The 72089-nt window shown below is 37.5% G+C and overlaps 1 protein-coding gene and 1 pseudogene across 2 annotated transcripts; one reads left to right on the top strand and one right to left on the bottom strand.

Moving 5' to 3' along the window:
* Positions 1 to 25672: 25672 nt before the first annotated feature.
* On the bottom strand, positions 25673 to 39271 carry PCDH18 (protocadherin 18). 2 transcript variants are annotated; one of them, XM_010590559.3, is made up of 4 exons: positions 36239 to 39271; positions 35305 to 35393; positions 35056 to 35219; positions 25673 to 27625 (listed from the first exon to the last, which is right to left on the bottom strand). In XM_010590559.3, exons 1-4 carry the CDS (start codon positions 38714 to 38716, stop codon positions 26958 to 26960), a joined length of 3399 nt encoding a protein of 1132 aa, XP_010588861.2. In that variant the 5' UTR covers positions 38717 to 39271; the 3' UTR covers positions 25673 to 26957. The 2 variants fall into 2 exon arrangements, with proteins under 2 accessions (XP_010588861.2, XP_010588862.2); XM_010590560.3 differs by having other exon boundaries at positions 35305 to 35390.
* Positions 39272 to 67373: 28102 nt separating this feature from the next.
* Positions 67374 to 67836, top strand: LOC111750770 (large ribosomal subunit protein P1-like; annotated as a pseudogene).
* The last annotated feature ends 4253 nt before the right edge of the window (positions 67837 to 72089 follow it).

The following is a 72089-nucleotide window of genomic DNA, read 5'->3' as shown; positions in this document are numbered from 1 at the left end:
CCCAGTCACCTCTTACAATGTTCTTGGAAATGCCTAATTGGAATAAATAGCCTGACTAAAACAAATAAAAGAAAAGAAATCATGGAATGTGTTTTTTTATAATCACGCATGACCTTTTTGTTGAATCCAAAAAATCTACTTTATTCCTCTCACCTCTTCCTGGATGCTCCTAAACTTTCCTCTCCCCGACAAGGATGAGAATCAGTGTGAGAATGCTATTTGCCTAGGTTTCTTACTTTCGGTATCCAAATCTAAGCTACGGTGAAATTTGGGCTCTTCATCAGTTTAGACATCTCTTTTTTATAACACCAGGAATGGATTTTATGGAATTAATAGAAAGTCAAAGAATATCTGGAGCATATTTCTGAGGTACACCAATATTCCACTACTGAGTAAAAATGGAAAAGTGAGGAAAAGACGCTTATAGAAAAGAAGCACCAGGGAACCAAGAAAATAGTTCTTAGAATATTGCAATTAGAGAACTACAGTGGTTTCAATATAAGTCCACAAATTACTTTTCATACTTCTTCCTTTAAGAGGTAGAGCCTAAATCCCGTCCTCTTGTCAACTTGATGACTAAGGTGCACCTGACCCAAGGCATGTTCCTTTTAATTTCTTCATATGAATGTGAAAGTTGGACAATAAAAAGTGAAGACAGAAGATTTGGTGTATTCAAATCATGGTTTTGGAGAGGATACTGAATATATTATGTACTGCCAGAAGAATGAACAGATCAGTCTTAGAAGAAATACAACCAGAGTGCTCTTAGGCATGAGAATGGAAAAGAGTTCAGCTCACTTGTTTTGGACGTCGTCAGGAAAGACCAATCCCTAGAAAAAGACATGGTTGTGGTAAAGTAGAGGGTCTGTGAAAATGAGAAAACCCTGATAAGATGAATTGACACAATAACCAAAACAATGGATTCAAACACAAAAATGGTAAAAGATTGGGAAATGGTTCACTGTGTGATACATAAGGTCACAATGAGTTAGAGCAACTCAACAACCACAGAGTGTGGACTGTACTTAGTGTTTCACTTCTAATAAATAGCACAAAGTTGAAGTGATAGTGGGAGACCAAGGAAGAAGGTTCTAAGTAGTAAGAAACTGAGGCCTCCATCCAATAGCCCCGTAAGTCACCTTGGAAGGAAATTATCCAGCCCCAAATCTGTCATTAAGGAGCTCTGGTAGTGCCATGGTTAAGCACTCAGCTGCTAACTAAAAGGTCTTTGGTTCAAACCCACCAACTGCTTCTCAGGAAAAAGATGTGGTGGTCTGCCTCCGTAAAGACTTACAGCCTTGGAAACACTATGGGGCAGCTCTACCCTGTCCTATAGGGGTATTATGAGTTGTAATTGACTCAAAGGGAACAAGTTTGATTTGGTTTAATCAAGCCTTCAGATAACTGCAGCACCTGCCAACATCCTGACTACACCCTCTTGAGAAAACCCTAGTTGTGCCACTCACAGAAATGATGAGACAATAAATCTTTGTTGTAATAAGCCACTAAGTTTTAGGGTAACTTTTTATGCACAATAGATCATTAATACAATGTAAAGGAAAAATAAAACGTAAAGAAATACAGTATAGCTGATCAATACAATTGTGGTAAAAAGATTATTTAAAATAAGGACCAGAAAGCATCCAATAGCCTTATCAACTTAGAGGCTTGACCAGAGCAATGTGATGGAAAGATGGAAATGGAAGCTAGACTAAGTTAGAGATTATTGAGGAGTAGAAAGTTATAAATGTGGCTGGTGAGATTGAAATGTGGCTAGTAAGTATATTGTATATATATATATTTTTAATAAATTTGATTATGGAGTGTAGGAGGAAGAAAAGGTGATAACTAGAGTGGGGCTTGAGTTTCAGAGAGGGTTACATAAAATAAAATAGATCAGGTAATGTATTAGTAATGTAGAATTTGGCATGTAGCAATAATCAAAAACCAAATCCATTGCCACAGAGTGGATTCTGACTCATAGCCACCCTGTAGGACAGAGCAGAACTGCCCCATAGTGTTTCAAAGGCTGTAATCTTTATGGAAGCTGTCACATTTTTCCCTGCAGATTTGGCATGTAGAGAGCACAAATAGAGAGTTCAAAATCACCAGGAAAAAAAAAAGGAGGGGGGGGCTTTTCCCTGGAGATATAAAGATAAGATGGTTTATAGAAAAGTAGTAAATGTGAAACACTCATTCTTGCTTAGTAAGAAGAAAGTCAAAATTACAGGTACTGTTGAAGGTAGATTTGCCTACAAAATGTTAAGTTATGTCCGTTCGATTGCCTGTATTATCTCTATAAAGTTGAACTACGTGTTAAAGAAATGGAGATGGGAATTTTTTAAATAGTTGCATAAACACAGAAGTTTCCACCTTTTTAGGGTAAAAACAATAAAAAATGATAAAAAAGTAATACTAAACAGAAATAAAACTCCATTTTCATAAAGATGTTAATGAAGTATTTGTTATCCGAAGACATAAGACATAAGTCAGGAATAATGAATTACTACTTTAGCCTTGGTGGCTCAGTGATTAACAGCTAGGTTGCTAACCAAAAGGTCGGCAGTTTGAATCCACCAGCCCATCTTTGGAAACCCTATGGGGCAGTTCTACTCTGTGTTATAGGATCTCTGAGTCAGGATCTACTTGACAGCAGTGAGTTTTGGACTTTAGCCAAAGTTAGTTAAATAGGAAGACAGTAAAGTCCTGCAGTGGGTTGGATAATGACTCCTCAAAAGACATATTCACCTAAAACCTGTGAATGTGACCTTATTTGGTAAAGGGGTCTTGGCAGATATAATTAAATTAATGATCCCAAGATGAGATCATCCTGGATTAGAAAACCAAAAACCAAACCCATTACCACTGACTCGATTCCAACTCATAGCGAACCTATAGGACAGATTAGAACTGCCCCATAGAGTTTCTAAGGAGTGCCTGGTGAATTTGAACTGCTGACCTTTTGGTTAGCAGCTATAGGTCTTAACTATCATGTCACCAGGTTTCCTCCTGGATTAGAGTAGGCCCTAAATCCACTCACTAGTGTCCTTAGAACAGAAGGGGAGTAAACACGGTAGTGAATGGCATAGGAAGACCCATGGGAAGATAGACCTAGAGATTGCAGTCATGCTACTACAAGCCAAGAAATGCCTGGATCCACCAGAAGTTGGAAAAGTTCCCCCTAGAGCCTTCAGAGTAAGCGTGGCCCTGTTGAAAACTTGATTTCAAACTTCTGGCTTCCAGAACTGTGAACGAATAAACTTCTGCAGTTTTATGTCACCCTGTTTGTGGTAATTTGTTAAGGCAGCCCTAGGAAACTATTCCCTTGGTTTCAGAACACAGACGAAGAGCAAAAGCCCATTCTTCAAATAATGGCTCACTGGGTGAACAAAACCACCAGTCAAGCAATAGTTTGGAAACCTAGGTGGACAGCAAGATCTTAGAAGAACAGGATTAGAATAAGACCTCAGAATTCATAGACAACAGGGCTGAATGAGGAATCACAAAAATGAGCTGTATTCACAGAAAGTGTTCTCAAGCTTAGTGATGTGATTACCTTAATAAAAAACACAAACTAGAATTTGAAAGACTCAGAGAAGTTATGGTGAGAATACAGAAGGAAATAAAATACAAATAGGCAAATCACAGGAAGAAAGTCTAGGAAAACACAAACATATATCCTTACACATACAAAACCATCAGTGAAATGAAGCCTTACTGGAATTAGCAACTAATGAATTAAACACTGCTGAAAACACAGTAACTGATTGGAGGACAGGTTTCGGGGGAAAAGGCAACCTATACGTTACAAACCTATGGGTACAAACCTATGGGTGCAACCTATGGGTACAAATCATATCTGCACCCATTCCAAGGAAAAGTGATCCAACAGAATGCAGAAATTATTGAATAATATCATTAATATCATACATAAGTAAAATTTTGCTGAGGATCTTTCAAAAGCAGTTGCAGCAGTACATTGACGGGAAACTGCCAGAAATTCAAACCAGATTCAAAAGAGGACATGGAATGAGGGATATCATTGTTGATGTCTGAAAGCAGAGGATACCAGAAAGAGGTTTAACTGTGTTTTATTGACTATGCAAAGGCATTCAACTGTGTGTGTCTAACAAATTATGGATAACATTGTGAAGAATAGGAATTCCAGAACAATTAATTATGCTCATGAGGAACATGTACTTAGACCAAGAGGCAGGTGTTCAAAGGGGACAAGGGGATACTGTGTGGTGTACAGTCAAGAAAGGTGTGTGTTGGGGTTCAATCTGCATGCTGAGCAAATAATCCAAGAAGCTGCATTATATGAAGAAGAACATGACATCAGGATAGGAGAAAGACTCATAAACAATCTATGTTATGCACATGACACAACCTTGCTTGCATTCGAAAAAGAAGGGGACTTAAAGCACTTACTGATGAAGTTCAAAGACTATAGCCTTCAGTGTGGATTACACATCAACATAAAACAAAAACTCTCACAACTGGACCAATAAGCAACATCATGATAAATGGAGAAAAGATGGAAGTTATCAAGGATTTCATTTTACTTGGATGCACAATCATTGCCCATGGAAGCAGCAGTCAAGAAATAAAAGACGGGGGATACAAGATAAACATACAAAAATCAGTTGGCTTCCTCTACACCAGCAAAAAAAAAACATCGAAGAGGAAATCACCAGATCAATACCATTTACTGTAGCCCCCAAGAAGATAAAGTACTTAGGAATAAATCTTATCAAAGATGTGATAGACCTATACATAGAAAACTGTAAGTCACTACTGCAAAAAACCTTAAGAGACTTACATAAGTGGGAAAACATACCTTGCTCATGGATAAGAAGTCTTAACATTATAAAAATGTCTATTCTACTAAAAGCAATCTATGGATTTAATGGACTTCTGATCCAAATTCCAACCACATTCTTCAATGAGATGGAGAAATAAATCACCAACTTCATGTGGAAGGGAAGGAGGCCCCAGATAAGGAAAGCATTACTGAAAAAGAAGAATAAAGTGGGAGGCCTTACTCTACCCGATTTTAGAACCTATTATACCGCCACAGTAGTCAAAACAGCCTGATGCTGGTACAACAACAGATACATAGACCAATGGAACAGAATGAGAATCCAGATAAAATCCATCCACATAAGAGCAGTCGATATTTGACAAAGACCCCAAAACAGTTAAATGGGGAAAAGACAGCCTTTTTTTAACAAACGGTGCTAGCATAACTTGATATCCATCTGCAAAAAAATGAAACAAGACCCATACTTCACTCTGTGCACAAAAACGAGCTCAAAATGGATCAAAGACCTAAATATAAAATCTAAAACGATAAAGAAAAAATAGGGATAACATTAGGAGACCTAATACATACCATAAACAGCATACATAACATTACTAACAATGCAGAAGAAAAACTAGATAACTGGGAGCTCCTAAAAATCAAACACCTATGCTCGCCCAAAGATTTCACCAAAAGAGTAAAAAGATTACCTACAGACTGGGAAAAAGTTTTTCGCTATGACATTTCTGATCAGCACCTGATCTTTAAAATCTACATGATACTGCAAAAACTCAACTACAAAAAGACAAATAACCCAATTAAAACATGGGCAAAAGATATGAACAGACACTTCACTAAAGAAGACATTCAGATAGCTAACAGATACATGAGGAAATGCTCACGATCATTAGCCATTAAACCCCAAAACCCCATTAGCCATTAGAGAAATGTAAATCAAAACTACAATGAGATTTCATCTCACTCCAACAAGGCTGGGATTAATCCAAAAAACACAAAACAATAAATGTTGGAGAGTCTGTGGAGAGACTGGAACAGCTATACCCTGCTAATGGGAATGTAAAATGGTAGAACCAATTTGGAAATCGATTTGGTGCTTCCTTCAAAAGCTAGAAATAGAACTACCACACGATCCAGCAATTTCACTGCTTAGAATATATCCTAGAGAAATAAGAGCCTTTACATGAACAGATATATGCATACCCATGTTCATGGCAGCACTGTTTACAATAGCAAAAAAGATGCAAGCAAGCAACCAAGGTGCCCATCAACAGATGAATGGGTAAATAAATTATGGTATATTCACACAATGGAATATTACGCATCGATAAAGAACAGTGATGAATATGTGAAACATTTCATAACATGGAGGAATCTGGAAAGCATTATGCTGAGTAAAATTATAAATAAAAAATTTATAAAATTAGTTAGTTGCAAAAGGACAAATATTGTATAAGACCACTATTATAAGAACTGGAGAAATAGTTTAAACAGAGAAGAAAATATTCTTTGATGGTTACAAGAAGGGGGAAAGAGAGAGGGCAGGAGAGGGGTTTGAACTAATTAGCAGATAAGAATTACTTTAGGTGATGGGAAAGACAATACACGCTACAGGGGAGGTCAGCACAACGGGACTAAACCAAAAGCAAAGAACTTTCCTGAATAAACTGAATGCTTTGAAGGCCAGGGTACAGGGTCAGAAATTTGGGGACCATGGTTTCAGGGGAAATCTAAGTCAATTGGCATAATAAAATCTATTATGAAAACATTCCACACCCCACTTTGGAGAGTGGTGTCTGGGGTCTTAAATGCTAGCAAGCGGCCATCTAAGATGCATCAACTGGTCTAAACCCACCTGGATCAAAGAAGAATGAAGAACACCAAGGACACAAGGTAATTATGAGCCAAGAAACAGAAAGGGCCACATAAACCAGAAACTACATCAGCCTGAGACCAGAAGAACTAGATGATGCCTGGCTACAACCGATGACTGCCCTGACAGGGAACACAACAGAGAACCCCTGAGTTAGCAGGCGAGCAGTGGGATGTGGACGCCAAATTCTCATAACAAGACCAGACTTAATGGTCTGACTGAGACTAGAAGAACCCCTCTGGTCATAGCCCCCAGACCTTCTGTTGGCCCAGGACAGGCACCATTCCCAAAGCCAACTCCTCGGACAGGGATTAGACTAGACAATGGGTTGGAGAGGGATGCTGGTGAGAAGTAAACTTCCTAGAAAAGGTGGACACTTGAGATTATGTTGGAGTCTCCTCCCCAGAGGGGAGATGAGAGTGTAGAGGGGGTTAGAAGCTGGCGAAAAGGACACAAAAAGAGAGGGTGGAGGGGGGGACCGAGCTGTCTCATCAGGGGGAAAGCAACTGGGAATATGTAGCAAGGTGTATATAATATTTTGTGTGAGAGACTGACTTGATTTGTAAACTTTCACTTAAAGCACAATAAAAATTAAAAAAAAAGAAATAAAGGACACATTGCATTGGGAGAGTCTACCAAAGATCTCTCAAAAGTATTACAAAACAAAGATGTCATTTTGAGGACTAAGGTGTGCCTCGCCCAATCTATGGTGTTTTCAGTATTCTGATATGCATGTGAAAGCTAGATAGTGAATAAGGAAAACCAAAGAAGAATTGACGACTTTGAAGTATGGTTGGAGGAAGAATATTGAATATACCGTGGACTGCCAAAATAAGGAACAAATCTGTCTTGGCAGAAGTACAGCCAGAATGGTCCTTAGAAGTGAGGATGTCAAGACTTCATCTCACATACTTTGGACATGTTATAAGGAGGGACCAGTACCAGGAAAAGGACATCATTCTTGGTAAATAGAGGGTCAGAGAAAAAGAAGAAGACCCACAGTGAAAAGGACTGACACAGTGGTTACAACAAACGGCTGAAGCATAACAACAATTATGAGAATGGCACAGGACCTAGCAGTGTTTCGTTCTGTTGAATAAAGAGTTATTATGAGTCAGAACTGTACCTAACACCTAACAACATAATCTATAACCCATTTCCATTGAGTCGATTCTGACTCATAGCCACTCTGTCCAATATGAGTTTCAAAGGGAGGCTCGTAGATTCGAATTGCCGACCTTTTGGTTAGCAGCTGTTGTTCTTAACCCCTGTTCCACCAGGGCTATAAAATGAACATGAATACAGCTTTAAAAATAGATAATAATGATTGATAGAAAAAACAAGCAAAAGATATTCCACTGCAAAATCAGTGTCCCCTCAAAAAAGTAATCGATTACTAGAAAAGAAAAAAATAAAAGTTTCCAAAATAAAATTTTCCATAAATAGAAAATGTGAATCTATAGTTTGAGAAAAGATACCAGTTAAAGGAAAAAGTGACTCACAAAAAATCAATATATCAAGTACTAAAATATGATCTAGTAAATTTTACTGCACTTTGAGTAAATAGGAAAAAATATCCTTGGGGAATCCAGGCTTAAAAACAAAATAAAATTATCTGGCAGGGGGAATAAAATTATTCCAGGCTACTAATGCTATAGGGTCCTAGGAGTCAGAATTGACTAGATGACAAAAGGGTTTTTTTGTTTTTGTTTTTTTTTTTTTGAGGGAGCTCCTTTATAGCATCATCATTTAACACTGGAAGACGGAGAACTGTACTTATAACATCTTCAAAGAAGGAACATATAATCCAAATATTTTATGCCTATTTATTTAAAAGTCAAGGCAACCATGGCAAAAGAACTGATGGTGGACATTGAATTAATTTACCTGAATGCCTAAGACAACAACAAATGTGGTGATTGTGGTTATACTATGAAAACATTATGTGCCTTGAAAAGTAGAAATGAGACAACTAAAATTGTAGGAAGAGGAAACCAATGGGAAATCTGTGGTGAGTAAAATGATTGTCTCATCCGTTATAGATGGAGATTAAACGATGCCATTTAATGATATAAATCAAGTTACAAAGGTATATTTTAATATATAAAGCTAAACAACAAAAATAACAATCAAGTAAAATTGGGAAAGAAAGGCAATAAAAGGGAAAGACAACGAAGTAGAAATATTGAATCATGTCATTATTGACAGCAGGAAGTTAATCAACACTTTCTAAAAAAGGATGATTAAATTTGTTACATAAAGATAGAATTATAAATGTATAGAAACTAGGAATCATGAATGATGCAAAAAAAAATACTTAAGGGTGATGGAAAAGGTTGGAAATGAGTAATGGAAATGAGTTTGCTCAACATGATGGATACAATTAATGTCATTAAATTTCACATGTGAAAAATGCTGAAGTGGCAAGGGTTTGTTACAAATATATTTACCACAAGAAAAAGAATCATATAAAAGAAACAATGAACAGGATAAGCCAAACATAAAATTGGAATAGTAAGATCAAAACATATGTCGAACCACTAAATGTAAACAGACTGCATTCATTTATTAAAAGAAAGAATTTCTCAGATTGGACTACAAAGCACAAAATACTGTAATAAGCAGAACATTCTTAGTACAAAGTTAGCTATATTGGTTAAAATTAATAAATGGGTGTCCTATTTACCTAGTGTTGTTGTAACAGAAATACCACGAGTAGGTGGTCTTAAAGAACAAAAAATAATTTTCTCACAGTTTTGGAGGTGAAAAGTTCAAATCAGGGTCTCAGCTATGCGATTCCTTCCATGAGCCTCTCCTACTTTGTGGTGTCTGCCAGCAATCCTTGGCATTCTTTACTGGTTCTTGGTTTTCCTTGGCATCTGTCTGCATAGTCTGTCTTCCTCTTCTTCCTGTGTATCCCTGAGCCCATTCTGCTTTTTTTGTATAACTCAGAAGTGGTTAGGATTATGATCAACTCTACACTGGTATGACCTCACTAACATAACAAAAGGAAAACCTTATTTCCGAACAGGATCAAATCCACAGGTACAGGGGCCAGGAATTCAACACATACTTTCTGAAGACACGACTTAGCGTATAGCAATGGGCAAAGCATATCATGCAAACTCAACAAATAAAAAGCAAGAGTCTTCATCTTAACCTCGGGTAACGTTGAATTCATGGTAATTTTTTTAACATGAAAAAGAAAAACAATAACGATAAAAATCACAATAAGTAATATAATATGTATAAATCTACATAGAAGAGAACTAGAAGCACAATAGTAGTAGCACACTTTTAAGAGTTATTCCTCAGTCTATGACAGATCCATAAGACCGAAAATAAATAAGGACCAAAAAAACTAAATTATAGGATTTAAACAATCTATTAATATGAATGGAGTCCTGGTGGTGCGGCGGTTAAGTGATCAGCTCCTAACCAAAAGGTCAGCAGTTTGCATCCACCAGGTGCTCCTTGGAAACCCCCCGCTGTTGTATAGGGTGGTTATGAGTCCAAACAGACTCGACAGCAACAGGTTTGGTTTGGTGGGTAATGATATGAATTTTATTGTATATTCTTTTTATTCTTTATCATATAGAGAGATAGGTAGGTAAATGTAGATATATATAAATATAAAGGAGAGAACACATCTTCTTTTCAAACGCCTAAATAATATTCACAAATTGACCATGTGTTGATCTCCAAAGAACAGGTCAATTAACTCCAAAGAGTAAAAGTACTAGGATCTCAATACAACAAAGTAGAAATTAGTAGCAAAGAAAGAGGAACAATCTTTCTACCAGAAAATGTCAAATTTCTGTCTTATACATCTCTTGGCTAGAAGAGGAAATTAAACTAAACTTGCAAATGATCTAGAAATTACATCAATGAAAACATGCTTCTGAATCTATAGCTACACAACAAAAACAGTGTTCAGCAGCAACATAATACATAAAATCAAACGCCATAAGCCATCCAAGTTAAAACGCTTTAAAAAATGTAAGGAGAGGAGAAAACAAGTAAGAAACAAAAATAACAATCAAAATTGAGAAAGACAGGCAATGAAAGGGAGAACCTTAAAGGAAATGGAAATACTGAATTATGTCGTTACTGACAGCAGGGAGTAGTTCTAGAAAACTGCACAAACCACTTCCCAGTCAAGAAATAAAGTTGTCCAAGAGCTACTACAAAGAAAGCACTAGGCCCGGAGGGTTTCATAGGGGAATTATTTCAAAACTTCAGCTAAAAGATAAATGCAATTAAACTTCATTTGTTTAGAGCATAGAAAAAAAAGGAACTTTTCCCACACCTTATAGAACACACACCTCATTGACATCAAAACCACATTATATACACAAAAGAAAACTACAGAACAATCTTATTCAAGCATATTAAAACAACTAGCAAAATTCAGAAGTTCAATTTAAAACAGTAAACCAAGTACAGTTTATTTTAGGGATGACAGTGTGGTTAAATATTAAGATATTTATAAATAAATCAATGTATTTGGCAAGTCAAAAGAAACAAGTCTCATAAATCTCACTAGATGTAAAAAACACATTTAATAAAATCCAACATCGATTCTAGATTTTAAAAATCATAATAAATAGGATAGCTCTATATGATTATGCAAAATATGATTTAGATATGTATACATGCCAATATTCTCTTTAAAATCAATAATAAAGCAAAAAATTTGCTATTAACATGTTGATCACAATTTTTTCTGGAGGTATTAGCCAATGAATTTAAGCAACATATTGAGAATTAATTGAAAAATAAAAATTGAAAAGGAGAATTATGTTAAATAATAAAATTATAATATATATTTCCTTGGAAAATCCAGAAGAATCCATTGAAAGATTGTAATAAATGATAAAAAAAAAAAAGCAGAAGGCTGGGTAAAAAATTGATGCATAGGAATAAATAGGATTCTCATCTGGACCATAGCTAGGTGAAAGAATAATAAAACCTCAAAAATAAAAACCAAAACTTAACAAGAAACATATAAGACTGTTTGAAGAAAGTTTTGCATGCACTGAGAAACCATGGTGGCACAGTGGTTAAGAGCTATGGCTGCTAACCGAAAGGTCAGCAGTCTGAATCCACCAGGTGCTCCTTGGAAACTCTATGGGGCAGTTCTACTCTGTTGTATAGGTTTGCTATGAGTCAGAATGGACTCGATGGCAAAGGGTTTGGTTTTTTGGCAGGGGGAGAAACACAAAAGAAACCTTTAGCACAAGGAGAGACACAGTCTTGGAAAAGAAAATGCAACATTATGAGAATTTCAGTTCTCCCTTAAATTAAACTATAGTTTAATGTGATCCCAATAAGAATACCAAGAACACAATTTTGGAAAATAGACAAACAAATTCAAAGTTAAAATAGGAATAAAATTGCCAGAAATATTCTAAAGATAGAGACAGAAAGCAAAAAAGAGAGAGGGAATTGTTTCCCTAGCACTATCATTTTAAAGTTACAATAATTAAAACAACAGAAAGGCACTTTATACTGTTAAGCAACAGAAGCATTGTTATTTTTACATTATTGTTATTGAATTTTTATAAATGTGTAGTCAAAAGGTCTTTTCTAATGAAAAATACAATTCAGATATATATAAAAAAATGCAAATTGAGGAAAGAATATTTATGAACAGCAGCATTTCACCCGAACTGTTGTTCTGAGGTGTCATCGAGTTGATTCCCACTCATAGCGGCCCTCTTATAACGGACCGAAACGTTGCCCAGGCCTATGCCATCCTCACAACAGTAGGTATGGTTGAGCCCGTGGTTGCAGCCACAGTGTCAATTTATCTCCTTGAAGTTCTTCCCCCTTTTTTTTTTTTTTTTGCTGGCCTTCTACTTTACTAAGCATGATGTCCTTCTCCAGTGATCGGTCCCTCTTGATAACATGTCCAAAGTAAGGGAGAAAAAGTCTCTCCATCCTTGCTTCTAAGGAGCATTCCAGCTGCTTTTCTTCTAAGACAGACTTGTCCCTTCTCCTGGCAGTCCATGGTATATTCAGTATTCTTCCCCAACACCATAATTCAAATGCACTAATTTTTTTTAATTGTATTTTAGATGGATGTTTACAGAACAAACTAGCTTCTCATTAAACAGTCAGTACACATACTGTTTTATGTCACTGGTTAACAGCCCCACAACATGTCAACACTATCCCTTCTCAAACTTGTGTTCCCTATTACCAGCTTTCCTGTCCCCTCCTGCCTTCAAGTCCTTGCCCCTGGGATTGTGTTCCCCTTCAGTCACTTTTTAAAAAAAAATTTTTTATGGGCCTGTCTAATCTTTAGCTGAAGGGTGAACCTCAGGGGTGACTTCATTACTGAGCTAAAAGGGTGTCCCGGGGCCATACTCTATGGGTTTCTCCAGTCTCTGTCAGAGCAGTAAATCTGGTCTTCTTTTGTGAGATAGAATTTTGTTCTACATTTTTTCTCCAGCTCTATCCAGGACCCTCTATTTTGATCCCTGTCAGAGCCACCATTTAGTTGTACTGGACTCAGTCTGGTGGAGGCCTTGATAGTTGTGGCCCATTAGTCCTTTGGACTAATCTTACCCTTGTATCTTTAGTTTTATTCATTCTCCCTTGCTCCTGAAGGGGTGAGACCTGTGGAGTATCTTAGTTGGCTGCTCACAAGCTTTTAAGGCCCCAGACGCTACTCACCAAAGTAGAATGAAGAATGTTTTCTTTATAGACTATGTTATGCCAATTGAGCTAGACGTTCCCTGAGACCATGGTCCCCACAGCCCTCAGACCACCAATTTCGTCCCTCAGGAAGTTTGGATGTGTCTATGCAGCTTCCATGACCTTGTCTTGTACAAGTCATGCTGACTTCCCCAGTATTGTGTACGGTCTTACCCTTCACCAAAAAAAAAAGTTACCACTTAATCGGTTGTCTATTTAACAAATGCACTAATTCTTCTTCATTCTTCCTTTTTTATTGTCCATCTTTCCAATGATAGGAGATGATCAAAAAGACCATTGCTTGGATCAGGCACACCTTACTCATCAAAGTGACATCTTTGCTTTTGAACCTTTAAAGAGGTCTTTTGCAGCAGATTTACTCAATGCAACATATTGTTTGATTTCTTGACTGCTGCTTCCATGGCCATTGATTGTGGATCCAAGTAAAATGAAATCCTTGACAACTTCAATATTTTCTGCCATGATGCTGTTTATTGGTCCAGCTGTGATGCTTTATGTTTTCTTTCCCTTTTTTTTTTTAATATTCAATTATGTTTTAGGTGAAACTTTACAGAGCAAATTATTTTCTCATTCAACGAATTGTACATAAAGTGTTCCATGACTTTGGTTGCAACCCCCACACTGTATCAGCACTCTCCCTATTTCCGCCTTGGGTTCCCTGTTTCCTTTTGTCTGGTTACCTACCCCTTCCTGCCTTCTTATCTTTTGGACAAATGTTGCCCTTTTGGTTTCGTAAAATTGTTTGTTCTATGGAGCACATTCTTTTCCGGTTTTTTTTTTTTTTTTTTTTTAATTGGCCTGTCTGTTGCTTGGCTGAAAGGTGGTTTTTGTTTTCTTTATGTTGAGGCATAATTCATACTGAAAGCTTGAGTCTTTGATCTTCATCAGTAAGCACTTTAAGTCCTCTTCATTTTTGGCAAGTAAGGTTGTGTCATCTGCACGTCGCAGGTTGTTAATGAGCCTTCCTCCAATCCTGATGCCAAATTCTTCTTCATATAGACCACCTTCTCAGATTATTTGCTCAGCATACAGATTGAATAAATAACCCTAATATATAGACCTAGAACTAATATATATCTTTTCCAATTTTAAACCACACAGTATCCCCTTGTCCTGCTCGAAAGACTGACTCTTGATCTATGTATGGGTTCCACATGGCCACAATTAAGTGTTCTGGAAGGTCCATTCTTCAAAGTGTTACCTATAATTTCTTATGATCTATACAGTTGAATGGCTTGGCATAGAACCAAATAAAAGGAGGCAAGTGTAAAGAATCAAGGAGAGATGTGATTAAATCAAATTTTCTTCGCAAAGAAGGGGGTGATATTCAGGACATGACCACCTGAAGAATAGTTAAGAAGGTGTGCTCAGGGAAAAGAGAATATTCAAAGACACTCAGAATGAAAGCTGTAATTTCTTTAAGAAAAATTGTTCTATCATTGAATAAAATGGGTGATTCAGAGTCACATTCTAAAAGAACATCAAAACTACGATTAGTGAACAGCTATGAATTGGGATATTGTTGTTGAAATCCTGAGAGTTAAATATCAATCAAGATTTTTCATATCAAATGAATAGAAGGGAACTGGTTACATTAAAAGATGTGAAGTTGAGAGAATACTCTGTGAGACGTTGCACATTGTGTGTTCCTTCATCCAGGAACTTAGTTTCACACACGATATGCCCTTACTTTTTTCAGACTGGATACACGATAACAAAAATGAGGTTATATAGTAGAGGAGATGATAGGGTTTTTGTTTGTTTTTTTGTTCGTTTTGATTTGTGTTTGTTTTTCCTTTTTGTTGGTTTGTTTTCATCAAAGAGCTAATGCTGTTAAGTCACAAATCTTCAGCACTGACTCTCTCAATACGTCTTTGCAAAATGGAGAACAAGGTTTCTGTAAACGCTTTTCAGTGGCATCTCTGTCAGTTCCATGTCTAACCCCTAACACTCTTTGCAGGCTGGTTGGATGCCTAATACATGGCGTTAAGTTCTATACTGACAGGCTGGGGTCTGCTCCTCATTCTGAAAGCTTTTCTGGCTGTTTGGTTGTGATAATCTTGAGCCAATCATCTTATTGCTGCTTAAAATCTCATGTGATCAAACCAAACCAAACCTGTTGCTGTTGAGTCAAGTCCTACTCAGGTCTCAGGTTTCTTTTATTATAACTGATAGGAACTGCTACAGAAGGACTTTCAGAAAATTTGGTTGAGAATACTAAATACATACATACATACATACATACATATATATATATATATATACAGGGTAGCTATGAGTTGGAATCAACTGGATGGCAATGGGTTTGTTTGTTTTTTTTTGATATATATATATATATATCCAGTTTTCCACACTCTCTGCTATCTTGGTAATAATGCAGGCAGATTTCATATCCTTTGTGTGCCAGGCACCAGTGTGGTTCCCTTTCAAAATAAAACCAAATCATAAGATTTTTCCCAAACATGGGAAGGCTCCTTAAATGAAGTTTGGTCTTCGGTACACATAATGGTTCATTTCGACACTGCTTCCTTGTCGCAACCAATGATGTAGAAGCAAGCTGATGGGACTCTAAATGCAACACAGAAGAAAATATCCTGCTGGGGAGTTCTCCTGAACTTACTTGTCGAATTAGAGAAGCGTTATAGTTTAAGACTTTATTTCATTCAGTGAGCAGCGCCTATATCCTTTATTTTTGTTCATTAGTAAAATTTTTTTAATTGTGTTTTTTTTTTTTTAATTTTATTGAGGTACAATTTATATACAATAAAAGGCATAGATGTTACATGGACATTTCAATGAGTTTTGACAAATGCAATGTACCACTACAATCAAGATGGAGAACACTTCCTTCACCCCAGAAAGTTCCCTCATTCTGCTTTGCAAGCAATCTTCATCACCAATCAAGGAAGGACTTTTCTGATATCTATCATTATAGCTTCCTTTTTTCTATTCATGGACTTCACATAACTGGATTCATGGAATATACACACTTACGTGTCTGGCTTCTTTCTCTCCGTGTAATTTTTCGTTAACCTTTCAACTTAAGTTTTAGATTTACAGAAAAAGTGTGAAGACCGTGCAGAGAGTTTCCATATACCCCACACCCAGTCTCCTCTTTTATAAACATCTTAACATTAATATAGTACAGTTGTCACAATTAACAAACCAATGTTGATGCATTATTATTAAGTAAAATCCATACATGCAGATTTCCTTAGCTTTTACCCTTAATGTTGCTTTGGGTTTGTTTGTTCGTTTGTTTTTGTTTTGCTGTTTTTGTTGTTCCAGAAACTCATACAAAACATATTATATTGCATTTAGTTATCATAGCATAATTTTTTTTATACTCATCCACGCTGTTGTTTACGTGTGTAGATTGTTCAACTTTATTGCTATGTTGTATTCTGTCGTGTGAACACACCGAAAGTTGTTGTTACATATACACCATTTCCAGTCTTTGGATGTTATGAATAAAGCTGCTATGAGCATTCTTGTACAAAGCTTTTTATGAACATATGTTTACTTTTCTCTGAGATAGCTATCTCTGAATATTTACCCAATATTCAAAGTTATTGTACTATTTTATACTCCCACCGGTAATGTATAAGAACTCCAGTTGTTTCAATTGTTATGGCCAGTGTTTTTAATTTTAGCCATTCTTGTGGGTGTGTACTGGCATGCCATTGTGGTTTTAATTTGCATTTCCTTGACAAGGAATGTTCTTCTAGTGAGCCTTCTGTCCATTTTTTTATTGGTTGGTTGTCTTTTTATGATTAAGTTCAAGGTGTTCCTTATATTTTTTGATCACAAGTTATTTGTTCAATCTGTATATTTTCTCCCAGCCATTGGCTTGCAGTTTTCTTTTAATAGTTTCTTTTGAAGAACAGAAAATTTTAATTTTGGTAAAGTCCAACTTATATCTGTGTTTTCTTTTATGCTTAGTGCTTTTTGAGTCCCTTGCAAGGAATCTTTGCCTACCCCAAGGTTGTGAAAATATACTCCTATGCTTTCTTCTGTAAGTATCATGTGTTTAGCTTTTATGTTTTGGTTTGTAATCTATCATCTTAAACTAACATTTATATGTGGTGTGAGATAAGTGTTAAGGCTCACTTTTTCCCATACAGTTTTCCAGTTGTTCCAGTACCATTTTTTTTTTAAAGATTGTGCTTTCCCTACTGAGTTATCTTGGAGCTTTTGTCAAAAATTCACTTAAACCTCTTTCTGAACTCTCTACTTTCTTGTATTGTCTAATTGATCTGTTTGTCTACACTTACACCAATACCACACTGTCCTGATTGCTGTAGCTTTACACTATAGTTTGAAATTAGGCAGTGTGAATCCTTTAACTTTTTAAAAACTGTTTTAAAGTTTCTAAGCCCTTTGACCTTACCCATAGGTTAGAATCAATTTGTCAATTTCTCAGGAGAAAGAAAAAAAAAAAAACTGCTGAAATTTTCATTAGAATTTTACTGAATCTATATTTTTTATAGACCAATTAGGGAATAATTGACATTTTAACAATATTTTTATTAGAAAATATGTAATTCCTTTCTTTTTTTAGGTTTTCTTTATCAAAAATTTTTAGTATGAGAATGAAGACATTGTGCATCATTGATTAAATTTATTGTACATTTTTAAAGTTAGCCATCTTGTTTATAAATCAAAATTGTTTGATGATAATTAGAAGGATATGATACATTTTTATCAGAAACAAAAGTGATTTTCAAATGAGGTTGGCCAAAAGAATAGATGCATGACATTCTTAAAAGGCACATTGGAATGTGGGAAGAAAGGTCATATTTATTTAGAACAAAAGTTGATTGTTATAATCACTGTATCTATAAACCCTTCTTCACTATACCCCCAGCTCTCAGGTCATTAAGGATTACTGAATAGGACTTAAGTTTTCTTCTTTTTAATATGTTTACTTGTTCATAGATGAAGTACCTTTAACAGGTCAAAAACCGTACTGGTCTCCGGAAACACAAAAATAAATGGAAAATAAAAATGCACACTTCTTGCTGTCAAGGTATTGAGATTCTAGTGTGAGAATGAGGGAAGTAAACTGAAAATTACCTTGGAAATGATATGAATGATTTATAGTGACATAGAGGGTGCTAGACCTCTTAAGAATGTGTAGTAGAGACAATGCTGATCACTAAACTGCCTCCTGTCATGGGTTGAATTTTGTCCCCCCAAAATATTTGCCAAGTTGGCTAGGTCATGATTCCCAACATTGTATGGTTGCCCTCCATTTTATGATCTGATGTAATTGTCCTATGTGTTGTAAATCCTAATCTCTGCCTGTGATTAATGAGGCAATATTAGATTGTGTTAAAGAGGATTAGAGTAAGATGTATCGTTCTTACTCAGGTCACAGCCCTGATTCAATGCAAGGGGAAGTTTCCCTGAGGTTTGGCCTGTGTCACCTTTTATCTTAAAAGAGATAAAAGGAGAGAAAAATGAGCAGAGAGATAGGGACTTCAGGCCACCAAGCTAGAAGTGTCAGAAGCTGAGCACGTCATTTGGACCTGGTGTCCCTGCTCCAAGAAGCTCCTAGACCAGGGGACGTTTGATAACAAGGGCTTTCTCTCAGAACTGATAAAGACAGAAAGCCTTCCCTGGGAGCTGGTGCCCTGAATTCAGACTTTTAGCTTCCTAAACTGCTAGAGAATAAATTTCTGTTTATTAAAGCCATCCACTTCTGGTATTTCTGTTATAATAGCACTAGATAACTAAGACCCCTTGCACGTAGTCATATGAGGCCATGTGGCTGTTTCAGGTGGAAGTGACAGGTGACACTTCCTAACTGTTCCCTAATGGTCCTCCATTTCCCTTGTGTCTGCTTGGAAAGCAGATTCCTCACAAGTTAACCTTGTAAACCATTGGTTACTGTTGGTAGCCTCTCCACGAGCTTGGTCCCTAAATGATCTCATGTAGGACGACTGCCCTTTCACGGTCTGTGTCTTCATTTAAGATTGTTACATCAGAGGAAAAAGTTTCTGTTATACTTGAAAAATTACTTATTTTTTGAGCCTATTTTTATAATGGCTAACCTTGCTTAACTAATAACAGATATGGACCATTGTTTCTCTTCTCATATAAGAATATTTTTTCTTTTCAACCCACTTGGTTAAATCTCAGATGGGGAAAGAGCTTATTATTTAATTAATGCTCCATATCTGCGCACAAGCTAATAAGCCCTTCTGTTGAAAAATGACAGAAGAAAGCTGATTATAAAACCTGTTATATATCCTCTCATGTTTTCTTCTAATTTAAAAGTGTTATTATTTTTTTCATTTGACCCTCCCAGCAATCTCATGATATTCCTAGATCTTACTAACATTGTAATACCAATGTGGAGATGAAATTGCTCACCTGTTATGTGACTTAAAGCCAAACTACCAGAAAAGAGTGGCGCTGGCACATAAACTTTGAGATTCTGACTGTACCACCTAAACTGGAAAAAAAAAAAAAATGCCTAAAGAACAGCACAAAATATTCCAAATTATCTAAGCGGTCCTTAAAAATGAGAAAACGAAATAGACATATACACTTACAACTGGTCTCAGTGCTTCTTGATTTCCAAACCCAGCTGTTGGCAGAAAACACTAAATGTTAATTAATACTATCTTAAAAAAAAAAAAAAATTGCTGTCAATTCCGACTCATAGCAATCCTATAGGACAGAGTAGAACTGACCCATAGGGTTTCCAAGGAGCAGCTGGTGAATTCAAACTTCTGACTTTTTGGTTAGCAGTTGTAGCTCTTAACCATTGTGCCACCAAGGCTCCCATACTACCTTAGTTCCCCCAAATTCAATATTTAATCACTGTGGTGCAGTGAATTACTTAACGTGATCCCTCTAGCCATGGAAGGTCTTGTAACTCCCACAAAATGATTGGGTGGCACTACGTAAATAAGGTGCTTGTGGCCCACTCAGGGAATTGTACAGCTTGCTGCTAATACAAATAAGATGTATGGAACTCTACTGGGTAAACAAGGCGAGGCCTCTGGTCTTTTCTGTGTCCTTCTGTCCCTCATTGCATCTGATATGAAGAGTCTATCATGTGTGGTATGATTCATGGCCTGTCCCTCGTTACATCTGATATGAAGAGTCTATCCTGTGTGGTATGATTCACAGCCTGTTCTGTCCTTCCATCATGATCTGGCACTGATTCCCTGCTCGGTTGGTTCTTCCTCCCTTTTTTGTCTGTTTTGTTCACCAAAGGATCTGAAACATCTAGAGCTGTGTCTGACACAAAGTCAGTGCACAATAAATATTCGTTGAATAATTGAACAAATTTATGCTTCCCTTCTACTCAGATGCCACCCAAAGAGAAAGCGAGGAGAAAAGGGAGAGAGAAAAAGCAGTGAAGGAGTCAGTTCTGGCAGCTGATCCTCTGTAACCCTCTCCTACAATGACACTTTGCTCATTACCAATGACCCTCTGGTGTATTTGTCACCCAACACTCAGCAATTACCAAAAATCTAGATAGGGTGTTCAGAAAACCCACACCAACAGCTTAGAGGCATGATTTTACAGAAAATATCCAAATCACAAGGCTGGGACTAACAAAATATTTTTCTGGTTAGAATTCATAAAACATTCTTAATTGCATTTTTGGGATTTGTTACATCTCATGTAACAAGATTTACTGGAAATTGTGTAGATTATTTGGAACCTAAAACTTTGTCTAACACAAAGCCTGCTTCCAAGAGAAAAGTCTATGTTTCTTCTGTCTAGAATATTTTGTGGTTAGTTATTTTAGCCGCAGAATGTACCTTTTAGTAAAACAAGAATGTACCTGGGGCTTTTAAAGAATCTGCCTTCATTTAGATAAGAGCATTTAGAATGTAATATGCTTTATAATACCAGCACCTCCCCCACTTGAGCAGGAATGAATGTTTACATCTCCTACAGGTCATCTAAAGACAGTGAGAAGGCTACTCCGGAGGTACACACACTTTGCCTCTGCATGCCTGTGCAGCCAGTGTCAGGAAAATGAGAAACAAACGGCCTTCAATGAGATAACGCCCAAAGTGTCTCTGTGTTCCTTCTACAGCTTCTAAAGGTCATCAGAAGTAGCAATAAAGAAGCCACTAACATCTGATATTTGATCCCTCTCAACTTATTCACCCCCAGGGCTTTATGCTCCCAACAAAGAGCTAAATTTTCTTTCTTTTCTGTGGCAAAGGACTTTTCTTACTTAGTGTATTTATCAAGGCAATCCAGAGAAACAGAGACAGTAGGAGATATCTATATCGATATTTGGAGAAATAGAAAGATTAATTTAAGGAATTGGCTCACGCAGTTGTGGGAGACCGACAAATCCAAAATCTGTAGCTCAGGTGACAGGCTGGAAACTCTGGTAGAATGTCTATTTACAGCCTTGGGGCAGACTAATTCTCCTTCTTGAAGCCTCAGTATTTGGCTCTTTAGGCCTTCAACTGGTTGGAAGAGGCCCACCCACATTAGGGAGGGCAGTGTGCTTTATTTAAGATCAACTGATTTAAATGTTAATTACATGTAAATGCCTTCATAGCAACATTTAAACTACTGTTTGTTTGACCAGACTACTGGGTACCATAGACTAACCTAGTTACTACAAAAAATTTACCCTCTCTACTTTTTTTTTTTTTTTTTCTACTTAATATACTATTTTCTTTCTACTCTTCACTTAGGCTTACAGTAAAATTTCCAGACCTGGTTTCCAAGAACAACCCTTAATACATAAAGAGGAAGGTTTTGTTTTATTTTCTATTTAGAAAAAAATTTCCTCCCTCAATAAGTTTTCTACACTATGTATTTCTATGTACTCATAAAAATTTAATTTATAATTTAGAACTAAAGAAATGACCCCTGTGTTCTAGAGTATATAAATTTACCCTTCCATTAAACTAATGAATCAGAGCAGCAAGGTTTATTGAGAATAAAAAGAAATCGGCTTCGTATCTCAAAAATATGATCCTTGTTATATCAATAACAAAGAAAAGTCACAGGAAAAGTGGTAAAATCTAGGTGGTTATATAGGAACTATATATGTGTGAAAATTTGGAGAGTGTTGCTATAAAAGGTGGACAGTAGGATAAATTACCAAGGAGGAACACCATAAAATAAATAAATTGAAGAGATAAAATCTGAGAAAGCAAACAAGAATTAGAAGCATCTTGCAGAGGTCATAAAAGAAAATAAAAAACTATTATTTTAAAATGCCAGGGTAGGATATGTTACTGCAATTTTAGAAGACAGGAGGCATGTAAATTTTGGTAGCAATTTTTGTGATGCCAGCACCCTGTAAAATTCTTTTAACAGCTCTACAAGTTGTATAAAGTGGCATATAATAAAAATATAATAAATCATTGAGAAGCATCTAGTATCATTGTCAAGTTTCTTCTATAATTCCCACTTACTCAGTATTTTATTTTTTGTTTAGATTGTACTGAGTCCCTATTATCTTTGGTATCAGACTGTATCTACTTGACTACGGCTTCCATTAGACCGATGAAAAATGAATTTAAGTAATAAAGTTTTTTTTGGTCACTATTATTTAAAAAAAAAGAAAGAAAAAAAGTGACTTCTGTTTGTTCTAGGAACTTTACTGAACCAGATGTACTGAATGGATGGACGTTCAGTGGCCCAAATACAAAGCTTCACTTTAGTAACCAAACAGAACCATTTCTGTCATTCACAGTTAGAGGGATCCTAATATAAGTGATTACAATCTGCATGGCATGTTTTGCTTTCACAGTATATAAAGCAGCTTATAAACACAAGGTAGCTTTGTTTTGTGAACTTATCTGCAATTAGGGAATTCAAATTTACTGGCCTTTTGAAATGACATACATAGAAAAGTTTCCAATGGTTTATATTCAATTTTTACAGAGCAATATTTACAAATTATTCAGAGTTCACCACATCCCTAAGCTTTGATACAGTGGCTATACATTATCAATATATACTAAATTAAAAGACAAACATCGAAATATTCTCAAAAGTTTGACAAATTGTCTGAACTGTCTTGGATCAACTCTCTGAGTTCATGCAGCCTTGAAAACTACTGTATAAGATGGTACATTTTTCACTACTTCAACAAATCCAATCTGAAATTACTTGTATATTAAATACACCCACAATTCTATGAAATTCAATGTTCCGATAATTAAAATTCAGTTTTGAATGTTTTCTGACATTAACTAAAAAAAAAAACAAAAACTTGTTAAACCTATTGCTGTCGAGTTGATTGCTCCTCACAGCGACCTGACAGTACAGAGTAGAACTGCTCCATAGGGTTTCCAAGGAGCAGCTGGTGGATCCCAACTGCTGACCTTTCGGTTGGCACTTGAGTTCTTAACCACTGTGCTACCAGGTCTCCTTTCTGACATTAACCAAAAAAAAAAAAACCCGCTTCCCTGGAATCCATTCTGACTCATGGTGACCCTATAGGACAGAGTAGAACTGCTCCCATAGAGTTTCCAAGCAGCACCTGGTAGATTTAAAAAGAGGTCATTTTGGTTAGCAGTGGTAGCTCTTAACCACTACATCACCAGGGTTTTCCTTTTGGTATCAGAAGAATGAAACAAAGATGTTGAGTTGATTTCCACAAATTTAACTTCTTCAGTGACTCCAGTAAGACACTAACTAACCCATCTTTTGTCTTAATAGTTACCTATTGGTAAGTGGTGATTTTGATATTGAGGAGCAAGAATTTAAATGATTGACAAGCTTATAAACCCATGGGTTTGCTAGGAGTCCAGATCCACTCAATGACGATTTTTTTCTAAGGAAGAAATAAATGAAAAAATGAATTTCAATGTTAATAACTTGTAAGAATTTTAAGAAAGCCAATTCTAATCATCCTATAATCGAGCCATTTAAAAGAAGGACTTGGTAAGCAACAGATTCAGTGTTGAATTCCATTTTTGAAAGATGATTCCTTTAATAGATGATAATCACAAAAGAATGTTTAAAGGAATTCGACGGAGCCGATATACTGAAGAAATGATGAGTGAAGAAAGGAATCTCCTTAATTTAAGCGGCTATTACTTTTTTCTTCCAATCTGAGGAAGGGCATGATACCAAAGATGAGAAAACATAAACTTGATGAGAGGTTAGGTTGCTATGATTGCAGCAGACACGTCAGCTTTCACCAAGGTGATGCTAGTTGTTAAAGGAATGATATGAACAAAAAACAGAAATCTTAAACGCTAACACTCATTTAACTTGTGAGCGTGGGAAGCAGTAACCAGAAGTACAGAAGGCTGGAGAAGCAAGGAGTTTGACACATGGAATGCTCAGTATACGGACAATATACAAAGTTTTCGTGTTGAGTATAATACTGCATTTTATTTACTTAAAATTATTCAAAATACTTATTCCAAGTTTTGCTTCCTAAATGACTGTGGCTGCTTTAAATTAAGAACAATGAGGTTATGGAAGTTTTTTTTTTAATGATAATATGTGCTAAAAGGAAGTGAAGTTGAAAAGCAAAATGTATTTAAATGTGGTTTACATTTGTGCGTGTAATCTACTGAAAAATAAACTGAAATTTCACTTGTAATTGCAATCCCTCCCATAAAAGAAACCATGCTTTCTGGAAGAGATAACACTTCCTATTTAAAGTGGTACTCACTTGAGAATTAAAATATCTGAGTTTTAGGCACTTTTAGGTTACTTAACTTTCTTAGTATTTGAATTCTCTGCTAGTAAGCCAAGGAGAAGCATACTTTCACCTCCTGGAAATACTGTAGGGATATATTTTTTAACCAAGAACTTAATATAAAATGTTCTGAAAAAACCCAAACCAAACCCATTTCCATCAAATCGATTCCGACTGATAATGACCCTATAGGACAGAGTAGAACTGCCCTAGTTTCCAAGAAGTGCCTGGTAGATTTGAACTGCTGACATTTTGGTTAGCAGCCGTAGCACTTAACCACTACACCACCAGAGTTTGCTGTTCTGAAAAAGCATGATGTTATTATTTAATTTTTAAAAATTTTTTTTTTACTGAATTCATTTTTCTTTTTTCCTTTACACTCCAAATGCATTTAAAATCTTATTCTGAATGGAATCTGATCTATTATTTTCATACCTAATAAAGGTCTCAAACTGATTCTTTTTTCCATTGCCAAATCTGCTAAATGCTTCCTCTCTACCATTTGAAACCCAAAACTGGATCACTCTCTCATGACTGGTATGATTATATAGCTTTTGAACACATATGTAGGATTAGGACTCTGAACTACGGACAATTCTCTCATTTAATTTTTCTTTTATTTTCTTTGACAGTAAAAGCTTCTGGAGAGTACAATCAAGATAGTGTATTCATAGATATAACATTAATAGAAGCTTGTTCATAAATGATAACAGTCATAATAGCAAACTGCTTTACCAAGGCATTCCACACAGAGAGATAACAACACAATAAATAATTTGTCATTTATCACGCAGCAGAGTTGCAGTAAAAATATGATTTTATAAATGTTCTTACACTAAAAATAAAAACAAAAATGTGAGATCATGCACTTGGGACAAAAGCTGAAAGTGAATTCTAATGGGAAAAAAAGACTAAAATGTTTACGTATTGTCAGAGAAGAGAGGAAGATTCAAACAGAATGGTTTCAGATTAAACCAATTATATTTACCAGCTTAGGAGGGACACAACATAACCATTATTACTTTACACTGTTGGAATATATACTGTTATCCATTTAAAGGACAGATTCCATTTTCTTTGAGTACCTCTCATATTACAAGGATGGAATGAAATTTATTGTTTGCCTTGATTATAAATAGACAAGAATATTTTAAGCCACATATTCTCAAGAACAGACCAGTTTGATGCCCCAGATAGCAGAGAACTGGGAGCCAGGAAACACTGACTCTAGCCCTGTATTCATTATTGTCTGTGAAAAATGTATTTAAAAGAATCATCTCATAAATACCCTTCAAGGTACCTCCCAGTCCTGAAATAAAATTTCACTTCATGTGTCAATTTTTCCCATAAGAGTAGAACTATCAGAGTTAGAAGGAGAAAAAACAATAGTAATAATAAAAAAATAGTTTAACATTTTTAATGATGCTTAATTTTTACAAAAGTATTTTCAAAAAGTTGGATCACTTACTAGAATTAAGAATTGTATAATGCTTTAGTGGGGTTTTTCCTAGAGAATAATGTTTACCTCCCCAACATAACTAACCTAAGCAGTGCCTTTATACTTTGTGGTTGAATAGCATATGAGATTTCAACAGTAGCTACTTTCTACATGATTAGGAGAGATGTGTTTGTCATGAGAGTAAAAAAATAAAATTTGTCTGTTAAATTACACATAAATATAAGGTACAAATGTATTTTTAAAATACAGATTAAAATAATCACACTTGCATTGTGTACATACGAAAATACAGTATTTAATATTCAATATACACAGACACATTTATGATAAATGCAACTATTTGGCAATGCCAGTTCTTTCAGGGTTTACTCTGTTCCCGATTTCCATATATATGGAAACAAAAATGCTTCGCTAAAATCTCCTAGCTCTGGCGCACATCTTGAAGCAGTTTGTTAATCTCAGCCACCAGCTCACTGGCATCCATGAGTTCATGCTTCCCATCATTGAGGTGGTTGAGCACATTGTCAAAATCATCTTCCTCGTAGTTTTCAGGGATCTCCTCCATGGCCGGCAGCCACTTTGAAGAAGGCTGCACACTGGAGTGAGTTCCAAGCGGCGGCCCGGAACTGGTGGTTGGATTTTGAAAATGTGTACTGGCTGCCCAGGCCGCCACCCCTTGTGGGTAGCCCACGGTTTTGGTTGGCAAGGGCCCCTTTCGGCGTTCCAGGGAGTTGGATCGGTCCACCTCACTGCACTCTGAGTAGGTGTCCAGGGAAGGGGGTAGAAGGCGCTGGAATACGGTGCTCATTTCTGAGAGCAGAGAGGACGTGCTGGTATCTCCAGTGTCCTCGTCGTTTGGGGAGTCCTTCCCAAAGGTGGAAAAACTCTTCTTCTTCTCACTGGAGTCTGCAGGCTGGATGTCGTCCTCGAGACTCTGATGTGGATGCTGCTGCTGGGGCTGTGCTGGGAACTCCTCCCCCGGAATGAACATGTTACTCCTGTAATCAGAAGATGGCGAGGGCAGGGGTGGCATCCAGCACTGGTCGGAGTGGCCCAGGACTCTACACTCCTCCGTGCAAAGCCTCATAGCTGGACTCAAGGAAAACAGTGGGGATTCATTATTATACTTAGCATGACTCAAAATGAAGAACTCATGAAATTTTTAGAAAGGTAGGTTGAGGCAGTTACAAACTACTATCATGATGCTAATCCATTGCTATAAAAATCCATTACTATACACATTCTAATTTGGAGTTAATTGGGAAGCCAGTTTTATGGACCTCCAAGTCATTTCTGCTGGTGTCTTTTTTTATTTTTACCCTTGTTTATCAAATAAGGAAAGCTGTTACCAACTCACCTATTCCTCACGAGTGTCATAATTGCTACTCAAGTAATGAAAAGGTGGATTGATAACTTATACATGAGATTAACGGAAAAAGAACTAGGGTATGAGTGATGAAATAAATGCTGAATACAAATTCTGAAAAATTGAGCTGTAAGGTGAAACCCATAATTTAGGATTCCATCAGGAAACCCTTGAGTAATACTTTGAGTAACTTTCTCAATATTGCAGTCTATGGGACCTACTTTATTTTAATAGAGGCATTGAGAACACAATATAGGCTCTTAAAAGTTATTATAGATTATTTATTGACTTATTTTTTTTTAAATATAGAGATAAGAATCCTCAGTTACTGGACATCTGCAGTTACCCTGTTAAGAAGTCTGCTTTTAAAGGTTTGAAAAATATTTATATTCAAATTCATGGAAAAGTCATCCAGAGATGATGAATATGAAAAATCCATTGCTTAGTTTTTCTGGATGTTATGATGCCTTATTGGAATGTGATTGGCCACACTTGTAGAAAATAATAGACAATATGAGAAAAACAGAAAAAATAAAAGGAAAAAAATCTCTAAATATGCCAAATATAAAAACCAAATTATGTAATAACCAGGAAGTGCAAAAATGTACACTCCACAAATCATCCATTCTCTTTCAGTTAGAACTTCAATATCACGATTTTTCGTCTTCAGTATCATTTTAGAGCTAACCTCTGAATGCAGAAAATGCAAAGTGATTCAGATTCTGAAGGAAATTAGATTGATATCAGCAACACATATGAATTCAAAGCTAATTCTGTATGTCTAACTAGTTATGAAAGATTTCTCTTCCACCTAAATTATTGCCTAAATGGATGACCCTTGGAGAATGTCAACCTCCTTGTCAGAGGAAGCAAGTTGTCTATTCTGTTTATTGCTGTATCCCCAGCACTTGGTAGCCTGTCTACATAGAGTAGGCATTCACTATATATTTTCTGAATGAAAATGAAATTAATGTTGACTTTCAGAAAAGGAAATGTAATAGTTGTTTAAAGGTGTAGAAGTCACTACCTTTTCTGGCTTGACCCTTCAAGATAATTTTGTTCTTATCATCAATTCTGGACCTCAATTCTTAACTTACAAGATGATACCTTGAGGAACAAAAGGAGAGTAAGTATTATGTGTTTATGTATATATTAAAAAAAAAAAAAAAAGCCAGATTTCTAGGAAGACTAGAAATGTGGAGAAAGTAGGGGAAAGAAAGATGAGGGTGAATACCAATTGCCTGTGAATCACTGCAGGGTACAAGAAAGAGAATAACTGTGTAATTCTGCTATGAGGAAATATTAATTTTAAATAAGCAGGCATGATTTAAGAATAAAAGGATGCCTGCATGTGATGCCTTTATACATTATTACTACTTGGAAATATTTACCAACTGTTGCTTCTCATCATTTAATGTGGACAAAACCAAAAGGAGTTGAAAGTAATTGGAATACCTTAATAGCAATGAGGTTTTTTCAGCAGTGAAACAGCTATCAAAAAAAAAAAAAAATTTTTTTTTTTCAAGTGGTTAATAAATTTTTTATTTTTCCCTAATTCCCTGGGTCTCTGAAAATGGAAAAGAGGCCTGTCTCTACTGGCTTACTCACATCCTGTCAAAAGGAAGGGGAACAGACCTGATGACAACTCTTCATTTTTTTCCTGGTTTTTAATTCTGTGGTTTTAGGCTTGTGAAGAACTTACTTGTTTGATTGATTGTGTGATTAGCTTTGTTTTGTTTTAATGTTTAAGGATGGAAAAAAAAAAAAAGAAACAGTACTCAGAGTTCTAATAATCCTGAGCATGACAGAATTTTCTAGAGACCAGAATATAGTGAACATAGATTGAGCAATACAGTCTGTGTGACTTAAATGACAGTTCATGCTCAAAATTATAATTTTAGTCATAGGAATTTATTAAACAAAATGCTGTTTTACAATCTCATGACAATAAATGAATCAGGCATTAAAGTCAAAACAATTTTAAAATGAAAAAATATGAAAAAATGATGAAGAAAGGAACGACAGAGAAAAGGACAGTAAAAATAATGAAGAGGTATTAAGGCAGAGTAGTGATGCAGAAGAGGGCATTTCTCCCACTTTCATAGGTATTTTTTCACATTGTCCCCGGAGACTCAGCTGTTTGGAAACATCTTCCGCTTCTACGTAATTCAGTTCTGCAAAGTTTCTAGACAACCTCTGAGGGATCAAGTGCTCCTGGCAAGTGGTGCAAGTGGCCAATGTTTCTGTAGCTCCTCTGAAAGCCCTGGCAGGTGGTTACGTCTGCCGTAGGATGGGGTGCAGAGGAAGACGTCAACTCTTCTTGGCCACTCTATGCCTGTAAATTGTGTCACTGTACCATACTTTATATGCAAGACAGGAAGCAGAGTATCAACTATATGGAGAAAAAAATGTATGCTTAGCTTCTATCAGGTCCCTGGGTGGCACAAACGATTTGCACTCGGAGGAAACCCTGGTGGCATAGTGGTTAAGTGCTACGGCTGCTAACCTAAAGGTCGGCAGTTCAAATCCACCAGGCACTCCTTGGAAACTCTACTGGGCAGTTCTACTCTGTCCTATAGTGTCGTTATGAGTTGGAATCGACTCCGCAGCAACAGGTTTGTTTTTTTTTGTTTTACTAGGTTAGCAGTTCAAACCCACCCGGCAGTGCCATGGAAGAAAGACTTGTTGATCTGCTTCCATGAAGATTACAGCCAAGAAAACCTTGTGGATCAGTTCTATCTGTAACGCATGGGATTGCCATGAGTCGGAACTGCCTCAATAACAATCGGTATAGCTTCTATCAAGCCGTTAGTCATTGTAGTGATTGATCAGCTATCTATTAAGAGCCTACCATGTGTAAACTCCTATGATGGTCACGGGCCCTTAAATGACTTAACATCTAGTTCAGAGCAAGTGTGGCAAATGAGTTCATAGATGGCCAGCTAAAGTGCCAAGGTGTATGATGTCGAGGGTATTTTAAGAAAGTGGTGGAGGTTGAAATGTTACAAAGAAAGAGCAACTTGAGCCAAACTGCAGATGAACAGAATTTATATGGATAAAGTGTAAAGAAGCAGGTTGTACAGGGAGGAAGGGCAGCATGTGCAAAGAATTGGTGTGTTATGTGAAGAGATGTCTCTGCTATTGCAAATGGTAAAACAAACAAACAAAAAACAGTCTAAGTTGAGTGTTGGGAAACCCTGGTGGTATAGTGGTTAAATGCTATGGCTGCTATCAGAAAGGTTGGCAGTTCGAATCCACCAGGCATTCCTTGCAAACTCTATGGGGCAGTTCTCCTCTGTCCTATAGGGGTCACTATGACTCAGAATTGACTCAATAGCAATGGGTTGGTTTTTTGGTTAAGCTGAGAGTTAAGAAGCTAACAGTGGGTTTCACTGGCCTTTGAATGCCAAGATAAGTAGTTTAATTTGGGCAACCAAGGCCACTTATTGATTTTTGAGCCCCCAAATGTAAATTAAAAAGTTTTGGGAAGGCCGCTCAGGCAGATATATGGAAAAAAGATTTGAGGAGGGGAAGAGAGAGAATACCAGTGTATGGCGATACAGAAAGCTAACTATAGGAGAAAGGCTAGAACTAGGAAGCTGGCAACGCAAAGTGAAAGAACATAGAATTCAAAGGAATGTTTGAAATAAGTAGTAACAGATGATAGATCACTATAAAGTAAAATTGACTCAATTGAGAATGAGTATCACACGAAACAAAATAAAAAAGCTTTTATCAGTCACCTTGGGACAGCTAAAATATTGTAAAAAATAAAGATTTTGCTGGCATATATGTAGTACTGTAGCTCAAAGTTGAATGAGTAACGAAGAAAATATGTTGACAAACATGAGCCAACAGACAAAAATGAACGCTGATTTTACTGCTTAGAATGCAGGGTATTTGTGTGGGAATTAATAGAATCAATGACCAGAAGTGACCCTGTTGGCAGGCAATGTGACATAACATAATTTATATTTAAGCACAGACTAATGCAGAAAATCAGCTGGAATAAGTCCCTTAAGTCCTAAAAATATTCATGCTTTAGGAAACTGTGCTCAATTCTGTTAATGACAGTCATGTGGACTCACATTTTTTCTACTTGGGATATTTCCTGGGAATATAAATTTACAGAGCACAAGTTTTACATCTCAATGCGCCTGCATAAACTGCCAGGGTGAATAATACATTAGAGTATGAGTAAAAGTAATACTCCTCAGAATGCTCATAATTAAGAAAAGGGAGTCCCTGGGCGGTTCAAAGCGTTAAAGCGCTTGGCTGCTAACCAAAAGGCTGGAGGTTCAAGTCCACCTAGAGTACCTTGAAAGAAAGGTCTGGCGATCTAGTTCCAAAAAATTAGCCATTGAAAGCCCTATGGAGCACAGTTCTACTCTGACACAATGGGATCACCATGAGTTACTGTCAACTGGACAGCTGGTGGTCATCTTTGTATAGATATTCAATATGCACATTTCAGTCTATAACAAATAGTGTTTCTGAATAAAGCTTAAAATATCTTATGGATCACTGGTGATTTCCTGGGACTTTATGCCTCTAGGATAGTCCCACCACAACCCACGTAGAAGCAAGTAGATAATGAGTCTGAAAAATACCTGTTGTAATGCAATATTGTAATTCAATGAAACATATGGCGAAATGGATGCCCACACCACAATTCTGGATTAAGTATGATTGTTTAAATACGGAATTTTTTAAAAAAGATTCTGTATATGGTAAGTAGTGTTATTAGTGATAATAAAAAAAAGTAGACTTGAACTTCAACTTTGAAAATAAATGTAACTTGAAAGGGATATGAAGTCACTAAATGAGCCTCATTAACTGTTTTCTAGAATCTACCTTTACCTTATTTCCCCAGTGTCTTTATTCCTAACAATTTTTTTTTTTCCTGCTAAGTAACTCTTCTACTATGAACATATCTGATGATGGCAACTTTGAAAATATAGGAAAGAGTAAAAGAGGAGTCTTGACCTTTTAAAAAAAAAAAAATTAGATACATGATTAGCTATTAGGATTATGTAAGATAAGAATAGGAAACCCTGGTGGCATGGTGGTTAAGTGCTATGGCTGCTAACCAAAGGGTCGGCAGTTTGAATCCACCAGGCACTCACTGGAAACTCTAGGGGCAGTTCTACTCTGTCCTATAGGGTCGCTATGAGTCAGGATCGACATGGCGGCACTGGATTTGGGTAAGATAAGAATTAAAAAGGATTGTAGGCATCATTTAGTCTCATAAATGGCAAGGTTTTCTAATTAGGAGCAGTTATTTTCTATTCAAGTATGTTTGATAAATTACAATTTAAATGAATGGGCTTCATACAATTTTAAAAATTACTTATTTAATACAGTATTTCCACCATTTTCAAGGAAGAAGGGCTGCATGAGCAAAGGAGTATTCCCATCATTTTTCTTTTCTGTTTTATAAAAGAACGTAGTTTAGTAAACTAAATTACTCAAAATGAGAGCTCAATATTCAAAATGAGGTATCATAGAATCATAGAGATTCACCCAGCTCCCCAATACAAAGATATAAGCAATAAGACTGACTGTCTTTGAGCAAGTTGACTGGGGACATGTGTATTCCATTAGATTTTAAGAGATTTTTCTTCAAGTGGTTCTAGCCAAACCCAATGAAAACCCAATGCCGTCGAGTCGATTCTGACTCATTTCAAGTGGGTCTAAGAAATTAAAAAAAAAAAAAAGACAGCAGTGAATGTGTAAGCAGAGGCTCTAATGTACCTTTTAGCCCTTTCTGCCACTGCAGTTCCTTCTCATATTTTTTTCCTGCCTGAGATACATTATCTATTACTGTAATAACATAATGAAATGAAAAATATTTAATAGTCTTTAGAATATAAAAACAGATATGTCACTTAATTTATTTTAAAAAACAAAACAGTTACTTCACATTACTCTCGATAGACTAGGGTTTAAGAGTGTGAAGATGGATTCAGATCTCAGCTCTACCGTGGACAAAGTGCCACCACGTGTCAAAGCACGGTGGGAGGCAGCGCGAGTACAGAACTCAGCAGGGCCCAGCCCCGGGGACGTGCTCTGACACGTTGAGGAGGACCACGGCAATGGCCGCTACTGAAAGTAAGACTGCTGCTGCCATTGTCACCTCTACTTCTACTACTTACGATAGTTATAGCTTCTATTTACTGATTTTTCTTGAATTTCCTTGGCCCTTAGAGGCTCTCTCACGCCTGTTTCCTAAACTCTCTTGACTTCTCTGCATTTAGAAAACAAGAGCTCCATGGAATTCGGGCAGATAATATAGTGTTGTTCCACTTTTATTTCATTTATCAAATGGTACTCATTTGAGCAGCATTCAGTGGGATTTAGAAATTTAAACAGCCAAGGTAATACTCATGTGTCCTTAAGGGTCCATTTAATACTACAGCTCTTTAGTAACAGGGTTGCTATAATGAGGCCTTCGGTAGTCACCCAGCTGGTTCAGAGAGTTTCTACTGCACAATTAGAAAGAACTCTAAGGAAAACATGGCTGATAATTTCATACAATCTCTTCCATATACCTGTGTACTTTATAAACTACTCCCCTGGACCCCTGTTCCTTTTCCACTATAGTGCATACCTAAAATGAAAGGTAAAAAAATGATTCTGCATTTACCACGTACAAAGCTGCATTCTTGTTCCTATTTTTAGGGTTTAAAGTGTACCATGTCTGGAGTATTTTAATCTCCAATTCTGTGAGTTGGTTTCCATCACAGGAAACGTGTCCTCCAAATTATAGTCCAGTTCACCACCATGCACCAAAACATGTGGTTTGAATAAAAACAACCACCCAGTAATTTTATAGGGTTGCTCAGTGTTCTATGGAAGTATTCAGTGGGATAGTAAAAAGAGGGGAATGGTTCGGTTTGCTATTCTCCTCGCTCCATCCTTTCCTCCCTGTCCTATTGAGCTCTCATGCTTACTCCTTCTCCAAGTGCTGCTTAATATGAGCTTGAAGAAGGTAATTTTCAGGTAAGCCAGTTTATGTTTGTTGCCAATAGTATGCAGATTACAAAGAATTCTGTGCAAATGATAAAGAAGAAATAGAGGAATGAAAGAAAATTTACGCTTTACTGGTGCAGCCGATCAGAAAATAAAGATTTATGTGTCACCACCCTCTTACCTGCTGGAATCCTTCCATCTGTAAGGAACAGGTCGCTGAATCCTTCCCCCAGCAGCCTGTCTATTGGAGAGTCTCGCCCCAAATCATAGTCGCTGTCTCCTGCTTCACTGTCACCACGGCCACTGTCTTTCAAGCTAAATTTGTCCATGTCTTGAAGGGCGTACCTAGAAAGATAAATCAGGTAGAGTTTCTACTTTTCAGCATCCATGTTATTGGAGACTGAATAGTTAACATGAGGATAATTCATACCTATAGCTCCTGGAATATTTGTTTCCTCGAAAGCTTGGCCTTGGCTGATATTGCCCCTGGTGAAGCATTGAAAGAAGCTGGGAGACCTGCTGGAAACCAAAGGCACAGTACTGATTCCCGGAAACAAACCTCCAAATACGAGCTTTAAGCAAAGAGAAACACTTACTTGTTATTTTGTTCTAGGCAACTGAATAAGTTATCTCAATTTTAAGGATTTTCATATGCTGGGCTGTGGCAGACAGTACAGCCTGCCACCAAATATAACTGAAATGCATCCCAGTGAGGACAAAAGCTTGAGAATGCCTGATAATTGACTAGATACTCTCAAAACAAAAGAGAATGAAACCAGAGGGATCTGGATGATCTAATACAGCTGACGCCAGAAGAGGACTCTGTTTTAAATAACTGGTTGATTTCCTTTATTTATAGTTCAGCTTAAAGTGATCAGTTATAAAAACGCATAGAAAATGCTGTATAATACAACAATCTATCACGTGTAGTTAAAATAATATCAGACATTTTTCACAAGTTGAACAGATATAACATGCACTGAGATGAAATTCTGGGGGTCCTTTTTTATTTTTTTTAATCTTTTTTTAAATCTTTCAGTAGAATAAAGCCAGCCTCTTTGCTTTTTGGCTTCTAATATCTTAACTTGGGAAGTAAGGAGATGCTAATTAGGTAGTCCCTTTCGACTCTCAAATGAACATTTTCTTTTTCTGTAACATACATATTACAGGCAAGTAAATAAGAAAAGCTGAAAATAGTAGGCTATGTATATCCTTGCTATATATATACAATTTAGCTGGCATCATATTTAATTTTGCATATTTTTGGTACTGTTATGTATTTATGGAGGCCCTGAAGAACTAATACACAGTTTCTGGGCACTAACAGCTGAGTGCCAGTGCACTGGTGCAGTTAATGATCTTACCTCAACAGCAGGAGTGGCATGGGTGAGTTCTAACGAGAAATTCTCTGGCACGTGGTTCGATGAGATTGTCACCAAACTGTTGAGGGACTGGTGGCTGTTGTGACTCTGCCGGCTGCCCATTTGCCCTCGTTCCAGGGTAGGAGATGAAGATGGAGATGATCTGTGATGAGATCTGATAGGCAGTGTGCCATTTACTGTGGGCACCAATGTAATGTCCCCTTTGTGAATCTGCCTGGATGGCCTTTTTGGGTGGTGCTGGTAAGTTGATTCTGCTACCCTGCAGTTGTAGGATCTAGTGTCTTTCTTTTCTCGGTTACACCTAGTTGCAAACAGCACCATAATCACCAACAATACTGCACAGATTGCTCCTAAGGAAATAATTATAATCATGGAGACATCCAAAGATGCCTGGCTTACTGAGGTCATTGCTGTACTTGTCACAGACTCTGCATATTCAAAAATCACACACTTCAGGAGGACTTTGGTATGCAGCTGAGGATTGCCTTTGTCCTGGATGATGACTGAGAGCTCCCACTCTGTGTAGGGAACAGAATCCATGCTCACATTGGTATGGATGTCACATGATCGTGGATCAATTACGAAGATATTCTCCTCATTACCTGCTACTATGGAGCAGCTAAATTCTGCATTTACCCCCGAGTCTCTGTCAATTGCCCTTATTCTTGTGACATGAAAGCCACTTTCGGCCCCTTTGGGGATGGTGATTTCTGCAGTATTATTGCGTAGTGCAGGCCCTATAACCACAGGGACGTTGTCATTTTCATCAATGATGGTGAGCACAACCGTGGTATTGCTTACAAGTTGCTTTGGACTCCCTCCATCTCTTGCTTCAACCACAAAAGTGATCTGATTTACTTCTTCATGGTCAAAGATTCTGAGGGCGTAGATGGCTCCATTCGATGGGTCAATGGTTACATATGTAGTTATAGAGCTTCCCAGGATGAAACTCTCCAAAATGGTATATGTAACATGCCCATTTTCTCCTAGATCAGGATCTGTGGCTGAAACGGTGGTGATATATGCCCCCGGCGAGTTATTCTCTGAGATGACAAATTCATATCGGCTTCTCTGGAAGTGGGGTGGATTGTCATTTATATCATTGATTTGGACAGTAAAATGTTTTACTGTAGAGAGACTTGGTGTCCCCTTGTCCTCTGCTATTACAGTCAAACTGTATTCAGATCTCTTTTCTCTATCCAGTGTAGCATTAGTTAAGATTAAATAATTGTTTTCATAAGTCTTCTGAAGTTTAAAGTGACCATGTCCATGAAGCTTACAAACTATTTCTCCATTCAGCCCAGAATCTTTGTCCTGAACCCTGACCAAAGCAACAAATGTGTCAATGGGATCCCCTTCAAAAACATAAGATATTTCTTCTTTTCCAGGAGACATCAGATTTATGTTAATTTCAGGTTTATTGTCATTAACATCCACAACTTTAATTATAATTTTGCAATGAGCCGGGATTGAATTTGGACCCAGATCTTGAGCCTGCACATCGATCTCATAAGATTTGGTGATTTCATAATCCACTTGCTTGAAAAGAGTCAAATAGCCTCTTTCTGAATCAATTTTAAAAGTCTCTATAATTTTGGGAGACACATGACTGCTGAAGGAATATACAATTTTCCCATTAGCGCCCTCATCTGGATCAGTGGCATTCAGATCAAGGAGCAAAGTGCCAACTGGGGAGTTTTCTAAGAGTTGTAATATATAAGACTGCTGCTCAAAAGCAGGGCTGTTGTCATTGGAGTCTGCAATGCTTATTTTTAGTACGGATGAGCCAGACCTCTGAGGTACCCCCATGTCTGAGGCAGTGAGCTGAAGCTCATAGCTTGACTTCAGCTCCCGGTCCAGCTCTCTGACCACTATGAGTTCTGCATACTTGGCTCCATCAGTCCTGGTCCGTACCTCGATATTAAAAAAATCATTGGCAGAGAGCGAGTATGTGTGGAGGGAGTTTTCCCCAACATCTGGATCAAATGCACTATCCAGAGGAATACGAGTCCCGATGGCCGCACTCTCAGATATCTCAATCGGTATGAGAGATCTTGAAAACTGGGGAGAATTGTCATTAATATCCAGGACTTCAACTTCGATATGGAAAAGCTGCAGGTGCTCAGTGGGTAGAGTGATCACATCAAACTCTATGGAGCAGTTCAAGTTTTTCTGGCATAGTTGTTCCCGGTCAATTTTAGCCCCTATGCTGATTTCCCCATTATCTTCACTGACTACTAGTAGAGGAGAATTTCCCCTTTGCATGGCTCGAAAACGAACAGCAGAAGGATTAGGTAGTTTAAATAAAACATCGGCCACATCCTCTGATAGTCTGGCAATTACTGACCCAACCCTCTGTTCCTCATAAATCCTGTATTTCAAATTCTTGCCCAGTACATCGTGGCTGAAAGACACCGTCAAGAGTGCAAAAATGAACCTAAAGCGCATTTTAGTGTTCATTTGGTGCAGCGGTCGGTTTCTGAGATTCCCCTCAGAGAGCTAGTTAAAACAGGAAAGCAATCCTCTCAACTTCCTTTGGCAACTTAAAGCTAGCTACATACGGTACTTGCAACTTGAAAGCGCCTCTTAATAACACAGCACAGGAATTAACAGCTCGCAAACTTTTGTTTTATACACACCGTGTCTCGACCTCCAGATCGGAGCGGCCTGGAGTCCAATCCTTGCATTTGTCAGGCTGTTCGTTCTCTCTCCAAGCAGAGCGTCACCTCCGCGCCTTCCCTCTCGTGTGGTTAGGATCCATCTCCGGCAGGGGACCCGCGCAGTCTTCGGTCTATCTCTCCTGGGCGGTTCTCTCTCCCTTTCTCTGCTCGGCAGCAGACTAAACACCACTGACTGCTGACTCCAGTCCGAAATCTGTACAACTTCACTTCAACTCAGACAAAGCTCCTGCCTGGCGTGTGTTGAATCGCTTCCAGCCAATCAGCGTCCTTCCAAATCAAAGCTGATGGAGTCACCAAGGCGCAGGAGGGCGAGAGGGGAGGGTGGGAGAAGGAAAGAGAAGGAGGAAGGCGAGGGGCGCCGGGAGGGCTGAGGGAGCGCGAGGGAGAGGAGGGGAGAAAGGCTGGGAGGGTGGGGGCGGAGGATGAGAGCAGCTCCTTCACTGCTCCTCCCTCCTCCCCACTCTCCCTCCTCCTTTCAATCTACTACATTCACTTTCTCTGAGCGTGCCACGACAAAGGGGAGACAATTACAGAAGAAAAACTTTAAATCAACTTCTGGTCGCCTTTATTTATATGGCAATTTAAATTGTTCTTTTCTTAATTGCCCTTTCTTCTTCCACAAACATGTAATCATCTTGCTTTTCATGGTATTTAAGTACCGGGTTGCCTTAAAATACCTCTCAGTGCCTTTTGTTGGTGGAGGAATTTAATAAAATTTGAAAACTTGCTTCTAGTTATGCATCCCAGACCACCTCCTTTCCCCCTCCCCCCTCTGGAAATACTTGGATCTTTCTCCTTCTATGAGCACAAGCAGATTTTCTTGGGGCTCTGTTTTAAAGATCAGGACAAATAAAGAGGTTTCATTTTCTGTTTTTCACTCATCATTATTCTTTGAAGATAAGAAAAGGGCTATTTTACACTTTTGATTTCTCTTAATTAGCAAGATTTAAAGGAATACCTCAGAACTGGCAATTAATTAAACATATAGTTGTACCTCATATCACTCATTTCCCTGTGTCTCGGTGCAATTGCCGAGAATAATTCTTTCGTATCGTACTTTGAAAAAATTCTGTTCATCTTGGGGAAAAGACATTTCCTGCTTTAGCATGCCGATTTCTACCAAAAGGTGCTATCTCTATGTGATGAGCCTTCACAATGAATACTGAGGGGACATGGACTCCATAGTTTACAAGTCAAATTTTCTATAATGTATGCATGATTTATGGATACACCTTTCAGATATGTATTTTTAAAACCCAAAGCTTGTTTACCTAGAAGAATAAAATGCCTGAGCTGAAAATTGCATTTTGCATGCATAAAAATGCTAGGAAATATCACAGGAGGCTGAGACTCTATCCAGGTCACAGAAACTGATATGGTGTTCCTATTTGAAAATATGATTATTTATGATATTCTTTCTGCTCTGCAATTCCTTTTCAGTTTATCATTGTGGCTCCAATCTTGCTGGGGTTTTTTCATACCTTTTTGCATTATTCCTCAGCCGTCTTCATCCACTTGCATATTTGCTGTTTCACATAATTTCACTGTCACACTTTTCCATTTATTTTCCCCTACTCTATTTTGCCCCCCAGAAATAGACTATATATATGTATTCATATATATATATGAAGTAATTTTGTGATTTTTCCACTTTGCTTACTCCCAGCAGAGCTCAGCTAAAGTCACTAAGAAGGTTCTTTCTGGAAAGAAAGCAGAGGAGTCCCAGCATGAGCTCTCCTTTTTAGGCATTCAAAAGCATTTTATAAGCCATTGTCTTTTTTTCCCCCCTCCAGAAACCGGTGCTGTGTGGCAAATTGTGCAGAATAGAAATGCCCATAATGCATGTATTTAGTACTGGGTCATGCTGATGAACATTCTGTCCCCATGAATAATACTGTTTTACACGTTTGTGGCCCTTTCAAATTGCAGATCCCCAAACGCTATAGGAAAACTACCCCAAGCAACTGGGACTTTAGAAACCCATAGCCATCTGGCCTAGATCTCTTACAATCTGAGCCAATAATTATATCAATTCAGGCTTTCCTGCACCCTTTTGCAAACACCAAAAGAGCAAAGAAAGGAATTAGTGACTATTCGAAGTTGGGGTCAGAATTCAAAGGTAATCTAATTCTTTTAGTTTTAGGAAAGTTTTCTTCATGAATTTGATGTCTTTCCCCCAAAATCCAACAGCAATGAATTTGATTACCTTAATTTAGAGGATGTGGTTTTCTATGCTTTAAAAATAAATAAATAAATAAATAATCTTTCTTTTATTTCCGACAGTTGGCTTGAAGCGAATGAATGAATGTGACAAAGCTTCAGCGTAACTTACTGAAATATGTAAAATAGATTGTGAATTAGTATATGTTTGTAAAGACTAAGTCTTTAAAGCACTTGTAATCCTTTCATGGAGAATGACTTTTTTCACTTACAATATCATCCTAACCAAATATTGTTTCCTTTTCAGTTTGCCAATCTCTCCATGAGAAATTATATGTATCTGTTTGACAGTATTTTGCTTTTGATTTCTGCTTACTATACATACCTTGTTCTTCACACTTTTTTCCAAAAACACAGAATATATATCTATTTTTGTTGTTGTTGTTGTTGTTGTTAGGTGCCATCAAGTAGGTTCTGACTCATAGTGACACTGTGTACCACAGAGTGAAAAACTGCCCGGTCCTGCACCATCCTTACAATCGTTGTTATGCTTGAGCCCATTGTTCCAGCCACTGTGTCCATCCATTTTGTTGAGGGTCTTCCTCTTTTCCGCTGACCCTGTACTTTGCCAACCATGATGTCCTGCTCCAGGGACTGATCCTTCCTGACAACATGTCCAAAGTATGTAAGAAGTAGTCTCGCCATCCTTGCTTCTAAAGAGCATTCTGGCTGTGCTTCTTCCAAGACACATTTATTTGTTCTTTTGGCACTCCACGGTATATTCAATATTCTTCACCAACACCACAATTCAAAGGCTTCAGTTTTTATCATTTGATAGTGCTGAGAAGAAAATATCAAAAAAAAAAAAAAAGGAAACAAAAACAAAACAGCCGTTATCTAACTCAGTTCTATATGTGAATGTGTTTGTTTCAGGCTGAAAAAACTGGCAAACTTCTGTTAGTTGTCATCTAATGGTGATGTAATTAAACTTTCTCATTCTTCTGTAATTTCCCAGAGCCATGAAGAAGCTGTAGACCCTCCAAAACAACTTCTTAGCTATCCAGTGAAGGAGAGATGTTAGCATGTTCCTTAAAGGCTATCCATATTTGACACGGAAGCCTTTGCTTACAAAGATGATTCCACCTCTTGTGGACTGTGGCATTGTAAGTGGTGTTAAGCACTTGACCAAAGTTCTCCTAAGCTTCTGGAGGGGAACCTTGGCTATTATCATCATGTTGTGCATATTTTATCCACAAAGCTTCTTTTACAGCTTCAGCCAAATTTGCCTGAAAATTGATAAACCTAGAGAAAAGATCCAACCTGGCATTTGTAATACATCCTGTCACCTTTAGTAACACTTTTATTATGCCATTTATTGTGATTACTTTTTTTTTTTTTTTGGTTTTAAGAAAATAACGCTGCATAGCTTTATTACTCTAAATTTTCAATGTTTCCCTTCCTACCAAAGAAGACGGGAAATCTATAACTTGATTGTAAAGCTCAAATATCTTCCCATTACATGAGAATGGTGTTTCTTTTGATACTGGAATACAAAAGGAAAATCACTAAAATCTCTTAAAAGCAGATACATGATTTTCTTCAAAAATCCTCAGTTACTAATTTATGTTTTATTACAGCCTATTTAAGAAATACAAAAACAAAACATAAAAACAGGGAGAAGAATTGATATCTATCTCATCATACCATATCTTTCCCACTATCAAATTAGTGATATGAGCCTCACAATGTTCTTGTAGCTGGTATAACATTACAACTGTTCCCTACAGAATTTGCTGGGAAATGCTTTGCAGTAGGTGCTCACGGTCATGCTTGACACTTACCATGTGAAAGTAGATAAGGGCAGATGCTTTACTAGACAAAAGTTGATACGGTTAAGGATTACAAATATTATGAAACAGCCTAGGATAAAGAACTTGCCTTTTTATATAAGCCCCAAAATGTATGAATGCAGGTGTCACAAATTGGTATCTATGTAATCTTGGACAAATAATGTAAGTTCTCTCAGTCAGTCTAATTCTCTGTGTGAATAATAATATTCTGCTATAAAGAACTCTTATAAGGGAGAGGCAGGGCCAAGATAGAGGAATAGCCAGATGCTCCCGGCGAGCCCTTTTACAAAAAAACCCACTGCCGTTGAGTCAATTCCGACTCATACCAACCCTATAGGACAGAGTAGAATTGCCCCATGAGTTTCGAAGGAGTGCCTGGTGGATTCAAACTGCCAAACTTTTGGTTAGCAGCCATAGCACTTAACCACTATGCCACCAGGGTTTAAAATCAAGTGAAATGATTATAGTTATGACAAGCTAGGAACCCTGAACATCAAAGGCAAAGTTAGAAAATGGATGGCGCAGTAGGGGGAGGGAGAGACAGTTCAGAAGCAGAGAGGAGTTACTGGACCTGAATCACTGGGATCCCTCAGGCACCATTCCCAGGAGTGGTGGTGGTGGGCTGGTAGTAGCACTAGGCCACAGGTTCCCCAGGAAGAAGCAGCCAGCTGCACAGCCTACTCACAGCTCCAAAAGCAGAGAAGAACGGTGCTCTTGGCAAAAGCTAAGTACTTGCATATATTTACCATGCTCTCACCCCCAAATCAGCTTCAGTGGCTATTGATTTCCCTGGGTTTGAGATAGGCCCATTTAAGTGCACTGAGCCATGCTCCTGGCCTTGGAGAGGGATAAATTCACAATTGGGGGAAAAGATAACTTGCCAGCTCCACTAACTGGGGGAGTTCAGGACAGAAGCGGCTCCTGTCCAGGCATAAACGGTACATGGACTTTGAATACCTTTCCCCCTGCATGGACCTGGGTGGGCCTATTTCAGGAGAAAAGGCCCTTGTTGGCAGACTGCAACTGTTTCTGCTGTGCAGTGGAAAGATGGGTGTTTGCTATTTGATACTACTTTCCCTATTAAACAGGGTTTTTTTCACCTACCCACATCAGGGGCCTAAGGACTGGTGGTTCCACTCAGGTCACCTAGCCACCCAGAACAGGGGTACAAGGATAACTGGTACCTCCCAGTCCTTACAACCAAAAGCATTGGGTGCCCATGGCCCACCTGCAGGACCCACCCACCTGTACACTCTAGGGAACAGGGATGCACTTTCTTCAGAGACACTCGGGGGGTGGTTCTCAGCCCCCTGCCTTGTTCAGAGGATGACTCCCTGCTGCAACCAGATACCGGTACCTACACCAAACATCCCTGCCCTCTAAGACTGTAGGACACAGCCTATACCACACACTTGATGACCAGCTACCTGGACACATGAGCTGAATCCACACAGGAAAAGTGAATGGACTCCTAGACTGATATACCTGATAACAGCTCTAGCCATCTGGTAACAGGACGTCAGTGCTCCAAAGGTGAAAATAATCAAGCTAGCTCACTCAAGAAACCCATTCAAGCATATCAAAACAAAGCAAAGCAAGAGGCTAGGATACGTTAAGCAAACATAAAATAAACTAATACAATAACTTATAGATGGCTCGGAGACGATAGTCAATATCAAAAGACACAAAGAAACAGATTAGGATTGCTTCAACAAGCTCTCAAAACAAGGAATCAAGGGATCTTCTGAATGAGGGTGCCTTCCTGGAATTACCAGATACAGAATACACAAGATTAATATACAGAACTCTTCAAGACATCGGGAAGGAGACAAGGCAATACACAGAACAATCCAAGGAAAACACAGGTAAGCAGGAAGAAATTAAAAAGATTATTCAAGAATATAACAAAACATTTACGAAGCTGCAAGTATCCACAGAGAGAAAGCAATCAGAAATTCAGAAGATTAACAATAAAATTACAGACTTGGACAACTCAATAGAAAGTCAGAGGAGCAGAATTGAGCAAGATGAAGGCAGAATTTGTGAACTTGAAGATAAAGCACTTGGCACCAATATATATGAAGAAAAATCAGATAAAATAATTTTTTAAAAAATAAAGAAACCTTAAGATTCATGTGGGGCTCTATCAAGAGAAATAACCTATGAGTGATTGTAGTACCAGAACAGGGAGGGATAACAGAAAATACGGAAATAATTATTGAAGATTTGTTGGGAAAAAAATTCCTTGATATCGTGAAAGATGAGAAGATATCGATCCAAGATGCTCATCGAATTCCACATAAGGTAGATTTTAAAGGAAAGTCACCAAGACATATTATAATCAGACTTGCCAAAAACAAAGATAAAGAGAGAATTCTAAGAGCAGCTAAGGATAAACGAAAAGTCATCTACAAAGGACAGTCAATAAGAATAAACTCAGACACCTCAGCAGAATTCAAGCAGGCAAGAAGGCAAAGGGATGACTTATATAAAGCATTGAAGGCAAAAAAGTTGCCAGCCAAGAATCATATATCCAGCAAATCTGTACCTCAAATATGAAGGTGAAATTAGGACATTTCCAGATAAACAGAAAACGGAAGTTTAGGGAATTTGTAAAAACCAAACCAAAACTATAAGAAATACTAAAAGATCTTTTGTTAGAAAATCAGTAATATCAGGTATCAGCCCAAGACTAGAACACTGGACAGAGCAATCAGATGTCAACCCAGACACAGAAATCACAGAAATAAATCAAGATTAAAAAAAAGCTCAAAACTGGGAAACAGTGATGTCATTATGTAAAAAACAACATTAAAATAATAAAGAGGAACTGAGAAATGTAGCCATAGACCTTTCACATGGAGAGAAAGATGAGGTGATATAAAGAAATAAAAGTTAGGCTTAAACTTAGAAAAATAGGGGTTAAAATTAAGGTAACCACAAAGGATACAAACTACACTACTCATCAAAATAAAATGCAAGAAAAAAGTAGAAACAAAATCAACAACAAAGAATAAGAGGAAAAGACAATATATAAAGAGAAACTACTCGACACAAAAAAGTAAGTGGGAAAAAGAAACTGTCAACAACACACACAAAAAAGACATCAAAATGACAGCACTTAAACTCATACCTATCCATAATTATGCTAAATGTAAATCGACTAAATGTACCAATCCACAGAAAGTGGCAGAATGGATAAAAAAAAAAAAACACTATCCGTCTATATGTTGCCTACAAGAGACACACCTTAGACTTACAGACACAAACAAACTAAAACTCAAAGGATGGAAAAAAATACATCAAGCAAACAACAATCAAAAGGAGCAGGAATGGCTATAATAATTTCTGACAAAATAGACTTTAAAGTTAAATCCAACACAAAGGATAAGGAAGGACACTATACAATGATTAAAGGGACAATATCCCAGAAGGATATAAGGATATTAAATATTTATGCACCCAATGACAGGGCTGCAAGACTTTTTTTTTATCCCAGGAGGATATAAGGATATTAAATATTTATGCACCCAATGACGGGGCTGCAAGACATATAAAACACAGTGTAACAGCATTGAAAAGTGAGATAGACAGCTCCACAATTAAAGTTGGAGACTTTAACACACCACTTTCAGTGAAGGTCAGGACATCTAGAAAGAAGCTCAATAAAGACACAGAAGATCTAAATGCCACAATCAACCAATTTGACCTTACAGAACACTACACCCAACACAGTAGCCAAGTAGACTTTCCTTTCCAGTGCACATGGAACATTCTCTAGAATAGAATACAAATTAGATCATAAAGGAAGCCTTAGCAGAATCCAAAACATCAAAATATTAGAAAGCATCTTCTCAGAACATAAAGCCATAAAAGTAGAAATCAATGACAGAAAAAGCAGGGAAAAGAAATCAAACACTTGGAAACTGAACAATACTCTGCTCAAAAAAACAGTGGATTATAGAAGACATTAAGGATGGAATAAAGAAATTCATAGAAGCCAATGAGAATGAAAACACTTCCTATCAGAACCTTTGGGACACAGAGAAAGAAGTGCTCAGAGGTCAATTTATATCAATCAATGCACACATACAAAAAGAAGAAAGGGCCAAAATCAAAGAATTATCCCTACAACTTGAACAAAGAAAGAGAGCAACAAAAGAAACCCTCAGACAATCAAAAAAAACAAACCAAACTCAGTGCCGTCAAGTCGATTCCAACTCATAGCGACACTATAGGACGGAGTGGAACTGACCCACATAGTTTCCAAGGAGTGCCTGGCGGATTTGAACTGCCGACCCTTTGATTAGCAGCCATAGCACTTAACCACTATGCCACCAGGGTCTCCTCACCCTCAGACAATAGAAGAAAGCAAATAATAAAAATTAGGACAGAATTAAATGAAATAGGAAACAGAAAAGCAATTGAAAGAGTTAACAAAACCCAACCCTGGTTCTTTGAAAAAATTAACAAAATTGATAAACCATTGGCCAAACTGACAAAAACAGGAGAGGAAGTAAATAACCCGAATAAGAAATGAGATTGGGCGATATTACAACAGACCCAACTATATTTAAAAGAATCATATCAGATTACTATGAAAAACTGTACTCTAACAAATTTGAAAACCTAGAAGAAATGGATGAATTCCTAGAAACACACTACCTACCTAAACTAAGACAAACAAAGGTAGAACAACTAAATAGATCTATAACATGAGAAGAGATTCAAAAGGTAATCAAAAAACTCCAAACAAAAAAAAACCCCTGGTCCAGATGGCTTCTCTGCAGACTTCTACCAAACTTTCAGAAAAGGGTTAACACCACTACTACTAAAGGTATTTCAGAGCACAGAGAAGGACAGAATACTCCCAAACCCTTTCTATGAAGCCAGCATATCTCTGATCCAAAACCAGGTAAAGACAATAAAAAAAAGAAAATTACAGACCTGTACCCCTCATGAACTTAGCTACAAAAATTCTCAACAAAATTCTAGCCAATAGAATTCAACAACATATCAAAAAAATATTTCTTCGTGACCAAGTGGGATTCATACCACGTGGTTCGACATTAGAAAAACAATTAATGTAATCCATCATCAAGACCCATTGCCCTCGAATATAAATTAAAAAAAGACATGAACCACATGATCTTATCAATCGATGCAGAAAAGGCATTTGACAAAGTTCAACACCCATTCATGATAAAAACTCTCAGCAAAATAGGAATAGAAGGAAAATTCCTCAACATAATAAAGGGCATTTATACAGAGCCAACAGCCAACATCAGCCTAAACGGATAGAGTCTGAATGCATTCCCCTTGAGAACAGGAACCAGAAAAGGATTCCTTTTATCACCACTCTTATTCAACGCTGTGCTGGAGGTCCTAGCCAGAGCAATTAGGCTAGATAAAGAAATAAAGGGCATCCAGATTGTCATGGAAGAAGTAAAAGTGTCTCTATCTGCAGATGACATGATCTTATACACAGAAAATCCTAAAGAATCCTCAAGAAAACTACTGAAACTAATAGGAGAGTTCAGCAGAGTATCAGAATACAAGATAAACATACAAAAATCAGCTGGATTCCTCTACACCAACAAAAATACCATTGAAGAGGAAATCACCAAATCAATACCACTTACAGTAGCCCCCAAGAAGATAAAATATTTAGGAACAAATCTGACCAGAGATGTGAAAGACCTATACGTAGAAAACTACAAGTCACTACTGCAAAAAGCCTTAAGAGACCTACATAAGTGGAAAAACATGCGTTGCTCATGGATAGGAAGACTAAACACTGTAAAAATGTCTGTTCTACCAAAAGCGATCTATAGATATGATGCAATTCCAATCCAAATCCCAAGGACATTTTTTAATGTCCAGCTTCATATGGAAGGGAAAGAGATCCTGGATAAGCATTACTGAAAAGAAGAACAAAGTGTGAGGCCTCAATCTACCTGATTTTAGAACCTATTATATGGCAACAGTACTCAAAACATTCTGGTACTGGTACAACAACAGATGCATAGGCCAATGGAACGGAATTGAGAATCCAGACATAAGTCCATCCACATATGAGCAGCTGATATTTGACAAAGGCCCAAAGTCAGTTAAATGGGGAAAAAATAGTCTTTTTAACAAATGGTGCTAGCATAACTGGATATCCATCTGCAAAAAAATTAAACAAGACCCATACCTCACACCATGCACAAAAACTAACTCAAAATGGATCAAAGACCTAAACAAAAAACCTAAAACAATAAAGATCATGAAAGAAAAAATAGGGGCAATGCTAGGAGCCCTAATACATGGCATAAACAGTGTATAAAACATTACTAACAATGCAGAACAGAAGCCAGGTAACTGGGAGCTCTTAAAAATCAAACACCTATGCTCATCCAAAGACTTCACTGAAAGAATAAAAAGATTACTTCCAGACTGGGAAAAAGTTTTTAGCTATGACATTTTGATCAGCGTCTGATCTCCAAAATTTACAAAATGCTACAAAAACTCAACTACAAAAAGACAAATAACCCAATTAAAATATGGGCAAAGGATATGAACAGGCACTTCACTAAAGAAGACATTCAGGTAGCTAACAGATACATGAGAAAATGCTCACAAACATTAGCCATTAGAGAAATGCAAATCAGAACTACAATGAGATTCCATTTCACTCCAATAAGTCTGGCATTAATCCAAAAAACACAAAATAATCAATGTTGGAGAGGTTGGGGAGAAACTGGAACACTTCTACACTGCTGGTGGGAATGCAAAATGGTACAACCACTTTGGAAAGCAGTTTGGCGCTTCCTTAAAAAACTAGAAATAGAACTACCATATGATCCAGCAATCCCGCTCCTTGGGATATATCCTAGAGAAATAAGAGCATTTACAGAAACAGATATATGCACACCCATGTTAATGGCAGCACTGCTTACAATAGCAAAAGGATGGAAGCAACCAAGGTTCCCGTCAATAGATGAATGGATAAATAAATTATGGAATATTCACACAATGGAATACTATGTATTGTTAAAGACCAACGGTGAATCTGTGAAACATTTCATAACATGGAGAAATGTGGAAGGTATTACGTTGAGTGAAATTAGTCAGTTCCAAAAGGACAAATATTGTATAAGAACACTATTGTAAGAACTCAAGAAATAGTTTAAACAGAGAAGAAAATATTCTTTGGTGATTACAAGAGTGGGGAGGGAGGAAGGGAGAGGGGTTTTCACTAATTAGATAGTAGATAACTATTTTAGGTGAAGGGAAAGACAACACACAATACAGAAGAGGTCAACACAACTGTTCTAAACCAAAAGCAAAGAATTTTCCTGAATAAACTGAATGCTTCGAAAGCCAGCATAGCAGGGACGGGGGTTTGGGGACCATGGTTTCAGGGGAAATCTAAGTCAATTGGCATAATAAATCTATTAAGTAAACATTCTGCATCCCCCTTTGGAGAGTGGCATCTGGGGTCTTAAAAGCTAGCAAGTAGCCATCTAAGATGCATCAATTGGTCTCAACCCATATAGAACAAAGGAGAATGAAGAACATCAAAGACACAAGGCAGTTATGAGCCCAAGAGACAGAAAGGGCTACATAAATCAGAGACTACATCAATCTGAGACCAGAAGAACTAGATGGTACCTGGCTACAACTGATGACTGCTCTGACAGGGAACACAACAGAGAACCCCTGAGGGTGCAGGAGAGCAGTGGGATGCAGACCCCAAGTTCTCATAAAAAGACCAGACTTAATGGTCTGACTGAGACTAGAAGGACCCCAGAGGTCGTGGTCCCCAGACCTTCTGTTAGCCCAAGACAGGAACCATTCCCAATACCATCTCTTCAGACAGGGATTGAACTGGACTATGGGATAGAAAATGATACTGGTAAAGAATGATCTTGGATCAAGTAGACACATGAGACTATGTTGGCATCTCCTGTCTGAAGGGGAGATGAGAGGATAGAGGGGTCAGAAGCTGGCCGAATGGACAGGAAAAGAGAGAGTGGAGGGATGGAGTGTGCTGTTTCATTAGGGGGAGAGCAATTAGGAACATATAGGAAGGAGTTTATAAATTTTTGTATGAGAGTCTGACTTGATTTGTAAACTTTCACTTAGAGCACAATAAAAATTAAAAAAAAAGAATTCTTATAAGGGTTAAACGATTGGTGCTTACCACATATTCTGGCAGATAAAACCCAAAACCCACTGCCGTCGAGTCGATTCTGACTCATAGCAACCCTATAGGACATAGTAGAACTGCCCCATAGAGTTTCCAAGGGGCGCCTGGCAGATTTGAACTGCCAACCTCTTGGTTAATAGCAGTAGCACTTAACCACAATGGCACCAGGGTTTCTACTTCTGGGAGATCAAAACCAAAACCAAACCCAGTGCCGTCGAGTCGATTCCGACTCATAGCGACCCTATAGGACAGAGTAAAACTGCCCCACAGAGTTTCCAAGGGGTGCCTGGCAGATTTGAACTGCCAATCTCTTGTTAATAGCAGTAGCACTTAACCACTATGCCACCAGGGTTTCTACTTCTGGGAGATCAAAATCAAAACCAAACCCAGTGCCGTCGAGTCCATTCCGACTCATAGCGACCCTATAGGGCAAAGTAAAACTGCCCCACAGAGTTTCCAAGAAGCGCCTGGAAGATTCTAACTGCTGACCCTTTGGTTTGCAGCTGTAGCACTTAACCACCACGCCACCAGGGTTTCCTTCTGGCAGATAGTAGACATAAAACAAAGGTTAGTTTCCTTTTCTTAGCCTCTGTCTGTCTCTTTTCTTCCTGACACTCACTGGGGAAAAAAGAATGTGGATTATATCCACAGTCCTTTTTGATTTTCGGACTTCTGACTTAGTCACTTACAAAATTTTATGCTAGAAAGATAAAGCTCTCTCCATTTTTGATTTATGAAGCTACCTGTAAAATACAATAGTCAAAACTAAAAGTACTGAACTATGGTGATCTTGAAAACTTGCTGCTTCGTTGAGAAAAAAATTCCACAAGATCTATCCAAATATACCCTTTACATATCACCAGAACGTACGCCGTATACATCTATCTAATACTACAGTAAAAAGAAATCTTCTAAGGTACTTGCTAGAATACACGTCTCATATTTGTTCTCAAAAAGTTTGAGCTAAAACATTTTTTAATATAATGTCACATTATAATGGCAAGATAAAAGGGTATGATTTGGTATAATGTCTTGGCAATGACAAGGAAAGATAAAACTTGTCAAGGAAGATTTTCATTAAAAAAGATAGACTTTTTATCAATCATATCTCTTTATATTGTTGTCTCTCTGTATTCCATTTACCAGTCCATTCAAGAATATAATAATGAAAAATGACCAAACAATATGAACCCTTGTTAAAATAAATTTATCAACATAAGATCAAGGGTTGGGAAATGCCAATGGATCCCAAACTATCGATCCATCAACTTGTAGAACAAAAACAGACTTTAGTATAATTCTGATCAAAACTGAATAGGCCTTATGCCCAGAGGATGGACACACGCCTGGAGGTACACTGTGGAAGTGCCAGGAGGCAGCACGGCGGGTTATGCCCAGAGGACGAACACACGCCTGGAGGCGCACTGTGGAAGCGCCAGGAGGCAGCTCGGCGGGGGCCAGGACGAGCTGGAGTCCATGAAACACAGCGACAGACGCTGGGTCCGTGTTGTCTGAGTGGGCGATCAGTATCTGAGATGTCCTGCCAAAGGTGGCATGCCAGGTTCAGGAGGTGACTTAGGATCTGGCAACAGGCAATCTACTGAGCTTCAGATGAGAGGCATGTAGGGAAGCCACTGTTCATTTTAGTACTTCAAGCCTTCAGAGCAAGTCAGGACATAAAATTAGAGATTAAAATAGGGAGAAAAAGACATGCACCTAGAAAGCCAGTATTCCGAACCATTGCTTAGTCAGAACACCGCGCCGGAACCCAAAGTTGGGCTAGATGGCAGCAAGTGTGATTTTAGGATTGATCACTTGACTTATTCTTTGCTATTGTTGTTGTTAGTTGCTGCGGAGCCTAGCGTTCCATAAATTCCTTCTGATCAGGGTAGTATCCTGAGGCAGAAAACGAAACCTACAAACAGCGCTAAAATAGCCTCAGCTGAGACATTTGAGGGACTTGGGGAACTAAGCCTCTGAGTCGAGTTTCAGTTCTTAGTTTTAAGCATTGCTATTCAGTTTATGGTACCCTGATGGTGCAGTGGTTAAGAGCTCAGGCTGCTAACCAAAAGGTCAGCAGTTTGAATCCACCAGCTGCTCCTTGGAAACCCTATGAAGCAGCTCTACTTGGTCCAAAAGGGCAACTCTACCGCAATGATTTTTTCATGGACTGAAAAACCAAAAAAACCAAACCCGTTGCCCTCGAGTCGATTCTGACTCATAGTGACCCTGTAGGCAGAGCAGAACTGCCCGGTAGAGTTTCCAAGGAGTGCCTGGTGGATTTAAACGAGTAGCATAGAATTATCTGTGCATTATGTTGGAAATGCTGAATCTCAGACAACAATTCAGACGTACTTAATCAGAACTTGCATTTGAATAAGATACTAAGGAGATTCCTATGTACATTAAAGTTTGAGACATATTGCTATAAAGAGTAGACTATTGTCTAACATGGGAGAAACTCTACCATGATGGTATTTGAATACCATGTGCTCTACGACCTTGCCCCTCCAGGAAGTTCAGAGATAGTTGGTGTATGGTGAACAGTAGCAGAGAAAGAACCATGGCTTAGGTATCATTTACTCAAAAATATAAGTAGAAGTGATCCAAGAAAGAGAAGGGAGATTAAGCTTCCTCCTTGATCCAATGTTTGATGCCAGCTCACACCCTGTCCTCATTACTTAAGGCAGGGCAGTTTTCATTAGGAAGGCAAATACTTTTCAGAAAAAGAGATCTAATTCTTCTTGAAGAGCTATTTCTGATGGAGAAAATATTTTTGGTATCGTTACATATATATGTAATGTGTTTAGGAATCTCTGAGTGTTTTGCATCTGTCAAATATATATAAAGAAAAAGCTTTATTTATGCTTTCTACATGCCAGCATTCTTTCATCGCTCAGTGATGTGGGAAAGCAAATCTTGAGTGTACCATTCATTTATCCTTAACTACTTATAGTCCAAGATTAAGAAAAACAAAGTGAAGTGTGACAACAAATTTTATTGCCAACTTTGTTGTCTTCTATGTTCATGTGAAATCCATTTCATGTACAATGCTTCCGAATGTGTTTCTTAAAATATATAACATATTCAACCACTTTTTCTAATTACTGCCTACTCTAAAGATAACATTTCTGGAAGCATAAAGGAGAACAAAGGTGGCAAAAATATGAGCATCGGGTTAAATAATGAAAATCAAGTCAGTGTTATTTTAAGACGCATTTGTTGTTGTTGTTAGCTGTCATCGAGTTGATTGCAACTCATGGTGACCCGGTGTGTGCAGAGTAGAACTGTATGTACTCCACAGGGTTTTAAAGGCTGTGACCTCTCTGAAGCAGATCACTGGACATTACTTCTGAGGTACCTCTGCATGGGTCGAAACCACCACCAACCTTTTGGTTTGTAGTCCACAGTTAACCTGAAAGAAGGTTTAAATACATAGAAAAACCTGCAAAAGCTGGGACCTGTGTAAGGCAGAAACCTGTCAGAGAAAGAAAACTAAAATATTTTCTAATAATAGAGAGTGATAGAAAAGTGGTAAGACTGCACCCTTTCAGAAGCAGAAAACTTGCAAGACACGGGAAAACAAGACAGTCTCCTGGAGGTTTGGCTCACACAGGTTTCACTGTAGTATGCTAAATTTCAATCAATTTTAGCTGAATATTAGCATTAATTATGTACAATGTTCTAGTAGTAAATGCAGCTGCTAGATTACTTATAAATTTAGGTTCCATTTGCTTATTTACTTAGACTATGTGGGAAATTATTCACTTCAGAGTTACCATCCACCAACTGAACTACTTTCAGTAGGGAACAATCTAGGGTATTTGTACTACAGTAAGAAAAATATTATCAAATTGAGGGGAGTTTTATTTCACAAGGCAAAGAAAAAGCTCAAGGCATTCTGTCAAACAGTAACCTTCATCAGGAATAATTTCATCATGAATATTTCATTAAGGATAATTAAAAATTCATAAAATAAGGGAAATAAATGACTAATAGATTTAGTACATGTATCAGATACCTAAATATGTACCCGATCTCTGGAAATGGGGGGTCCTGGTGGTGCCGTGATTAAGAGCTCAGGCTGCTAATCAAAAAGTTGGCAGCTTGAATCCACCATCCGCTCCTTGGAAGCCCTCTGGGGCAGTTCTATTCTGTCCTATAGGGTTGCTATGAGTCAGAATTGACCCAACTAATAGATTTAGAACACGTATCAGATATCGAAATATATAATTCATCTCTGGAAATATGTGTGCTTATCATTCCTTTATCAACCTACGAGTGAACTAAACAACTCATGTACATTTTTTACGTAATAAATGTCTGAGTGTATGTGGATTATACAGAAAATGTTTCAGTTGAAACAAAACAAAGAAAACTTGCTAGGCCTTCATTGAAAATAATGCTTACTACCTATATGGCACAGAGCAGGCTACCATTTGTGACGGCATGGTGACTCTTTACTATACTCTAATATTTATTTTCAAGAGTCTCTGGGTGGAGTGGAAAGCCTGGTGGCATAGTGGCTAAGAGCTGTGTCTGCTAACCAAAAGGTCAGCAGTTTGAATCCACCAGGTGCTCCTTGGAAACTCTATGAGGCAGTTCTACTCTGTCCTATAGGATCACTATGAGTCGCAGTTGACTCAATGGCAAGCGGTTTGGTTTTTTGGTTTTCTGGGTGGAGCAAATGGTTCAGGGCTGAACAACTAATCAAAAGGTTGACCATTCAAATCCATCCAGAGGCATCTTGGAAGAAAGACCTGACAATCTGCTTTCCAAATTTTGCGGGCTTGAAAACTTTATGGAGCAGTTCTACTCGGCACACACAGGGTCACCATGAGCAGGAATCGACTAGACGGCAGCTAACAACAGCAACAGTATTTATTTTCAAGTTGGATAAATTAGTTATAATAAATTAATCAAATACATTCAATACACCTATCTAAAGAATTTATTCTGCAAAAAGTTTCTCATTTAAATGGTAAAGCACTTTTAAGAAAATGTCTGCAGAAAAAGCAGTAAAACAGTTTAGAAAATATCTACTAAAAATGTAATTAAGAGGGTAAACTTAAGAGTTTGTATCTAGATGGTGTTACTTATAAAAAAAAATCATTTAAAATAGTAACATCCCATGTAGCAGCTAAATTTAAGGATCTTGGAATAAGGTAAAATAAAGGCACTGACAGTTATTGAACACTGTTATGTGCCAAGTGCTTTCCATATATTTCCTCAAGCATATTTCAATATATATCATAATGAGGAAATGTTTATAATTGCTAGAAACTCATGGGACACAAGTAATAGAACATAGCCAAAAATGTCAACAAGAAGGAGTTTGTTATCTCAAAATAGAAGATACACAGAAGACATTTCTGAGGCTGATTAATTCAGCAACTCATTGGTTCCATCATAAATCCAGATTCCTCCCATGTTTTTGCTCTTTGACCCTTAATATGTTGGCTTGTCCTACTTGCCTGGGTTCACTCATGATCCCAAGATGGCTGTCTCAGTTCTGTAAAACATCTCCCCACTCAGTTGAATATAAGGACAGAGAAATGTCAGTATAGATCTTTACAGATCTTTGGTCAAGAAATGAAATGTTTTCCAGAACCCACCCACTGATATCCTCTTACAGCTCATTTTCACAATTGTGTCCCATGACCGTTCCTGAAACCAGTCTCTAGCAAGGAAAATGAAATTGGTATGATCGGCCTAGACCTATCAAGTTAAGCCCCAAAGCAGAGGAGTGGTTCCATCCCTTGACCTAGTCCTGCACAAAGTTCTACAATATTGGGATTTGGTTAACAAGGTGAAGCACAGAGTGGATGTGGAGTAGACAGTAAGTAGTGTATGGTCACATTAACCCTAGCTCCATTTTTTGTATAAAGAAACAAAGACTTATAATGTTTTAGCAAACTTTTGTACAGCTAAGTACCTAGTTGTTATAAAATCTGTATACCTGTCTGCCTCCAAAGTTTGCTTCCCAAACCCCCCGCCAAAAAAAACCAACTACTGTGAGTCTGCTTCCTGTATAGGAAAAATTACTTGTTTCTTCAGTATTAAGTGAAAAAAGGCAAAAGACTCCCCTTTTTAGAATTCTTTCCTTTTTCAAAACTACAAAGTTATAGAGAAAGAATATCAGTACACATCAAGGGAAATTGTCTTGTGGAAAAATACTGCAACCTACACAACAACAACAACAAACCTTCACTACTTTGTCCTTTGGATGGTGCCCTTGAGAATTATCAAGGCTACAGGGTTAATTGTAGTAATTTATAGTCAGGGTTAGAGGAAGATAACAGAGGTGGAGGTAGAGGTGATCTTTTTACCGGCTCTAAATAATTTTTTAAATACTTTAGACGCCCCCCCCCCCCCCACCGAATGTCTTTACATACAATGTAATGTTTCTCTGAGTCCCAGGATTATCTAGAAGGAAACAAAATTGAGTCATCTGCTGATTAAAAGGCACAAACAGAAAGTCAGCGTGAAACTGAGAAAAGGAGAGTAGAAATCCAGATTTTTGTTTATATTATAATCAGAAACATTCCAAAGTTTGAGGGAAAGCCAATCAGGGGACTGACACAAGGGAGTCGCATAATGCGGTACAAGAAATTCTGACCTGAGATCAAAGGAATGTACTTCCCACTCAATAACTCTTTGATGTTGTGTTGTCTTCATGGTGAAAAGTCCCTCTCCCTAAATACTTACTCGAATAAAGGATTAAATCTTAAATTTGGGAGGAAGACATAAAAAATGCAGCTAGAAGTCCTGCTTACTTTGAACACTTGAGTGTATTGTTTATTTTGAAAAACTTGCCTAGAAACTCTGCTTTTGGTTATAAAGCTAAATGAAAGGCACTAACGATCCTGTCAAAGAGTGTAAAATAATTTAAGGCCAGCAAATACGCTTTATTGAATTTAACTATCCAAATAAACAACAATTAAAAAAAAACTCTTTAAATATTAAGAAGCATACATAGTTTGCACACAATTAAGCCTGTGCAAAATTTCCAAATGCTTAGCATAAATTAATGAAATAATAAAATAATATTCATGCCCTCGGCAACTCCTGAGACACATTTTCTTAGACAAAAGAGGCTGTACAGGACTGTTTTCATGTATTCTTCCAGTAACAGGAATATAAAAAAGCAAATTTCAAGATTCCTCTCCCCCTCGCCTTCTTCTCTCAGAGCAGTTCACCAAGTGTTTAACTTACAGAAATCCCTGATTTGCGAAAATAGTGAACATATTTCAGCCATCTCACAAATAATCAGCAACTGCAACATTTGTGATTTTTTTTTTCCTGTTTTGCTGTAGCTTTAAAATATTTTAAATTCAGAAGGCTTCTACGAGGATTGGATTATGATCATTATTCAGGAGCACACCCCAGTACAAACAGCTTGCTTGGCATTTACATATGGCTCCCACATGCTTCCATATCTGACTTCTCAGTAAGTCAGAAGCATGCATTTTATTGTTACGAAAAGGACACATTTTTTTATTTACTGTAGAAGCCTGAGTCTTTACAAACAGAATAACCCAGCACTATAAAGTTTATACAGCCAAAACCTGAATTGATGATAAGGATATAAACTTATAAAATAAGCAAATATTTCAATCTAAAATTGGTGTCATGAAGGGAAGATCATCAAAGGTTATCCACAATGAATTCAGAAATTACAGCCTAACTAATTGCTTTCATAATAACTCAAAGATCAACTAGCTGAGCAGAAATGTGAGGATTTAAGCAGCTTTTGTTTAACCTAGACAGGAACATGCAATCTCTCTCTGGAGGGAGTGAAAACCCAACAAAATCTACCGTATCTGCAGTCACTCTTTCAATGAACCCTAACTTCTAATACCAGAATTAGGTCCACTTTCTCCTACAAGGGCTATAATACCACGTTTTCTGAAAAGCAGGTATTTATATCCTCAAAAGTGAAAGTAGCTGATTTATAATAAAATGTCTTACAGTTTCATGCCATTCTGCTCTCCACATGGGAAGCCCCAAAGTGCCATATGGAAAACTCTGCCACACACATCTAAAATGCCCAGTATGTGACAGTCACCTCTACTATTGCTTGCCTCCATTCTGATCATTTATTTTCCTAACACAGTGCATTCTGGCCTTCCCAGTCAAATTAAAATTACTATGTGATCGAGGGCAGTGGGATGGTTTTTTATGTGATCAATGAGAGACAACTCAGGAAAAACAGGTCATTTCCAGAGCCTTTTGGCTAAATGCAATTCAAAATGCCGGCCTTTTATTTTATTTAAAATTGAAGACTTTGAAATCATTTCACACCCTGAACTTTTGCTCTTGATTTTTCTGGAGAGACAAAAATAATCTCCCCTTTTCCTGCCATCATCCAAAACATGTGGTCTTGTAAATCTGCTGCAGAATAAATGGCCTGGGAACGTCGGGTGGGAGCTCCTAAGAGAAAAGGGCAGCCTGGCTTATCAGAAGAATATGTGTCAAACATGAAACATCAGTCTTTCCACGTAAGTTATTAACTGTTTGGGGGGAAAATGTTTCTCTGTAAGGAATTAGGTGTTCCTTTTTCTTCAGTTCCTGTAGTATGGTAAAACTGGTGCCATAACGTCGTTGCAAACAACTTTGTTATTGTATTTTTTTTTTTTTAACAATAGGTCTAGCAGGTGGCATGTGGGTATGGCTGGGTCTCTCTCCATCTCCAGGGTGCCAAGACGTCCCTCAAAGTTTCTGGGGGAGGAATTTGTTGGTGGGATTTGGATTGTAAAGGCACGCGAGCATCTGTTGCCTCCAGTCTCATTACCATTCACACAATTAACTCCTGCAGCTCACAGCTCAGCCTCCAGAACCAAGGACTCAATTTTACTGCCTCTCTGACAATACTCATTATCATTCATCTGAACTTAAGGGTTCTTAGGCTTTCAACTCAGTGGAAAGTTTTCTCAGGGAAAACAGATTACACACAGGAAAGCACTAGAAATGAAGAATGAAGGAGCAGAAAAATGGCTGAGGACCTCAGACCCACACCTGAAAGGAACTGACGTGCTGGAATGTGAACTTTTATTTCCTTGTATAATAGCATGCTGCACCTTTCAAGAAAGTGTCCTATTTCAAAGGCTGGTGTTTGGTCCTGGGACATTTTTAGTTACGAGATGGTGATCAGTTAAAAATAGTTACTTCCACTGTCTTCACTGATTCCAACTCCAATTTTGCGTTCTGTAGAAACTTTGATCATTTAAAACCTCTGTCTCCAAAAAGAGTTCTGAATAACTTTCAAAAATAGAGGTTAAACAGAGCGAGGAGAGAAAGGTTCAAAAAAGATATAACAAATTCAGGCAGGCCTGAATTTTTATAGCCTTGGTCAGTCTGTGTCAAATTTTATATACATCAGAGACACCACCTAAAAGTTAAGCTGTACTGTCTCTTTAACCACTTTGTCTCATGACAAACATTCATAAACTGCAGTTATTAACAAGTATACACTGGATCAGAGTGAGGTGATAATATGTGATGGTTTTTTCTAGCTGAAGTATCAGAAATCTGTCATTTCTTGACAAGTAGACTACAAAGAGTTTAAAAAAAAAAAAACCTACTTCCTTGTTGGTAAATAAGTGATATAAAAACTCCACTTTCAGAGATAAACTGAAATTATGAAAGAGAAGTATTTTAAAACAATCTGTCTCAAATGGAATAGGGTTTTGTTTGAAACAACAGAAGAACGATTAGTCTGTTAAAAGCTGAGGAAGCAGTGCTGCGTCCTGAAAGACTTGAAGTTTTAATTTGTACTTTGATGAAAAAATTAGGTTGAGAATGAGAAAGTCTGCGAAACTGTCTCTTTGCAAGAAGTAAAACTTTACTTCAGTGGGTCTAATTAGGAAAAAATACATTTGTGATACCACTATTGAAAATGTTTCATTTATTCAGCTTTCTATTTTTATAAAAATTAGAAACAACCTTACTGATTCTAATGACACTGCTTTTCCTCTGACTTTCCTAAGTCAAAACTCTAGAGTTCCATTAATATCTTCTTTTAAGATTAAATGTTAGGAATAAATGGATTATCTTTAATATTATATAACTTATTTTCAAATATAGATTTTTATATAAAATTTTATTTTGTTCTCTAAAATATAAATTTTCTCAAAACAAAACAAACAAAAAACCACAGGAGAAAATAAATGTTTGGGATGTGATATAATTCAAACTTACTAACATGTCATTGAGAAAAATGTCTTCACCTTAGATATTTCAATGCTTATGGTATGTTGTAATTCATTCCAGGCAGATAGGTAATATGTAGTTGATTCTGCAGAAAATGCCTTGTCCACACACTGATTTTGACAAAATAAAAGTGGGTATCAGGGCTCCTTATATCTTTGTCTTAAGTGATAACGCTCCATTAAAAAACTCCATGCACCTAGAATTTCTGGGAGCTTAAAGAAAAAACAACACAAAACACAACTTGTACTTATTTTTGTTATGCTATAGCGTCGCTATGAGTCGGAATAGACTCGACGGCAGTGGGTTTGGTTTTGTTTTGTTTAAGGTCTAAACATCTTCAGTTATTTATAGGGCCCACAGTGACTCTTGCAATAATGCTATAGAACTCCAATCTTGACTGTTCTTTTCTCTGCAGAGGTGTGATTGAAGACGGTTGTAGAGGTTGCATCCATGGGGATGAAATTGATGCTGCTCTTTGTTTCTTGATTCCTGGTACCCATATTAAATGTTGTCCGGTTCACAACCTTTGTATCTTTCTTCTTTTCCATTGCAGACCACTTGAAGCCACTCTTCACCCCCAGAGCTTTGCCTCAAAATATACAGAACAAATCTAGTCCTGAGTCAGGAAAGATGTTTGAACTCTGGCGCTCAACACTAACTGATGCTCACATTGCATCTGATCCTAAGCTAGCTTTGATTAAACTTCTTCATTGTGCCTGACGTGTTATCTTATTTCCAACAGTTGACCTCGAGACCCTTCTTGGGTTTGCTAGTTTTGTTCTTTTACCATTACAACTCCAAGTTAGTCCTGCTCCAGCTTTTTTTGGCTGCTGCCCTTATACCGCTTGTGAAATTCTGTGATGTTGACTCTCTTTTTGGAATCTTCTCTGGAATCCTCATTGTTTGGCACCACCTAGCCAGCTGTGTCATTGCTATGAGACAGAGTCGACTCAACAGCACCCAACAGCAATAATAACATCCATGAGATTACCAATGACCTCATGTTATGCCACGAAGTGTTCACTGAGTGAGTCTGTGGTCTTCTGCCAGACCTTGTGATGTTCTGCTCACTACACTGGACCTTGTTTCAATGTTCTGGATGAGTCTCCTAGCATTTGTGCCCCCTCCTGCAAGAGGTTTGTTTAAAACTCCCTTCCCTCTTGGTCTTGCTCTATCATGTGGTTAACCAAGCTGTACTTGTCACCCTTGCCTATGTCAGTGATATAAATGAGCTTTTAGCAATAATTATGCTCACTAATGCATTGCAGAAAACGTGTACGTCACAGAAACTGAATATATGCCAACTACTTAAGTTCTATTTCAGACACAGAGGAAGTGTATAGTATGGAATATTGTATAAAATAGTGGACCACAAGCGTATGTGTTATTAATATAATTATATCTCCAAAATGAACAAATTGTGTCTTACCTTTGTGAATCATGTTTGTGATGTTGTGTGAGGTATCATTTTTATACTGAAACAACAACAAAAAACTATGTTAATGAGCTAGGATATTTCAACATTTCAGCAAAGTCAACTTCAATAATTGATTAAATCATTATCATGCTAAAGGTAATAAGAACTGGGTATAAATACCACAGCAAACATACTTGCTACATTTTCTCTAAGGTCTTGATAACTGTGTGTATGTATACGATGTATACGTATGTGTGTATACATGCACACTGTCATTATTTATGTGTCTTAGTCAATACAACTTTCTAGGAATTGTGATAACATGTAATCACATCCTAAAACACAATTAAAATGAGAGAGTGCACTTTCTCTCCAAGGTTTATAAGTATGACAACATCCAAATGTTTACTAAAATGTGTTTTGAAAAGCATATGCTCTCAGGCACATGAGTTAAATCCCTGAGCAGATAGGAATGCATAATGAAGCAGTTGGCATTACCTCTTACAAATGAAAAAATGTATAAATGTTGATATTTTCATGATTATGACTGAAAGTAACCTGAATTTTCAAACTTTATATATATATATGTATGTATATATGTATATATGTATATATGTATATACATATATGCATATATATATATATATAACCTTATTCCTCATGTGTTAAAAAAAAATCACTTTCCTCATAGAAAGTAAAATCTTTCCATTTACTTAGTAAGGAGAAGCCTGTATAACACTAGCAAAATTGATGTGCTAAATTAGTTTCTGATGGAATATCCGCATTATTCTCTTTTTACTAATCAGTGTTAAAATACCATATTCAGGTTTTGTCTTTGGGTGCCCTTTTAAAACCATCATGTTATTAAGATATTGTTTGACTGCTTTGCCCTTAAGAAAGTCCCCTTAAATCATGGAATGAGGCTGTTAAGCAAAAGTAAAATAAGTCAACCATGCATTGTATGGCATATGGGCAATTTCCATTGAAGAAGCTTATATGTGGACAAAAGTAAAACTCTATGTAATGGTATATCAGAGTTTAAATGGATTTGGAAAATAACTATTTTGAATGCTACAGTAGTCAAATTTCTTGAGTAAGCTTAATATTATTCCTGGTGATTCTCATTCTGTAACTTCACCAGGTAGTTTAAAATTTCTCACTTTACTCTTTTTAAAATCACAATAGAGAAGTAGTTTATATTTTAATTCCTCAAAATATTATTTAACCTTAGTTTTATTTTGTTATTATCAATAACAGGTTGCTTTTAAAGTTTTTTTACAGAAGTGATGACACTGATTCACAAAGCTTCTTGCTCAGGGTCGTGACAACCCCCTCATTAAAGGCGGACGACTTGCTGAAGCAGTGATTCTCAACAGCAGATGTATGATTGTTTGACGAATGGATTTTATCATTAGTTCCTCCTTTAGTTGCAAATTAGAAACATCTGGGGAGCTTTAAAAATGCCGATGCCTGGGTCCCACCCACAGAGATTATGATTTAATTCGTCTGGAGTATGTCCTGAGCATTTTTGAAAGTTTTCCAGGTGATTCTAATATGAGGCCATGGTTAAGAATGACTTCATTAGACTCTTTCTAAAAGCAAGCAATTTGACTATCAAGAAGTTATGTCTGTATTAGGCATAAAATATTGAAACTAGTAAATCCAATTCTGATTTGATAACAAAATTGTTATGTTTATCTCTTTCCAAGTTTGAGTATAGCAATGGAAGAGGCAGGTTAAGGAAACTGATCCTGGTGAGAAAACAGAAGTCGTGGAATAAGAGCACCTGGGGCAGAGCAGGAATAGAGAGTGAGCACGTGTGCAATGGAGGTGGTGAGACAGGGTGAATAAAAGTTTTCCTGTCAATCTTTTCCTACCTTACAATCCTTTATCTTCATGACATTCACGTAAGAGTACACATTTTATATAAATGATATATACTGGAAGAAGAAAAACAATAAATACCAGCATTAAAAAAGTTACTTTCTGCTTCATACAAATAAATAAAAGATTTAAAACTGGAAACAAAGCTTGCCTTTGGTGATTCTCTAGAAATGATGAGTTGCTTCTTGACCTAGGAGAAGTCAGGGCTCATGGATTCGCATATGATCTCTCACATCTCCATGACACCATTCTGATAAAATGGAGAGACTATAACAACCAGGAGATTCTTGAGCCTGGCTTAAAAGTCACCTTCATTCTCCCTGAAAAATGAACTGTCAATGGAGAGGCAACCACCAAGAGAAATAATGATAGATGCCTTATAATACAAATGTTACACTTTAAATAATTTGAAATGTTGTGAAAGAGGACAAACAAGAATTCTCTGAGGCAAATTGGGAAATGGCCCTAAACATGTCCTTAAGCTCAATGGATCTGTGAAGAAAAGTGGATTGGGTCATCCCTATAAGGGAGACAGGATATCTTGGCTAGGCTAGGTGAACAGAGGCTATTTAGGGTGGCGTTAGAAAGAGTTAAAAAGTTATAAAGAGTTTTTCCCATCACTATGGGGGAGTGCCTGGAAAACTATTTAATACCTTAAATGTTTGCCAACTTATTTGAGTAATGCAAAATTGTATACCTCACTCTATAACTCAAGTACTGAAATTATTAAACATTAATTTTTCTTTTAAATGGTATGGTATGCACTACAATCGACAGAAAGGGGCAAGGGGCAAGTGTTAAAGCAAATAAAAATAGATGAACACAATGAAAGCAGAAGCATAATATCAGAGAATTAGAGATGACTCTGGCTGGGGAAGCCTTCCGATGGTCAGCATGCTAAGGATGTTTTCATTGATCATAGACTCTGCTGCTGATTTGGGATGCATCGCTTAGACCAATTAAATATGAAGATATGTTCCTCTTTTCTGTCCTAATTTGTTTTGCCATCATGTGTTATAGTTATTTGGATAGATCAACCAATCAGTCAATTAAAATGATTTTCTGAGCACTTCATTTTCTTACCTATAGTCTTCTGTCTTTGCTAAATGTAATAATTAGATAGAGTATAGAGAGAGAGATAGGAGCCTTCCAGTCGACTCCAATGCATAATGACCTTACGTACAACAGGACGAAATTTTGCTCAGTCCTGTATCATCCTCAGAGTCATCAGCATGTTTAAGTCCATCTCTGCAGCTATGGTACCAATCCATCTCACCTGGTGTCTTCCTCACCCTCATTGGCCCTCTACTTCACCAAAAAGGATGTTTTCCTTTAGTGATCGCTCTCTCTAGATGATGGGTCCAAAGCAAGCAAGTGAGACAAATCTTCTGTTGGCTAATTTTTGGAAGTAAATCACCAGGCCTTTCTTCCTATTCTTAGCCTGGAAATGCAGTAACTACCTGTCTTTAAGTGTTTATTATAGAATTCAAGGAATTGAATGACAATGAGTTCCTTTAGTGCCCAAATTGTAGTCTCTCAATACCATTTTCTATGAAAAGGGTCTAGGGCTCTTTGGAGAAATAGTTGCTTCCAGGTCTGAGAAAGGAAATGTGTAAGGTAAGTCAAGATCATCTTGTTATATAACAGAATGCAAAAAAGTCAACAAAGCCTACGAGGATTATGTCAAAAGAGCTCAGGGGCAAACTTGCATAGACCTTCATTGACCTAAGAGCATCATCTGAACATTATTAAGTACAGTAACAACCATATATTAAAACATAGAAAAAATGTTTAAATCTATGAATTCATAATGATAATCAAAAGCAAACAAAACTTTGTTTGTTCACCTTTAAAAAATGTTAGAAAACCAAACACATTGAAAATACAAGGAAAGCATCAGAAGTTTATCCTCCCTTTTCTAAATACAGGTGGTCCCCGAGTTACAGTGGGGTTCTGTTCTGAAGACTACTCCAAAGTCAGTTCCAATATAAGTAGAAATAAGTAGAATTCCCCCCTTTTTTTTTTTTTCACCTTTCCTTATGACTGCCTTTTATTATTATTGGTATTTTTATAAACCCAATCTTTATTTGTGTTTGGGGGTTGGACACATTACACCTAGAATGATAACATCAGCCAATCATGTGCTGCAAGACTGTATGTAGTATATATTACTACAGATAAGATACATAAAATAAAAATAAAAAAAAAAGATGGTTGTAAGTGAGGGTCGCATAACTCCAGTAAGTTGGACACTACTTGTAAACTACAGTCCAGCTGACAAAAGTGTTGATATGGAGGCGTTTCTCCTTTTAGAACTATTGTAGTTAACAAAAGAAGAAGGAAGGTTAAAATGAGAATATCATCTTTATCAACCAAATGAAATAAAGGATCTAGGCAATGATCATTAATGACTGATAATATCATAAAAGGCAAGAGGAGACATTATATGCCTCCTGGTGGAAATATGCACCACCACCTAGAAAGTAGCCTGCCCACAAACTCCTGAAATGAATCTGAATCAATCCTTTGGACCTGACTACCAAATCACAAGAAATATGGAAGGCGGTCATGCTAAAAACAGTGCTGGTGCCCTTTCCTCTGTGACTGCTGAGGTGCTCGGTTCTTCCGAGGAAGCTAAGGCCATGCTGGGGTGAGGTCCTCACTTCATCTGGTGACTAGCATGATGCAGGCAGCCACCATTCTATCACGTGCTTGCACCATGGCCTCTGTCTGGGAACTCGCCTGCATCTACAGGTCTTCATCCTGTAGTGGCTGTCATCTTGCAGGTGATGGTCATGAAGGAGAAGATCAACGCGCTCATTAAAGATCTGGTGTAAATGTGGAACCTTTCTGGGCTGGCTGGTTTGCAAATGCCCTGGTCAACGTGAACATGAGAAGTCTCATCTGCAAAGGAGGGGCTGGTGGACCTCTGGCCACAAGGAGCACTGCACTAGTGGGAGGACCTGTCCTCTCCAGCCCTGCTGTATCAGCTGAGGAGAAGAAAGTGGAAGCAAAGAATGAAGAATGTAAGGTATCTCCTGATGACATGGACCTTGGTCTTTTTGACTAAACTCTTTTAATAAAATGTTCAATAAAAACTTGAATGTTTAAAAAAACAAAGCAAGCAAACAAAAGACACTGCTAGGTTGCTATCAGCAAATTCCAGAATGTGAGAAACTACTGAAAAATAATCCAATTCACCCTCCCACCCCACCAAAAAATTAAGAAAAATGTAAAGAGATGAAATTGTAAACCCTACCTTAGAAGACATTTTAATAAATCATGAAAGACAGCCATTATTTTGGTTCACATTAAAAAAAAAAATGTAAACTTACAAAAAAATGATTAAACAATTGGGAAAATTTTGATATTGAGGAATTTTTCTTTAGATGTGATAATTGTGGTGATGTTTTAATTAAGGATTCCTCATGAAAAAAATTAAAAATAAATTCAGTGAGAAAATATCACTTAAAACCTTAGGGGTTTTCTGAGACACATCCTAAAAGAAATTTTCCACAAAAATAAGTAAATATATAGTAATAATTTTATACTTAAAAAATTCTACTTGCATCAAAACATACTCACTTTTTCCAGATGCCACTTAAGCCTGTGGATTATTATGTTGTTTTAATCAATAAATCAATACGGCAATACCCAATGCCAGTAATTCAGATATTGTTCCAAGCAATGTGGCTTTCTGGCAACTGCCCTTCCTAAATCTGACACAGAACCTGAAAGTACTAGAAATTTATAATCTCCTACTGATTTATATGCTAACAAGTAGTTTCCAGGCTGTTGGCGCTTATGTTTGTGTTTTGGTCAGGTAGCAATACAAATGCTTTATATTATGTAACTCATAGATGGGAAATAGATCCCAGAGTAACTGGAATAAAAGATTTCAGTGCTAAATGACAGAGTTGAAGCATGTTCGATATCAGTTAAGTTCCTTCTCTAGGCTTTTCATTTAGTCATCCAAGGTCATGAGTTTAGAAGGTGTTCTTTTGTATCATTTCTAGATATTTATATTTTATAAATGCCTATTGTGCCCTTGGAGCACACAGGCAGGCACTCTGTAGTCAGATTTCCCTGGGTTTGATTCACTATTTCTGGCTCCAGTTACTCAGTGAGTATAAGCATGAGTAACTAGTCATGCAGCTGTGACCAAGGTGCTCATACTCACTGACCCTCAATTCTCATATCTTTAAAATGGTGATAATAAAATCTTAACCTGATAGTTTTTTTGTGAATGCTAATTGAGATATTGAATCTGTAGACTTTAGCACTGTCCCTGGCACCTAGTCTTCACTCAGCAAGTGTCACCATAGGTAGTCTATATAAAAGAGTCTGAGAACGCATGGAGGAGGAGGTTAATTCATGAGCAAAAAAAAATTAACCCATTGCCAACGAGTCAATTACTCTCTAGTTTTTTTTTTTTTCCTGTTCTTTTACTTGGATAGTTGGATTATTTTTAGTGGACATGCAAAATTCTATTTGAAACCACTAATGCAGTAAAGAAGAGTTGAGAAGTATGGGAACACTTCACCCCGGCCCCCCATGGAGTAGCATATTTAACCATCAAACTTGCTCTTCAAGCTTGCCATAATCCAGGACACTAAGATTAGAACTCATTAAGTATTTTCCTTAGGAATTTACATGCTAAGCAGTAAAATCTGAGAACACAAATGGACTATGTATCTAGTCCTTTATTTCATGTGGCATAAGGCAATAAAATTTCTGAAAAAAATTGAAGTTCTATTTACAAATGATGTAAAAAATACTAAAAAAATGATGTTGGTATTACTATTTATTTGTTTCATTTTCCTTCAAAAAGTTTGATCGATTTTAAGGAAAATTACCTGTAACCCATTGCCATCAAATTGATTCCAACTCATAACAACCCTAATAAAAAGCAATCTCTGTAAATCTCAATTCTTTAACCCCCAAAATGCAATTAGCCTAAAGCAGTGTTTCACAAGCTTTAGTCATTGTTGTGGATTGAATTATGTTCCCCCAAAAATATGTGTTGTAAACTCTATTATGCCTGTGGCTATAAGCTCATTTGGTTTTTCTTTGTTATGTAATGAGGCAGTATTAGTGTAGGGTGTGTCTGAAGTCAATCTCTTTTGAGATATAAAAGAGCAGATTAAGCAAGCAGCAAGCAAGCATAGGTGGGGAAAGATAGATGCCAAGCCACATGATATCTCCAAAGAACCAAGAAACAGAAGCTGAAAAGAGGCTAGTACCTTCCGCCCGAGCTAACAGAGAAGAAAGACTTTCTCCAGAGTCAGTACCCTGAATTCAGACTGCTAGCCTCCTTAACTTTGAGAAAATAAATTTCTGTTTGTTAAAGCCATCCACTAGTGGTATTACTGTGATAGCAGCACTTGATAGCTAAGACAAAATTTGGTACCAGAGAGTGAGGTGCTGCTATAACGAATACCTAAAACTAAAATGGATGTAGTTTTGGAATTGGGTAAGGGGTAGAGGCTGAAAGGGTTTTAAGGTGCTGAACAGTAAAAGCCTAGATCTCCTTGAAGTGACCTTTGGTAGATTTATGGATGTCAAAAGTAATTCCGGTGAGGGCTTAGAAAGAGGTGAGGAGATCTATAGAGAAAATTTCTATCACCTTAGGGAAAACTTATGGTGCCATTAAGAGAATGTTAGCAGAAATGTGATGTTAAATGTGCTTCCAGTGAGGCTTTAGAAGGGAATGATAAACATGAGATTGGATAATGAAGGAAAGGCAATGCTTTTCATGTAGTGGCAATAAAACATGCCTGTATTATGTTCACATATTTGGTGGAGGTAGAACTTTTACGTGATGAACTTGGATATTTGGCTGTGGAAATTTCTAAGCAAGATCTTAAATGGGCAGTGTGGTTTCTCCTTGCAGCTTACAGTAGGACAAAGCAGGAAAGAAATGAATTTAAAAATGAACTACACAAAATGAAACAAGAACTTAAAAATTTGGGAAATTCTTTTATATGAACTAAGGACTTGTGCCCTGAAACTCTCACCAAAGAACATCGTACTCAACCTTTTGTTAAAGAGATTAAACATGTGATTAAAGGATCTTACCAACTACCACAGCAGAAGATTCATTAGCTTAGAATGAAGAGGACAGACATAGGATGAAAGAAAGAAAAGTTGTCTGCCTCTTGGAATTCTGCAGGCAGGAAACAGGCCAAGGGAGCTAAACCTGTTTTCTTCTTAAAAAAAAAGGACCATCCCTGGAACAGCTTAGAGATCAGCAGAAATGTTGGGAGGAACACTGGAAGCAGGGTTGACTCACTTTCAAAGGTCCAAGAACTGCTACGTTTCAAAGCATGGAGTTATGGGCTCCAAGATTTTAAAGGGTAGAACCACAGCCTACTAGGTTTCAAAGAGTCGGATCTCCATCAGTTTGGTCCCAGAGTGTGGGGCTGCCATTAAGGTGAGCCAAGAAGATTGGGAGGGCACCTAAAGTTAAGGGAGTGAGGCTACCATGCCCAAGGGACAGGAGAATGTATCCTAGTGAGGCTAAGGGCATGGAGTTAGCACACAAGTGGAATAGGAGAACTAGGCTACCCAGAGGTGAGACTATGAGGTTGGGGCCTCTACCCATGGCCAAGGAGTCTCTCAGAATCTGGAAAGCATGGCCAACACCCAGAGTATGGAGGGCAGGGCCATTGCTCAGATGGTCTCAGAGAAGACGGGATTATTTTCAACCCTTCAGAGCTAATTTAATTTGTCTGTGTTTTGGATTTACTTGGTGCACATTATCCCTTCTTTCTCTCCAAGTTCTCCCTTGTAATGGAAATATCTACCTTGTGCATGTTCCACCATTGTGCTTTGAAAGCCCCTGTTGCCATTGAGTCAATTCTGAGTCATAGTGACCCCATAAGACAGAGTAGAATTGCCTCATAGGGTTTCCAAGGCTGTAATCTTTATGGTGAAAAAGAGGAAGACCCTCGGCTACATGGATTGACACAACGGCTACAGCATTGGGCTCGAACATAGCAGCGATTGTGAGGATGGCACAGGACCTGGCAGTGTTTTGTTTTGTTGTACAGAGTCACAATGAGTAATAACTGACTCAAGGGCATCTAACAACAGCAACAATCTTTACGGAAGCAAACTGTCACATCTTTCTCCCTTGGAGTGGTTGGTCAATTAGAACTGCCAACCTTCTTTAGCAGCCAAGCACTTTAACTACTGGTCCATCAGGTCTCCTTACTTTGGAAACAGATAACTTCTAGATTTCATAAGCTCACAGATACAGAGGAATTTTGCTCTAGGATGGGATATGCCTGAAATACCACCCATATTTCATTTAGATGATTCAGAAAGTGAGATTTGGGCTTGGAGTTCATTTAAGACTTTTAGGATGATGTGATGGGGTGAATGTGTTTTGCATGTAGGAAGGACATGGATTTTGAGGGGCCAAAGTGTAGAA

This window comes from Loxodonta africana, chromosome 5 (genome assembly GCF_030014295.1).
Source record: "Loxodonta africana isolate mLoxAfr1 chromosome 5, mLoxAfr1.hap2, whole genome shotgun sequence".
Lineage (NCBI taxonomy): Eukaryota > Metazoa > Chordata > Mammalia > Proboscidea > Elephantidae > Loxodonta > Loxodonta africana.
Note: the sequence above shows the minus strand (reverse complement) of the source record. Positions and strands in the feature narration are given on the sequence as shown.

Bases quoted from the DNA above. Each gene is read 5' to 3' on its own strand.
- PCDH18 (XM_010590559.3), bottom strand. From the start codon at position 38,716: ATGAACACTAAAATGCGCTTTAGGTTCATTTTTGCACTCTTGACGGTG. The intron at 35,394-36,238 runs GTAAGATCATTA...TTTGGTTTCCAG, and splicing joins ATGCCACTCCTGCTGTTGAG to CAGGTCTCCCAGCTTCTTTC. The intron at 27,626-35,055 runs GTAAGAGGGTGG...CCTTGAGTCCAG, and splicing joins AGATGGAAGGATTCCAGCAG to CTATGAGGCTTTGCACGGAG.